This window comes from Cryptomeria japonica, chromosome 6 (genome assembly GCF_030272615.1).
Source record: "Cryptomeria japonica chromosome 6, Sugi_1.0, whole genome shotgun sequence".
Taxonomy (NCBI): domain Eukaryota; kingdom Viridiplantae; phylum Streptophyta; class Pinopsida; order Cupressales; family Cupressaceae; genus Cryptomeria; species Cryptomeria japonica.
The window spans coordinates 177,834,488-177,906,576 of record NC_081410.1 but is presented as its reverse complement, the minus strand read 5'-3'; the positions used below and the strand labels follow the sequence as shown (position 1 = coordinate 177,906,576).

The 72,089-nt window shown below is 35.5% G+C and overlaps 1 protein-coding gene and 1 long non-coding RNA gene across 3 annotated transcripts; both read left to right on the top strand.

Annotated features, from left to right (window-relative positions):
• The first annotated feature begins 11,647 nt into the window (after window positions 1-11,647).
• LOC131052588 (receptor-like protein kinase 7) lies at window positions 11,648-15,411 on the top strand. Its single transcript, XM_057987176.2, has 2 exons — window positions 11,648-14,340; window positions 14,426-15,411. The coding sequence occupies exons 1-2, from the start codon at window positions 11,688-11,690 to the stop codon at window positions 14,788-14,790; spliced, it is 3,018 nt and encodes a 1,005-aa protein (XP_057843159.1). The 5' UTR covers window positions 11,648-11,687; the 3' UTR covers window positions 14,791-15,411.
• A 16,235-nt stretch (window positions 15,412-31,646) lies between these two features.
• Window positions 31,647-57,112, top strand: LOC131856168 (uncharacterized). Of its 2 annotated transcripts, none has more exons than XR_009358315.1 (3): window positions 31,647-32,173; window positions 32,282-32,417; window positions 56,585-57,112. It is a non-coding gene; the product is annotated as an uncharacterized LOC131856168 (long non-coding RNA). The 2 variants fall into 2 exon arrangements; XR_009358316.1 differs by lacking the exon at window positions 56,585-57,112 and adding an exon at window positions 53,663-54,072.
• Window positions 57,113-72,089: the final 14,977 nt, after the last annotated feature.

Sequence of the window (72,089 nt, the reverse complement as noted above, 5' to 3'; positions counted from 1 at the left end):
GATTCTTCCCCACCCTTGCACTATGATACTCCAATTGTCTAGTCACTGACTCGGTTTGGCCTCTATTGCTCTGGTTTTTAGTAAAGGCTTATGTTCGAAGATACCCTTTGAAGTTGTGCAAGCGCAATTGAGGCCTATAGCCCAACAAATTACCAAGAAAGATGTAGTCACACAAGCGTGATTGAGATCTCAAGGCCCTACAAAGTGCTCGATATGAGATAAACTCAAATATGCTCTGTCTCCCAAGGTTTTCATCTCAAAAGGCGATTTGATTAGAGTGAGTTAGAATGCTTGGCTTTAGCTGTACTCACTTGGGTCATTTCCTTCACACTGGCCCCCTCCTTCTTCAATTGCATGAAGTTCTCTTTGTCCCTTTAGAAGCCCTTGGTATGTTCTTTGTTCTCTTCTATGTTTTTGATTAAGGTAAAAACAGGTTTTGAAGGGGCCCCAAAACCCTTTACAATAGGATCTTAAAAGATAATAGCAGTAAGAAACGAAAAGGAACAAACCAATGAAAAGCTAGCAAAAAACCAGAGAAAACCAGCTAAAGCCCCAAAAAACCAGCAAAAGTTAGCCAGACCCGAGAGAAGAAACTAATTAATATTTTTCAGGGCATTAGCCAGGGTATTGCTAATCCCATACAGGTCTTTGATATTTTCCCTAAGATTAGGGATATCCTTAGCAGAAGCAGTCACAGCTTTCTTGGCACTTTCCCTGGTCCTCTTTGCAGTTCCACCTAGAGTAGCTTCACCACTACCAATCTCAATAGTATCTTCATCCATGTCAAGGTCCACCACTGGTTTAGGAGAGATGGAATTATTGAAGACCTTAGCAATATCCTCAAGGTTTTTAGTGACAGTAGACAGGATATTCGGGATAATGCCCAGCAAATTTTTCATCGTCACCTTCCCTTCTTCCAATGATTTAACCTTCTCCTCCATGTCCTGCTTCCATTTTATCTAATCCCTGTCATAATCCTTCCTTTTCTCATCCATCTATTTCCCATTTTTTTCCAGGTTCTTCAAAAGTTCATATGTCCATATGTCATAATCCAATCTGGCCTCAGTGAGTTTTTTAACGTTATCCAAGAGTAACCCTTTACCAGCACTTTCCTTATCCTCACTTAAACTGTCCTTAGTCGTATCCTTCTCAGGTTCCTTGATCTTCTCCCTCTTAGAATTCACCTCTTTTTCCTCTTTACCCTTGTCTTCCACATCCACCATAGGTTGACTGTTGTCATTTCCAGGGCTAGCATTGTGGATTGGACTGTCATTGTCAGACTCATTCTCACCTTCTTCATCCTTTGCACCCACATCCTCATCTTTCCAGTTGTCTTCCCCCTCAGAGTCATCTGTATCCATTTCACTGCCATCTTTTCCCGTTTCCTCTGTGTCTTTCTTTTCTTCATGGGCTTCCATCCCAAAGACACTCTTACTTTTTTTGCTAGAGGATGCCTTCTCCTTGCTGGATTCTCCTCCCTCCATCTTTCTCTTGCCTATCCCTGGAGAAGTGGACAATCTCTTGTTTTCCAGCATGGCAAGGGTTTTACAATGCTCATAAATGAGCAACAAAAGCACGCAATGGAGAACCAAATTCGAGGGATTCTTACTGTGTTTATTGAGAGACCTTGAAAGGGACTTGAAGAGATAGTAGGGCAAGGATACCCTTTTGTCATGTCTGAAATGGTTTAATAGAACAAAGTGGTAAGTGTGGGCCTTAGAAAAGCGGCCCTCAACAGTAATATATTCCATTATGGCATTCAAAACCCAGCCCCATATTTTCTTGATGTTGGAGGATTCATAGTAACCCCCTATTGCTTTGCCAATTTTAGCCCTTTCTTTTTCCTTACACGAAAAAAGATTGACCGCGTTATTGGAGACTTTAAGATCTCTAAAAAAATTGAGCCCTAAGTGGGGCATACCAGTCACAGTCGCAATGAGTCCCACGCCCAATTTGAACTTTACCCCATAGATTTTAAAGGACCCATTACACCAATTTTCAAAAATTTTGGAAATAGCTAGGTTAACCCTACCTTTGTCGTAATCAACCAGCTTCTCCATAAAGCTTGTGAGGGACCCTTTCTCCAGCTTCGCCCACACTTTCGACATCGCCTTCCATCTTGACGTGTTGTCTAGTTCCTCCCTCCTTAAATCTCCTCCCATATTCGAATTCAGAATTTCAGCTCTGTTCTTCTGCAATCTCAACACTTTCTTCCCGTAGTTATTCGAAATTTTGAAAAGGATGACCCACAAAGTGTGCAAAGTAGTATTAAATTTGATTGGGAATCTGTCACTTAGCTAGGTAATCATTACCTTTCCATCAAAGTATAAATTATTCATGTAACCTATCATGATTATGCGGTCCTTCTCTCCCTGTAATTTTGTCCTTTCTAAGGAGCTCTTTTATGTTCATATTAATATCTTCCACATGCCAAATAATTTGAGAATTGGAATTAACTCCTAGGTTCGCTAGACCGTTCGCCACCATATTTTTCTCTCTAAAGGCATGTTGAATAATTATTTCTTTAAAACTAGTGATGATTTCCCTAGCTTTCAAAATAATGTTTTCAATTGACCATGATGGCTCAGACTCCCCCTTCAAACACTTAATAATATTAAGTGAATCTCCCTCAAGCCATAATTTATCATGAATAAGGTTCTTAGCCATAATTAAAGTATTCAGTGCAGCTGAGGCCTCAACAAAATGACTAGTTTGACTCCCCAAAGGACCAGCCATCGCTGCTAGGCAACTTCCAGCAAAATTCCTGACAATGCCCCCATAACCAGCTTTACCCGGGTTCCCCTTAGAGGCCCCATCAAAGTTAGCATTAATCCATCCCTGAGGAGGAAAACACCAAACTAGACCTTCTCTTCCCTTCTCCTTACTAGGTATGGTAGTGAAGAGGTTCCACCTGTCATTGAAGTCATCTTTAGCAGCTAGTCCATTATCAGTACCATAGATGCATTCAAAAATACTCATGTAAATTTTATCCACCACCACTTCAGGGATGGCACTTTTATCCCTAAAAATCCTATTGTTGCACTCTTTCCATATATTCCAAATAACATTCAGGAAAGTCAGTTTCCAAGTCTCCACAATCTTAGGATTAGAATTAGGGCTATGTCATTGTTGCCAAGAATCCCCTAGGGAATTCGGAAAAACCCAGCTCAACTTCCACCTGCTCAAAATGATTTTCCAGATTTCCTAACTGAATGTGCATTGATTGAGAATATGGCAAGCAATCTCTTCTTCCCTACAACAAAGAGAACACCTATTAGGAAAAGCAAAACCTCTCTTTTGAAGATTGTCCAGAGTTAAAACCTTGTGTTTGGATAAATATCCAAAAAAAGATATTAACCTTAGGAACTAACTTCTTGTTCCAGACTTTAGCCTAAATAGGAATTTCTTTAACAACTTCATTTTGGATAGCCACAGCTGAGGACACTAAATATTTCTCATCAGCGGTTTCCCTCCAAATCAATCTGTCTTCTTTGTTGTCTCTAGAAACTTTAGCAGAGAGAGCAATCTGAAGGAACTTTAGCCCCAGACACTGCTGGCTAAAATCAATCCATTTCCCATTTCTCCAATAATCTTTGACCAACTCACCAAACCTGCTTTTGAACCAATCTTTCCAATCAATAAGGATTGGAATTTCCTCCAGAGGTTTATCCATTATCCACCTGTCTTCCCAAAATCTTATATTCCTACCATCCCTCAAATTCCACATTCGACCAACAACGGCCCAACTTTTAGCTGATTGGACTACATTCCATATTGCAGAACCTTCAACAATAAAAGATTCATCTAAAAATTCTTCCTCAAAGGGTTGCATATGAAGATATTTATTTTTCCAAATTAAATTCCATTCTCTTTCCTCCCCTTTCATTCTCCAAATTTGTTTAGCTAATAAAGCCTTATTCATAGAACTTATATTCCTTAAGCCCAACCCCCCTGAGGCCTTAGAAGAATGGATTTTATTCCAGGCAATAAGAGGAATTCTATTTTTGACTTCCACCCCCAACCAAAGAAACTTTTTTTGGATTCTTTCTATAGCTTCCGCAAACTTTCTGGGGATTTTGAACAAACTAAGAGCATAAACAGGCAAGTTTTGGAGAGTGGCTTTGAGTAGAGTAACTTTGCCCGCTTGACTTAGGACTGCCCCTTTCCAACCAACCAATTTTGAGTTGAATATATCCACCAACTTATTCTAGAAATTATCTGTAGGCTTAATACATAGAGGAAGCCCCAGATAAGAAGAGGGAAGCTCAACTATTTTAAAGCCAAGAATTATTTCAATCCTTAATTATCTTTGAACATGGGTATTGATGAAGAACAAAGAACTCTTATCCCAATTAATTTTTTGACCAGAGGATAAATATTCAACACATTCTTCATGTTTTTAGTTTCCCTAATGGTGGCTTCCCCCATTGTGATAGAGTCATCAACAAACTGTTCATGAGTGCAAGTGAAATTGGATGAAGATGCGTTCAGTCCTCTGAGATTGCCTTCTTCCACATTTTTAAAAATAAATCTACCCAGGCTTTCAGCTAAAATAGTAAACAAGATAGGGGAAATGGGGTCCCCCTGTCTAAGACCTCTTGAACTTTTGAAGAAACTTGATTGGGATCCATTGATAATAACAACAGAAGAGGAAGTTTCCATCAGTTGAGAGAAAAACTGAATAACTTTTTCTCCAAAACCAAACGCTTTTATAATCCTTAAGAGAAACTGCCAATTCACTCTATCATAAGCTTTAGCCATATCTAACTTCAGAAAGAAACCTTGATTATTAGCCGCTTTTAGAGAATGGATATTTTCATGAACAGATATAATGGAGTCCAGAATCTATCTACCAGGGACAAAACCATTCTGTTGGACAGAGATAATTCTAGGAAGAATTTCCAGCAATCTGGAAGTAAGAACCTTGCATAAAATCTTGTAAACAGAGTTACAGAGACTAATAGGTCTAAACTTGTTGAGAGAATCAGCACCTGGGATCTTCGGAATAAGGACAATGAAGGTAGCATTCAGTTCTTTTAAAAGCCTTCTAGAACCAAAGAATTCTCTAACACCTTTACAGATGTCATTCTCTACAATATGCCAAAAAAATTGGAAGAAGAACATTGGAAAACTATCTGGTCCAGGAGACTTATCTCCCTGAAAGGAAAACACCACCTTTTTGATTTCCTAATTAGAGGGAATTCAGGACAAATAATTATTGTCTTCCACAATCAGGGTAGAAGGAATAGCTTGCAACATGATGTTTTGATCACTGGCATCTAGGTAATCCACTTCTCCCAGAAGGGTGCCAAAATACTCCAGAGCTTCCTTTTTGATATCATTATCCTCCGTTAAGATCCCTTTATTACAGGATAACCTGGATATCCTGTTAGCCGCCCTATGCTTAAGAGCGGTTAAGTGAAAAAACCGGGTATTTTTATCACCTTCCTTCAAGTACAAGGCTCTAGATCTTTGTCTCCAGAACGTATCTTCATTAGAAATAATGGTGTGGTATTTAGACAACAGACCATTTTCCACAGATCTCAGTTCTTTAGACAACCCATTCTCTTGGATTATATCTTGAACATCTTTTATTTCAGTTTTAATTTGAATTTTGCTCTTGAAGATATCCCCAAAAATCTCTTTGTTCTAGATTTTAATTTTGGCCTTTATAATATTGAGCTTTTTAGCTATTCTAAAGAGAGTCGTACCCTCGACCTCAAAATTCCACCAATCAGCAACACAAGCTTCCAAGGAGGGATGGGATAACCACACTTTTTCAAATCTAAAAGGAAAGTTTCTCTTAGCCTAAAAAGAATTAGTAGTAAAAGAGATTGGATAATGATTAGATCCAATTTTGATTACAGAAGCAAGAGAGCAACTATACTTAGCTAACCACTCAAGAGAAATTAAGGTTCTATCTAACTTAACTTGAATCAGGTCAGCTCTGGTTCTTCGATTAGTCCAGGTATAGTTAATCCCTTGAAGATCCACATCCATAAGAGCTTGATCATTAATGAAATCCATAATATATTGTTTGCCATCAAGCTGTAAGGGGAGACCTCCCATCTTCTCTTCCTCTTTTAGCGAAGTATTGAAATCTCCCATTATTATCCAACTTTGGTCTGTAAACTTAAGTTTGTCTTCAACAAGGCTTCTCCAATATTTTGCTCTCTCCCAGTTTTGGTATTAGGCACATAGACATTAGTTAACACCCATGCAAAGTTATCCTTGATATGCTCAAGCTACACATAGTTCCTATTACAAGAAGAAATGATTTCCTTACCTTTAATGGTTTTTTGGTTCCAAAAAATCGCAGTTCCTCTAGACGCTCCCTCCAAGTTTTATTCTATAACTCCATAATTTTTAAAAATTCTAATCTTTTCCACTTTATCCTTACACATCTTGGTTTCCTGAACAAGGACCACATCCGGTTTATGATCTCTTATGATATTTCTTAACACATCCGGCTTATGAGGGGTATTCAACCCTCTAATATTCCAGGAGATTATCTTCATACTTTAACCGGAGATAGAGCTGACTCGATGGAACATTGTGTTCCATCAGCACGGTTCTTCCAGCTTTCATGTTCCCTCTGATGTTTTAGAGATGGTCTCCCCTGCTTCTTGTTTTGGCTTCCAACATATGCCTTTTTCTTATTCTTGCTTCTAGTTGAGATACCTCCATTGGGTTCCTCCTTATTCGATTTTCCTTCTTTCGTACTAAGAATCCTAAGATTTCCTTCCAAGGTATCCATTTCCACACTATGTGATGGGGTTTTCATAGGAGAGGCTTTGGGCTTCCATTGGTTAGAAGCAACAAGGGCTCAATATCAGAAGGGCTAAACTCCTGAGCTTCATTGAAGTTTTCTTCAAATGATTTTGAGAAAGAAGAAACAAGCACAACATCATTGGGACTTTCCTCTTATTTCTCCTCGCCGACAGAACCTACCTCCTGGTCCTCTAGATCATTTATGTTGTTTAACTCTCTCACTTGTTCCCCTTCTTTAGTGCTCTCTATTTAATTATTAGAGTAGACACAATCATGTTTTTCATTATTACTGTTCTCACCCTTCTTCACCTCATTTTCTGGCTCCATTACTTCCTTTTCTAGATCACACTCTACTGATGGGTCTCCTTTTTTCTCTATCATTTGCCATTTCTTTTTATATTTAACATTGCTATCGGTTTTGATTTCCTTACTCTTCTTAAGCAGACAGGATTTTGCCCAATGACCCGATTTTTTGCAATGGAAATAGGCAAATGGGAGCGATTCATATTCAATAGCTTGGGTCCATTTCCCTAGTTTAGAAATAATCTCAATAGATTGGGGCATATCTGTCATTTGATTAACATTTACACAGATGCAAGCAAAGACTAACCTTGATTTAGCTATCGTCATTGGGTCAATCGAAAGAAGTTCTCCAAAAGAATTTGCAATACCCTTAAAGACTTCCTCATTCTAGAATTCCAGCGGGAGACCCGGGAGGCGCGTCCACACAGGCGCCGATACAAAGAAGGATTCATCAAGGGAAAGGTTAGGGGCCGCCGAAAACTAAAGAGCCAAGGTTGACTTGCCAAACATCCATGGTCCTTCACATAGTGCCTTATTCATATCTTCTTCAGAGTTAAAAGCAAAGGAAAAAAACCCCCTAGGTAGCGCCGTCATATCCACTTGACCTTTTAGGACCCATATCCTCCTTATAAAATTCCTAACAACATCAATGTTAGGCCTAAAGCCAGCAAATCGGCCAACTAATGTCATGGTTAAACCAACGACAGTCAGGTCTACCAATTTATCCGGAACAGAAATGGCAACCAACCCTGAAACTGTTTAGAGATGTTTGTAACTTCCGGAAGCCCTGATTTAGCCAGGGCTTCACTCCAAAAAGCGAAGACCATTTTTTTTCCCTTACCTCTATCATGTGAGTCCCCAGTTTTGGACTCTTTGTCCTCCACCGATTTGACTGTGTCCTTGTCCTCTACTGTACCTTGAGACGCCTATCCACTTGCCTAATTGCCAATTCCGACCGTAGAAAAACTGGCTTCCCTAGGAAATCCGCCATTCCCAGATTTGAAATTTGGGATTCCCGCTCGCCGCTCTCCTTGTCACTCTGCCATCAAACCACAAGTTAATTGTTATAGTTAGCTTGTAGTTCTCTTCTATGTTATCTTGCCCTCCTGGCACCTAAAATTTTGAAAGTCACCTTTCCTGCCATCAGATTAGACACATTTAATGCACAAAAGGTGAATTTTCCAGAATTTAACTTTTTTTATGGGTTAAGTGCGCAAGACCAATTAATTAAGAAATGATAAATAAAAATTGATTTTTGCCCCTTTCTAGCAATTGCGGTGGATTTTTAGCAATTGCGAGAGATTTTAATAGCAATTGCGACAGATTTTAACATTCACTGCGGATTAATGTTGGCAAGTGTGAATTTATGCACTGTCAATTGCGGACCTACATTTTATGGGCTCGTACGGATCTGCAAAACCAAATAAAACAGAAAGTGAAGGTTACATATGATCGTTCACATCGGGTTCACCATTGTTTCCATGCTTGAAAATGTGTTGAATATTGATTAGAGAAAAGACGATCACGAATCTATCTAATCAAAACATACAAACATGTGCAATGCAAATAACAAATCTTAAAGGAAATAGAAGAAATTAAACTAAATTAAGAAACTCCCTATTTCATATTTTGCTTCCATTGTTCTTCTCCAAGTCGCTTTTTGATGGCTCTCAGATATTGCACTGGGATTTCCTGCATAGATTAGCAACTATTTTGAAGACTGTGATGTAGCTTGGAAATGAGAAAAGAGATTGAATATATACATTTTCAACACATAAGGGGTGAGGATTTGAATTCAAGTGTTGATTGATAGATAACTAAAATTGATTGATCAGTGAACTCAATAGATTGATCTGTTAATAGAGTTGATTAATTTGTTAACTCATTTGATTGGGGAGTCAACTAAATGATTGGCTAGTGGATTGAATATATTAGTCAGTTAATTGAGTTGACTGAGAGATGACTGATTAGATGGATTAGAAGACCGATTTGATTGAATAGTTAGAAAAAGTCAATTTTGAGTGAAAATGGGTGATTGAAGAGTTAATTGATTTGATCAATTAGTTTGATTTCAACATGTGCTATAGGATTTTGAAATTGAATTTGATTTTCATTTTCAATTTGGATTTGAATTTGGACTTTCGAATGCTGAAATGCACATGAAATTAACTAAAATTCACATTTGGTGAAATGTTAATTTGGAAGAAATGAAATTAATTGAAATGATATGAAATTCGAATTTGGGGAAAATGTGAAATGAAATTAGATGAAATTAAATAGAATTAGAATTTGGGGAATTAGAAGAATAAATAATTAATTTAAATAATTCAAAAGATATTATTTAAGCACTAGAAATGGAATTTAATTAAATAATAAAGATTATTTAACTGAGGAAAATGTCACAATTAATTAAATAATTAATATTTAATTAATATGTAGAAGAGGATTAACTGATTAAATTGATTTGAGAATAGAAATTGAATAATTAGAAATGTTGAATGTGGTGATCAGAAGAAATAATTAGTTTAATCAAATAATTAAAGAATTACTTAATTAATTAGATGAATAATTAGTGTGCGATTGATAAGACATTTTTAGGTGTCTACAACTATAAAAAATCTAAAGGATGAAAGATGGATATAAATGATCTAAAGGTTGATCTAGAAAAAATAAAAAAAATATTAAGTAATCAAAATCTAAAACAAATTTGAAATATAATCCTAAAGGTCTATGCAAGGGTGGGTATGATATGACATAACATCAAGCAATGATAAAAAAAAAAACACCTTTAATTAGAACAATGAATGATCACACAAAAGCATAATAAAGCCTCACTTAGATTTGGTATGAAAGACGTGAACAACTAGAAAAATCAATTTGAAACTAGCTAATGAAGAAAAAAGAAAACCTAGAGGGAAACTCTAACTCATGTAAGAAAATGTCAAGATGACCAATAAAATGTAAAATAAATGTAAATGCTGAAAGGTGAATTTATATTCTACAATTAAATAAATGTAAATGCTGAAAGGTGAATTTATATTCTACAATTAAATAAATGTTATCAAATAGCTAACAGTTAACCTAGATAATGGAGAGGATAGATACTTGATATTGAAATAAATGTGATTTTTAAATAAGAGGATCAAAGGACATAGCCCTATGATAGACAATGGAAAAATATTGTGTTGATATTATTCCACTATCATGAAATTATTTACCTCAATTTGATGAATTTCATATAGTTTGAATAGTTAGAGAAAACGATGTGGATCAACTTTGAGACATTTGGGATCAATATTGACTATGATGTGTTAATATACCACTAGAGATTGATTTGAGATGTGTGGGAATGATTTAACGAAATTGTGCCTTAAAGAGTTCTTCACCTTCATCTTTTGGATGTCTTTTGGATGTCTAGATTTCACTAAGGTGGTGTGTAGAGACCTCATTTAGGGGCTTGTCAATTCAATAAGGGAATGATCTCTCTTAGGTCAAACCCCTACACTGAATTAATAGTTATGAGAGATATCAAAGATAATCTTTACAAATATGTAGGTGGCCTATATGATCATGATGCAAATTTTATTCCTTTATTTTACTTTTCTAATTGAAGTGTGCTCTAACAACCCCCCATATCTTTTTTCTATTTTCCTGTGTGAAATTAAGTTTACATTAAATATTTTTAAGTGTCATTATGTAAGAACATGTTGGAGAAACATGTGCTAAGTCTACTCTTAATAACTTGTACAAAAAGGTGAGAACACTTGAAATCAAATTTGGTGCCTTCCAATTAAAGAATTATACTTACACTTGTCGAAAACAACTTGGATAAGCTTCAAGCTATAGGAAAAATGATCTACATGATTATGATAACAACCTCTATGGTAGGAAATAATGCATGAAAATAAGTACTGATGGGGATGAGCAAGTCCCAAATATATGAACGTAAGTACAATGAGGGTAAAATGAAGATGGATGAAGATCAGGCCATGAGCTAAACTTAACTTGAGATAATATTTTTTGTTGGTAATATATTACATCAAGACATCATCTAAGTGAACACAAACTAAATAAGAAATAATATGATCATGCTTATTTCACCATTATACACATACAACCAAACCGATGATATTATACATATCTAAATTCTTTCAAACTAAACTGTAAAATCTATATAAGAATTCTTGCTTGCATCATATTCACTTAATAAATCTAACAAGACAATACTTCTAAATTAATATTTCATTGCTTAGGTGAACAAAAGAATTATTTTAAAATTAAATTGAAAATAAGTAAGTAATAAATCATTTTCAAGAAATCTTTTCCTCACCAAAACTCTTTTTTAAATCTCACCTGTACAAAATTCTAGAATAAATTATCTCTAAATAATAAAATCCTCAGTCCCTGACCAAATTGTGTCAATTTCAACCACGAGTCACTCACTTTAAATTGCACGAAGATTTCTGACTTTTTCACATAATACAACGGGGTTAGGTTTCGACGTGGGCACCCATTAATTTCAATGTGCGCCTTCTTTAATGGCGGAAAAAGCAGTTTATTGAAGATTAAAAAATTGAATTCTGTCTTATCCTGGAGCCGGTTGTTTCACTCAAATGATATGTGTGAAAAACGTGCACGTTGACATCCTCGGGTTTCCTCGCCGACTAAGCCTGCATTTCACAGAAAACAAGTTCCATTGTATTCATGGACTGCCACTCATCTGCTTTTGCAAATTCTTCTTTGGCATGGCTCTGCCTTTCAGGATTGTCTTCTTGGTAATTGCATTGTTGGGTTCTTGTTATGCAGAAGACGAGCAGATTAGAATACTATTGAACATGAAGAGCAGGGTCCAAGATCCAACAAATGCTTTGGACAACTGGGACATTTCTTCTACTTCTCCTTGCCAGTGGAATGGAATCACCTGCAACAATGCAAGTTTAGTTACAGCTATCAATCTGGAGAATACAGGGCTAATAGGTCAGATTTCTTCTTCTATCTGTGGGCTCAGTGCCTTGAAAGCTATTCAACTGGGTGAGAATTCTCTGTATGGAAGTATTGCAGATGTGTTTTGGAAGAACTGCAGTCAATTGGAAATATTGAATCTCACAACCAATTCATTGATGGGGTCTCTGCCAGATTTCTCTGTACTGAGGTCGCTGCAGGTTCTGGACTTGTCAAGGAACAATTTTTCTGGTAAATTTCCTATTTCTGTCACAGAGTTGTCTAATTTGCATGCTTTAGATTTGAATGACAATCCTCTAGATGCCAATATCATACCAGAAGAGATATACAGTTTGAAAGATCTGAATATTCTATGTTTGTCCAACATCAGCTTGTTTGGAACCATTTCACCATCCATTGGTAATCTTACAGAGCTGGGAAAGCTAGAACTTTCTTACAACAATCTAAATGGAACTATACCAAAAGAAATTACAAGGCTTTCCAAGCTTTATCAGTTAGAACTGTACAATAATTTTCTTGCAGGAGAGATTCCTTTAGGGTTTGGGAACCTCACTTTGCTGCAGAATTTTGACGCCTCCTTAAATTTTCTCAATGGTAGTCTGTCTGAGCTTTCAAGCTTGAAAAACTTGGTCTCTCTTCATCTCTATAAAAACCAATTTTCTGGGTCAATACCCGATGAGTTTGGGGAGTTCGAGCATCTCAGGGAGTTGTCTCTGTACCTTAACAGTCTTACTGGGCCGGTTCCCCAGAAGCTGGGGAGCTTGTCAGATTTCAGTGCCATGGATATATCAGAGAATCTTCTCACTGGTCCTCTGCCTCCAGATGTGTGTAAAAGAGCAAAATTGGCATTCCTCCTCGCTCTCCAAAACTCTTTCACAGGAGGAATTCCTGAATCATATGGGAATTGTTCCACTCTGGTCCGCTTTCGAATCAGCAATAACAGTCTCAGTGGTACAGTCCCCCCGGCTATCTGGGGTTTGCCTCACGCTTACATAATTGATCTAAGTGATAATAACTTTGAGGGTGAAATAAGCAGAGATATAGAAAATGCAAAGAATCTTTCTGTTTTCACCATCCAAAACAATAAGTTTTCAGGAAGCATACCTTCAGAAATTGGACAGGTATTGCTCTTGGGTAAAATGGATGCAAGCAAAAATCAGTTCTCTGGAGAGCTACCTAATGAAATTGGAAGTTTGACAAAGCTCAGTAACCTGCTTTTGCAGCAAAACATGCTTTCTGGTGCGATACCAGATACATTAGGGCTCTGCACGGATCTCTCTGAAATCAACCTTGCAGGAAATAAATTGAATGGGTCCATTCCTGGATCGTTTGGATCCATACTAGTTCTCAACTCTCTGAATCTTTCCAATAATCAACTCAGTGGCCAGATTCCAAATACCCTTGCTGCCTTGCAGCTAAGCTTACTGGATTTTTCCAACAATCAGTTGACAGGGCCAGTGCCAACACCGCTGATTAGTCTTGCAAGCAACCATAGCTTTTCTGGAAATAAGGGGCTTTGTGTGAATGGAGCCGCTTCAGTATTTTTAAGCACATGTGCTGCTGCTCCTTCTTCTTCTTCTAGTGCTGGAACCCATGCCAGAATCCTAATTGCAAGCTTCATCTCTGCAGCTGCAGTGATCACTTTTGTAATAGGTTGGATCTTATACAAAAAAATGTACAGAGCACCAGAATATCTATCTTGGGATCTCAAGTCCTTTCACCGGGTTACATTCACCGAGGATGACATTCTTCATTGCCTAAAGGAAGAGAACATAATAGGCAGTGGCGGGTCTGGAAGGGTCTATAAAGGAGAATTATGCAGTGGGGAAAAAATTGCAGTGAAGCAGCTATGGAATGGCAACACTGCGAAACTCAGTCATTTAAGAGAGGAAGCATTGAGAAACCGCCAATTTGAGATGGAGGTGGAAACATTGGGATGTATCAGGCACAGAAATATAGTGAAGCTGTATTGCTGCTTGTCTAGCAAACACTCAAATCTCATTGTATATGAGTACATGAAAAATGGTAGTTTGTGGAACAGATTGCATGAGGAGAATAGGGGTTCAACTTTAGATTGGCAGACACGCTATAAAATATCTCTGGGAACAGCTTATGGGCTGGCCTACCTGCATCATGACTGTGTTCCTGCTATTGTTCACAGAGACGTGAAATCCAGTAACATATTGTTGGATGAAGACATGGAGCCATGTTTAGCTGATTTTGGTGTTGCTAAATGCCTTCAAGCCAGTGGAAAGGGGAATTCTACAGCTGTCATAGCAGGCACCCATGGCTACATTGCTCCAGGTAAGCAATCGATATCAATATGGAAATTTAATTGATTTTTTTGTTCTTTGGGCATTGGAATGAAATTTGTGTGTAATATTTGCAGAATACGCATACACATATAGAGTGAGCGAGAAGAGCGATGTGTACAGCTTTGGGGTTGTGCTGATGGAGCTTGTGACTGGCAAACGGCCCATGGAGGATGAATTTGGAGAGAACAAGGGAATTGTTCATTGGATCTCTCACAAAATTAAATCCAGAGAGAGTGCATTTGGGGTATTGGATAAGAGGGTTTCTGAATTTTGCGAGGAGGGGATGATGAAAATGCTTAAACTATCAGTGCTGTGCACCAGCAGTCTTCCTGCATTGAGACCTTGTATGAGAGAGGTGGTACAGATGTTGTTAGAAGCAGATCCCTGCTGTGAATCCTCTCAAACCCTTATTAAAAAGTCATTCTCTTGTAAGATATGATATAATTTTATATGCCAAACAAATTGGATTGTGTTTAGAAGTGCCGCAGAGCTCAGAGCCAAATTACATTCAATCAGGGCCCGGGATTTTGGTAATGGGTTAAGCATTCCAAATCCATTTCCATGCAGTATGACTGCTACAGCCTGCGGGCATAAACTTGTTTGAGACGACCATCCCTTTGGATGGGATGCCAAGGCGGCGCTTCAAAATTGACTTGCTTGTACACTTCTGCAAACACCCTCGACGAAATCAGGAAAATGGTAAAGAGCTTTAACTTTCAGAGCAGGATTTTGTTGCAAGCACTTGCCCTCTGTAATTTTCCTTCTCTCCATGTGAGTTTACAAGAAGAGGCACAAAACCCCCCCTCCCTCAAATGGCTAATTTGATACAAGGAATGGGGTTATGATTGCATTTGGGAAAAAGCTATCCAGTTTTCCTCCCTTGGTATACAATGTTATGATATCAACAAAAGTCGTCCTTCTTTATAAGATCTTAAAGTTCTAAAGTTACCGGATATGTGAAGAAACTAATCCCACAGAGTCGTCATTATGCATCTGGTGCACCATGTTGTATGTGCTTGTAATAAACCCAATATGTTAATAATGGCTTCATTCTGGTTTACTAGAGGCTTTTAGTTTGTTTAATACTAATTGTTTCTCCAAACTTACTCATGAAAAAGTGTTCTTTCCTTGAGACTTGAGAATGAAACTACAATTAAAATGTACTATAATGTGATAGGAAGCACCTCATACTTTTTTTTTTTTCTTTTAATAAGAATTTTAGTTGAAAGTCTATGTACAAGAATATCATGTTTAAAGATATTTTAGATAAACAATTTAGAAATATTTAAATGACATTGAGTTATAATATTATTTGTTCGTTATGCATATGATATATATGGCATCTATGGACTTACATATTTCATTTATATCTCTTTTTAGCTAAGTGAACTCCTTTAATTTATTGTTAAAATCAATTGCAATCTTAAAGAATACTTTTACCTTTGTTGAAAATAAGTTTACTTTTAAGAAGATCATTTTCAAATTTCTTTGAATGTTCAACTATGCTGGAAATGTGGTTGACATAAAAACTTGGCAAATAAAAAGGAACAACCATGATATGATATTCTACAAAAAATAATTACCATGTTCTTTTTGTTTTAGTACAATGAAACAATACATATTCTCATGCCTCAATAATACTATACTATCCATTAGCCATTTCAATCTTAGATAAATCTACAAAGAGGGTTCTTTGAAGAAGCCTATACACTCTCTTCTTTCAACAAAACATCATGCTCTACATTCTAGCATCACTAACAAGGGACATCACATTTCCCAAACCAATTTATAACAGGATGATGTGTTAAAGGTTGGTAATAATAATAGTGTTCTTAAAGCCAAGGGCTTTCTTGGAATCTTTTGAGGCTTTTAAACAAATCTAATTGGCATTTGTAAATCCAAAATCATCAATTTTTTTACTATTCTCTTAGTCTCTACTCAAAAGAGAACTTTAGAATTGTTGGAAGTGAAGTCCAACGGACTCCTTCCTCTTGCCGCCAAAACTCTTGGCTATTCAACTTCTCCTTGCAAGCTCTTTAAGAGTTGATTGTATTTCATTTGTTGAGGTTAATTTTCTGGAGCTAATTGCAGTTGTGTATATGTGTAAACCAAATTGGTTATTAATCTATGATTCCCTTGTTTCAAGTGTGGACGTAGGCAATTGTCGAACCACGATAAATCTGTGTATCTCATATGTCTATGTTGTGTGTTTTTAATTTTGTTTATCTGTTGTTTAAATTCGTTTCTTCATCCTAACAATTGGTATCAGAGCGAGGTTAGATCGTTGTTTAGATTTTGGTGGTTGAAATTCTAGAATCATGGAAGAATCGAAGATAGAGAAGTTCTCCGGTCAGAGCTTCGGGTTATGGAAGGTGAAGATGGAGTCGTTGCTGATAAAGCAAGACCTTTCACTTGCGCTTGAAGGGAAAGCAAAGAAACCAACTGGGATAGCTGATGAAGAATGGGAAAAATTAGACAAGGCGACAAGAGCGACAATTTTTCTCTCGTTGTCCAACAATGTTCTCTTCAATGTCACGGGTGATGCAACAACAAAAGATGTATGGGATAGACTCAAGCCATGTATGAAATGACATCGACTGCAAATAAAGTGTTTATTATGAATCACTTGTACAAACTGAAAATGAAGGAAGGTTGTGCTATGGCAAATCACATCAATGAATTTAATACATTGATTAGTCAAGCGACTTCAGTGGGGATGACACAAGATGATGAAAGCAAGGTTGTTCTGTTATTATGTTCTTTACCAAGCAATTGGGATGGCGTTGTAACAGCAGTTAGCACATCAATATTCGGTAAAAATAAGTTGGTTTTTAATGATGTAGCAACTACTCTTCTTAGTGAGGATTTGAGAAGAAAGAATGATGAACCTTCATTTGGTGAAACCTTAACGGTGGTCAGCACCGAAAATAGAGGTATAAGTCATAATAGAGGTAGAAATAATTACCATAGACGTTCGAAATCAACAAAGAGATCGAAGTCTAGAAACAAAAATGGTAAATGTTGGTTTTGTGGCAAAGTTGGTCATGTGAAAAATGATTGTAGAAACTTCAAAAGGGCACAAGAGAGCGTGCAGGACAGCGAAGCAAATACAGTCTATGATAAAGATGATAGTGTACTAATCCTCTCAACAACTGACACTACTCTGGATTCATAGGTGCTTGATTCTGGTGCCTCCCATCATGCTACCTCATGTCTTGAAGTGTTCATTAACTACTATGAAGATCATTTTGGCAATGTTTTCTTAGGAGATAACAAAGCTTGTGAAATTATAGGCAAAGGGGATGTATTGCTGCCATTATAAGGTGGTAAAACATGGCTGCTCAAAGATGTTCACCATGTACCAAAATTGAAGTGGAATTTGATATCCGTTGGACAGCTCTTTGATCAAGGTCTTAATGTAAATTTTCTCCTGGATACATGGAAGGTAACTCATGGTACCATGTTGATTGCAAATGGTAATAAAGTGGGTAGTCTATATATCTTTAAGACTCATGGTGAAGTGGGAGTTGCAATGGTGATTGAGGACAACAAAGTGGATCTTTGGCATCAAAGACTTGGCCATATTAGCAAGAAAGGACTCCATGTTATGCATACAAGAAATCAGCTACTGGGCCTCAAACTTGTTGACTTAGCCTTTTGTGAACATTGTCTTTATGTCAAACAAAAGAGAGTTAGTTTTTTGAAAGGTGGGCATGAGACAAAGACAACACCGTTGGAGCTTGTATACTTGGATGTTTTTGGGCCTACCGAGGTAACCTCTATTGGAGGAGCTAACTATTTTGTAACCTTTCTTGATGATTGTACAAGAAAAGTATGGATTTATATGCTTTCTAGGAAATCTGAAGTCTTTTCAAAATTAAAAATTTTCAAGGCTTTAGTTGAAAATCAGATTGGATATAAGATTAAATGCTTACAAACCGATAATGGTGGGGAATTTTGTTCACATGAATTTGGTGGTTTTTGTGTTGATAATGGGATTAGAAGAATCAAGGTTGTTCCTTTCACTCCTCAAGAAAATGGTGCAGCCGAGAGGATGAATAGAACAATTCTTGAAAAGGCACGATGTATGTTGTCTAATGCAGGTTTAGGCAAGGAATTTTGGGCAGAAGCATGCAACACAACAATGTATTTAATCAACCGAAGTCCATCATCTAAATTGGATTTTGGTATTCCGAAAGAGGAATAACAAGGGAAGAGGATTTCATACTCGCATCTTCATGTATTTGGATGTGAAGCCTTCTTGCATATACCCAAGGAGAAGCGAACCAAATTGGATCCAAAGTCGCTGAAATGTATTTTTGTGGGGTATGACGAAGAGCAATTTGGTTTCAGATTGTGGGATCCAGTTCACAAAAAGATTGTTCGCAGCAAGAATGTAATTTTCCATGAAACCTCCTTTCCCACACTACAAGATTCAAATAAATCAGAGACATAATATGTCCCTATGTCTTTGTTTCAAAAATTCGACTACCAACGCTCTGCCTCTGGTCTCTCATTCAATGGGAGCTCCTATGACGTCTACTTCAATTGAATAATATTCTCAGACTGAGAATGAAGAAGTGAGTGTTGATAATGTTTGGTCTTCGTTTACCTCTAAAATTGGGGTTTTGTAGAACAGAGAAAATCCTCCCCTAAATAACACTCATGTCGTAGGAAACTTGGAAGAGCATCCTTATGGTGAGCATTTTGGCTCACATTATTCCCAATTGGCTGGGCAACCCACATGGTGGTCTGCAACTCCACCGCATCCTGCACATTGTGTTTCATGCACCCCACATCCCTCACGGTAGTCGTCCCCACACCACGCAGCTTCCTCCACTCCTCCGCAGGCTCCTTGTGGTCTCCCCCGTGAGCTTCCCGCAGGCCCTCACTCCACGGGCTCTTCACCGCACCATCCCCTATGCTCACCTGCCTTCACGGGCTCCCTGCCACCACCGTGCGTCCAACCTGCCAATGGTGATGTGGCAGCCCCCTCCTGCAGACCCAACTCCCTACACATACGATCAATGCAGGCAGAGCAAGACGCCTCTGCAGGCCCACTCTCTCGCGATTTTCCTGCACCCTATATGGATAAAAATCCACAGGATTTTGAATACCTTGAAGATAGGAAAACAAACAGGGACATTATTAGACACATTAATAGTGGGAGTGATGTCAATTTACATAAATAGGGAACACATAATGATTCTACTACTCCAGCAGAGAGTCAATTGAGGAAATCAACCAAACAGAGGTGACCTCTTGCAAAGTTCTCCGATTATGATTTACTGTTTTGTGAAGAAGTTGAACCTACTTTTCTCATCTCTGATCAAACAGAGCCTGCAACATACAAAGAAGCTTGTAAAATTTCAGACCGTGATAACTGGCACACTACAATGTGCGAAGAAATGGACACACTATTGCGAAATCAGACATGGGATTTGGTGCCACTTCCGCTTGACAGAAAGGCATTAAGAAATTAGTGGGTTTATAAACTAAAAGATGAAGCCAATGGTCACAAAAGATTTCGAGCAAGACTAGTTGTAAAGGGATATGCTCAGTAGCAAGACCTCAACTTCAGAGAAATTTTCTCACCATTAGTCAAAATGACTACCATCTGAGCAGTATTGGGCTTAGTTGCAGCTTGGGATCTTGAGCTTGAATAGATGGATGTGAAGACATCATTTCTCCATGGCGATCTTGATGAGGAACTATTTATGCATCAGCTAGAAGGGTTCATTAAAAAGGGGCAAGAACACCTTTATTGCAGATTGAAACGTAGTTTGTATGGGATTGAGCAAGCCCCCCAACAGTGGTATCTTAAATTTGACAAATTCATGATTGATCACAAGTTTACTCGCAATGAGTCTGATCCTTGTATCTATTACAAGAAGCTTCCTAATGGCAAATTTGTCATTATTCTCCTTTATGTGGATGATATGCTAGTGGCCGACACAAGCATGAAGATCGTGAGTGAACTTAAAACTCACTTAGCAAAGGAATTTGCCATGAAAGATTTAGGGGTAGCAAAGAAGATTCTAGGAATGACTATTTTTTCGGGATAGGAAAAAGAGAGAACTCAAACTATCTCAGCAAGACTACATTAAATTTTTTTTGGACAGATTTGGTATGGAGGATGCTAAGTCTGTTTGTGTACCCTTAGCCTCTCATTTTCAGTTGGCTTCTCAATTATGTCCAAAAACACAAGAAGATAAGGAGTTTATGGATAAAATTCCATACAAGCCTGCAATTGGAAGTTTCATGTATGCTATGGGGTCTACTTGACCGAACATTGCTCATGTCGTGGGATTGGTGAGCAGATTTACGGCTAGTCCGAGAAAATCACATTGGGAGGCGGTTAAGTATATCTTGCAGTATCTCAAGGGTACTTTTGATTTTTGTTTATGGTTTGGAAAGGACAAGGCAGTTTTGTAAGGGTTTAGTGATTCTAATTTTGTCGGTGATTTAGACAAAAGAAAGTCTACTTCAGGTTATGCTTTCACTTTTGTCGAAGCAGCGATTAGTTGGGCTTAAAAATTGCAACATACAGTTGCTCAATCAACTGCGGAGGCTGAATACATAGCTCTTTCTGAAGGAGCAAAAGAGATGGTATGGCTGCAACTCTTGTTCAACGAGTTGGGTTTGAAGCAATCAGATTTTGCTTTGTTTTGTGATAACAACAATGCCATTTTTATGACTAAACATCAGACATCTTAGCCATGGTCAAAACATGTTGATGTTCGCAGTCATTATGTTCGCCTTATGGTCGAAGAAGGCAAATTTCATGTAGATAAAATTCATACCGACATGAATCCAACTGATGTGCTCACTAAAGTGGTTAAGTGGGAGAAGTTCGATTTCTGTTGAGCTTCTCTTGGCCTTTCCAATAACTGATAGCAAGACCGAGTGGGGGAATCTACTTGTTGTAGCAGTTCATTGGCCTTCAGTGGGAGATTGTTGGAAGTGAAGTCCAACGGACTCCTTCCTCTTGCCGCCAAAACTCTTGGCTATTCAACTTCTCCTTGCAAGCTCTTTAAGAGCTGATTGTATTTCATTTGTTGAGGTTAATTTTCTAGAGCTGATTGCAGCTGTGTATATGTGTAAACTAGATTGGTTATTAATCTATGATTCCCTTACTTCCAGTGTGGACGTAGGCAATTGCCGAACCATGATAAATCTGTGTGTCTCATTTGTGTGTGTTGTGTGTTTTTAATTCTGTTTATCTGTTGTTTAAATTCGTTTCTTCATCCTAACAAGAATAAGGTATAAATATCCATAAAATGATAATTGGGAGTTGTTTCTTTATTAGAAGTTATAGTTCTAAATGCAATGACAAGCATGCTTCTGAAATGTAGAAGAGTGTAGAATGCACACAAATTGTTTCATAACATATTTGAATTATGAGTGGTTGCATTAAGTGTTACAATTGTTAGTAAACATCTGGATCTTTTTATTCAAACACAATTGAAAGGTATAAATCCAAACTCTAAAATCATTTTCAACAACCTTTCAACTTGTATCAAAATGAGTTAATTTTATTAAGTTTTGAGATAATTTTAAAATATCAAAATTGGATACATGTACATAAATTTTGATTGACCAATTGCCTAAACTAAACATATTCTAGTGAATGATTACAATATATGCATAAAATGATGTTCTTGCTAAGCTTCTAAAAGGTTTTATAAGAAATCTTCAACAGTTGGTTTCATGGATTAGAATGTATAAAATTAAAGCAAACAAGTGCAATAAAAAAAGTAGAATTGTCTTTCAGACATGTTTTAGATTTTGTTTCTTTCTAGGAAAGAGTAAAATGACAATTAAGAGAAATGTGGGATAGTTTAGAATGAAAATAATTGAGAGAATTGCTAGTTGAGGGAACTAAGGAGCTAAAATACCAAAAGTACAACATATATTATAATTGATGTAATCATTGGGTGTATAAAGCTAAAGATATAACTACAATAATTAAAATTGGACCCAAAAATGACATATAAGAGTATCTTAATACATTCCAACCAAATTGATTAAAAGAACTCCAAAAAAAAGTAGTTATGAAGTCTAATAAATATGTATCATAGAAATACAATACAATTTGAATAAATGATAAAATAAATAAAAATAAAAACAATAAATTATATTTCCATTTAAGAAAAAAAACAACACAACATGATAATTTTTTTTCCTATTGCATAAACCTAATTGTTCTCTAGTATAATGAATCTTGTATTTGACTTTAATAATGTTCATATATAAATAGGCATATAGAAAACAAGTTTATATATTGCATGACTCATGCAAGAAATGAACATGAGAAAAAGCTCAAAATAAAATCCATATTTTTAATTAGTAGTGGTTAGTTCCATCACGATTATTAATCCCAAAAAATTAGTCATAGAAATGTTGTCTCATACTAGAAAAGTGGTCATATGCAAGAAGAATTACAAAGGTAAAATTAGTTGAAATACTATGTGCCTTATACAAATTTAATAAATTCCTCAGACCCTTTACACAAACCATGGGGCACATCAAATATATTTTTATCACTTTGATAACAAAAATTACTCTCCTTTGATGAATGAATTATTTTTTCCATTAGTTGATTCACCACTTTATTTCATACTGGATCACCCAATGAACTACTGATTGTACTTTTCAACAACTAATTTAAGTTAACACTCCTTATAAGAGGACATCTCAATTAAGATAATGTTTGGGTATTTTTAAAAGTCATATAGCTCAAAAAGATTTAGACTATTATTATCTATTAGACCAAGCTAAAGGAGATTAGTTTGGATCATGAATTTGTTTAATCAAGTTGTAATTCTCTTATTTTGTAGTTCTAATAAAGGTATGAATTTCAAACATCAATTAATTGTCTTACTAGCTAGATAGTAGACTCGCATTATTGTTGGTGACTTTAATCCGTAATATTGATTACTAGTAGAATGGGATGATGAAAAATTAAGGCTATGTATTTAGTTAACGATCAATAAGAAATGCAAAATCTGTTTAACAACATGTGTTTAAGTAAACGAAATGGTATTTATTATAAGATTATATAAGATAAAAAATTATTGGGAAGATCTTATGGGAGAAAACCTGCCACCAAAATACATTCACAATCATAATTTAGAATCAACATGAATTAATACAACAAGGTACTTGACAATATTTTACAAAATCACAATTTATAGCATACCCTTCATCTACAATGACTCTAATTATCACACACCAAAAATGTACATATGCCTTCAATGTCTAACAACTAAGTGACCTAATAAACTCAACACATTCACACAAACTATCATATATAGATGTATGCAAGGATATACCAATTGTCTATTTGCCCTACAGATTCATGTCAAGAGTCATGCAACTATTGTATACAAGAAAATGTGAACAAAAAAGAACAAGCTAAAGTAAGCTGGTCAACCTATTCTATTTGCTTTCAAATGTAACACTTAGGATTAGACCATAAGAAGACTCAACAACACAAGTAAAAGAATGCAATACCCTCACTCAAGCCCCCTTATTGCACTAGTATATGGTGGAGAAATTCAAGGATTTTAAGTAAAATATGTAGATATGTTAGTGCTCACAATGGAAGGGTAGCATTAGATTTGTGAGTGGTGATCAAATGGCTTGGCTTGATCTCAATATATAGATTTTTTTGGCCTAGAGAATGGAAAGCTAGGACTTGATGGAAAGATCAAAGGATTGTATGAGAGTCTTTAGAGAATGAGGAGAGGACAAGTGGATTAGTTGGTTGGCGAGGGTGGCAAGGCCAAGAATGATTAAAAAAATCAATGGTGAGAGATGAACTTTAAAAAGGTGGATTGTGGGGATCACAGGAGAACTTTGAGATATCTTCAAAAAATGATTTTTGGATTTATGTGAATATCTCCCATGCCTCCAAGTACTCTGAGTACCCTTGAGTGTTATGACATGTTTACCTATATAGGAGTTTGAGCAAATAAAGTCTAGATTATTCATTAGTAGTCATGTCAAAATGGTTAGGGTGGCTAATGGCTTTGATTGAACAGTTAATCAAAAGTGCATATTAAATTACTATTTTTATTTATTAATTTTTGAATGGAAAGGGAGTAGGTCTAGATAGACAAATGTTTATATTTATCTAAAGTTAAACCATAGAAGAAGGGGAATTTTAACGATTTAAGCTAGAAAGAGAAATAAATCAATATAGGATTTTATTAATTAAATAACACAGTATTGTTTAATTAAATTTAGGTTGAAATGGGAATTAGTAAAATAAAATAATAAATTATAGAAGAAATGATGAGTTATGACTTGATTTGATGTGTCTACATTTTTCCCTTTTCTGAAATGGTGTTACAATAATGGTATTTCAAAGAAAAATGAAATATAGCATTTTTAGATAATTGGGGTGATCAATATCTTAGTTTATTAGGAAAAGACTATGTTGATTGGAAATTAGGGTTAGGGTTAAATTATGGTAATAAAACCACTAAATGACCCAATTAACCAACACATTTGGAAGGAGAAGAAATCTCATAGACCTAGCCTTAAAAGACTAGGATTCTGATCATATTTAGGTTCTTTGGGTATGACTTCTCTCTTTCTAAAATTGAATTAATTTGATTGTTGATGATTAGTGAAAGTTAGGTGATAATTGAAGTATTCTAATAGAAACGGTAAGCTACATATGTCAATGAAGCCACTGACCTGGATCTAGGAAAAATAAACTGTCTAGAATCTGTTCTCAAAAGTTCGACTTGATTTTCCAAGACCAAGAAGTATCAATTTTCCATGGTCCTTCGAATTTTCCGTCGTCGAAAGCTAAACTTGTTTGTCACTGTGAACTTTGTTGATCCTCCTAAGTATAGCTTTGTACCTATTCTTGCACATAGAGAGAAAGGGAAATATGTCGGGAATAGGGGTGTGCCCTAGGTCAAACCTTGGTTTTGGAATTAACCATGAAATTGAATTGATAAATGTAAATGAAACTATAATGAAATACTTTTCTTTTGAGGGAAAGATTGTGTAATGGTGAAAATATTATTAAGGTATCGACCACAAGAAGGGAGAAGATGACTAATACCTTTTCTTAGGGACCATTACATTAAACAAGGGGTGAACCTAATAGATCTATCCTCAAATCAACAAGGATAAGGCTGAGAATTCTTATTAGATTCACCTAGGGGTTTTGGTTGCTTATCCTCTTTTAAGTTGAATTGTGAAAATGTTGAATTTAAGGTAAATGCATTAAATTAAACTAAAAATACATAAATAGTGAGCTACAGTCGTAAGATGGAGTCATGAACTTGGATCTAAGTAATATAAGAGTGTTTGGATCTGTTTCTTGAAGGAGCTCCTGAAATATCAAGACTGAAATGCTTGTCGCTCTAGTCCTCTGCACTTTTCGACATCGAAAGGGGAACCTATTCATCTGTATGAATAATATCGATCCTCAAAATTGTAGCTCCATACCTGTTCCTACACACAATAGAGAAGGGAAACTGATTAGAATAGGGGTTTGCCTTAGGTCAAACCCTGGTTTTGGAATTAACCATTAAATAGAAATGAAATGTAACTAAATTGTTGTAATGAAAATGATTTCCTTTTGAGGGAAATACTGAATAATATTTGAAACACTGATGATATACCTTTTAATGGTGTTTTGTTTGTCTCCACAAGGAATTAGGGTTTTATGAAGTCTTCATAAACATAGAACATGAATGTCAACTCCAATGCTTGGATCTTGACCTTAATTCTGCTCCAATGCTTGAAAGAAGACTGATTGTTGGCTCATTGGAATTTGAATGCTTGATTGATTGATTAGAAGTATTCACGAATGTCAAAATGAGGGGTAGACCTCCTTTTATACATGCTTGTTGAAAAATAACTTAATTTTCTGACATGAGCTGACACTGGATCCAAGTTCCCACCCAAATGATGTTATTTTAAGGGGCCCCAAAATGGGCCCTAATTGAGAGGATCAAAGCACTAGCGCCCCTGTCTTGACCAATTAAGGACCAAGAAATGGGGGTACAAAGTATGCATGCTGAAAAAGATGACCTTATTCCATGGTGTGAGTAGAATCAGGGCCCCGATAAGGCCTTGGGACACAAACACAAAGGTGAGGGCACAAATGAGCATAAAATTATAAGGGAGTACAATTTAGGATGCTACATTTAGCCCCCACTTTAGTGAGATTATGAGACTAAGCATACTCTCGGTATAGTACAAAGGTTTTCATTGAAAAATATTTCTTCAAGTCATCAAAGAGGCAAGATACACCAAGCCCGCAGAGGACTTTAATATCTTACTACTTTAATATCAAGATAAAAGGGACAACATAAAAGAAAGAGAATCATGACTGCTATCCTAGTAAGGATCACTTACTATGAGTCATTAAAAATAAAAAATACCAAAATTACAAAGCAAAGGCCTAGTTTGCAAAGTAACTTGAGTATTGCGATATGTGATAGTGTCTGCATAAAGTGAAACATTGAGTGGAGTGTATGGCCCCATGTTAAAGTGATTGCATATGGCTTATAGGGAACAATTGCTTTAAGGTAGAATACATGCATCCAAAAGACAAGAACATTATCACAATGAAATGCTCCCAAGAAAGGACAAATCAAAAGATAATGACCACAAAACATACAAGGTTTCGACTAACTCTGGGGTTAGTATGCTCTTATGATAAATAATGTATATATCATGAAATTGTTGGATATTGCCACTGCTAGGATATGTTGTTGTCATTGATGTCAACATATTCCTATGTTTTGGTATTCCAGTGATTATAGAGAGTTGTTTTGGTTGGTTTATCTATTTGATATGGTGAATCAACTAGAGATACTTATTTCAGTGTTGGTTTCATGATGCTATGTGGTGATTTAATCAAGTTATGGATTCTAGTATGAGGATTGGTTTTTCAATGTTCAGTGTTGTAGTGTTTGGGTATTTGATCTGTTGTACTTCAGAATGATTATATCTTGAGTTACGGATTTGGGAGAGTGTATGGGATGTTCATGTGTATTTTGAATTCAGATGGTTTGTGATTTGGTTCTCCGCAAGTTATCTTTCTAGTCCCAATTGCTACTGTTGAGTGTTCTTGAGTATCAACATGTTGATCAATGAAGATTTGATTAAGTGGTGTTGGTGCAACTATTGTGGATGTTTCTAACATGCTTGTTGGTGTTTCCTAATTGTGTCCTTTTTGTTTTGCTGGCCTACATTGATCATTGTGTGCGTTATTGAGGATCTTATGGGTCTGGTGATGTTCTTCATGTTATGTGACATTTTCGATGGTTGAGCATGTTACAGATGACCTTGGCGAGATTTCTAGTGGTGTTGCAGGTTCAAGGATTTGATTTGGATCCATGCTATGTCAATAATTGCATTGTATTGGTCTGGTGGTTGATTTATGTATTGTGTGATATAATTTTGTAATTAGGTCTTAAGGGTTGAGTCGACCTTGTAGTCGAGGTTGATGATTTGTATAAATGGGTGTTATATTCATGTAATTTGTGAAAATGTCTTATGTCTGCATTATCAGAGAGTGGTGTATGTGCAAACAAGTGAATTCATCTTTCAACGTGAAGTGTTGAGAAGAGAGTGTTGCAAGGCAAATAAATGTGCTTAACTAGAACTATCATCAAGCATTTGGAGATGCTATTCTTTTAGTTCATGTAAACTAGATTGTTGTCCAAATGTTATTGTAAGATAGTGAACCTTCCCTGAGGGTTGTAGCCTTCCAAGTCATTATATTTTGAGAAGTGAGCTCTAGGCAGTGTGCTTGAATGCATGTGCATTCCACATTTTAATATTTTCACATACTACTGCAGAGTATCATCTTATTGTGGGTAGGTTCCCACCGTGGTTTTTCCCTAAATCAAGTTTTCCATATCAAAATCTTGGTGTTATGTGTGTTGTTGTTATTGTGCTTATTTTTTTTGTTGTTGCAGTTAATCATATTTTAAGTTGTGTGTAATCTGTTTAATTCGGTGAAAACTAATTCACCCCCCCTCTTAGTTTTCCTTCATTATTGTTGCCAACAAATGGTATCAGACCTAGATCCTCCAGAAGAAGCTTGACCGCTTAAAGAGATCCGAGATGGCAACCTATGTTTTCAAGAAAGAGAGTCTGAGTTTGATGGAGAAAGAAGCAACTACACTGTATGGAAGGCCTGGATGGAGTGTCATTTGAAGTGTCTTGGAGATGACTATTGGAAGATTACAAAGAATATCTACAATGTTCCTCAGAATGGTCTGGTTACGGCAAATGAGATCAAAGAGTTGAACATAACAAAAGAGCTAAAGAAGCATTGTTGAGTGCCTTGACTGATTCAAAGATGACTAATGTGATGGGACTGTATACTGCACATAGATCTGGGAAAAGTTAGAGACCTTGTATGAAGGAGATAAACATGTCAAATTTGCTAAACTACAGAGTTTTAAAGGAAAGTATGAGATGTTGAAGATGAGAGAAGATGAGAACATAACATCCTTTATGGATAAAGTTAATGAACTTGTCATGAACATTAGATGTGTCGGTGGAACTTTTGAAGAAAATGAGATTATTGCTAAAGTGTTGAGATCCTTGCCTCCTCCTTAAAAATCTAAAGTTGTTGCTATTGATGAGATCCAGACTATGACCACAGTGACAAGAGACATGCTGGTTGGTAAGCTTGCTGCATTTGAGTTGAGTGAATTTGGAGAATCACATGGTAAATCTAAGACTGCATTTAAAGCCTTTGTATCTAGGAAGAAGAAGTTTGATCTGAGAGAAAGTTCATGTAGGGTTTCTAGATATGAAAGGGAAATGAGAGAGATGGAAGAGCATGAAAGAGAGTTGGATGAGATTGAAGCACTTATTGCTTGAAGATTTCCTAAGGGAGTCGGTAAGTATGATGGAAAGTTACCTTTGAAATGTTTCTCTTGCAATAAGATATGACATTTTTCTTCTAGGTGTCCTTAAAGGATGTCAAAGTATGATAGGCATGATAAATTTGATAAGCTTGATAGATATGAGAAGCATGATAAGTATGATAAACCTTATAAGCCTAACCGAAAGTACAAATATCAGAAGAAATGTTATTATGTTGCTAATGAAGGTGTGATAGATGAAGAGTCTAAGAATGAGAATTCAAAAGATGAATTTATATTTTATTTCTATCAAGGAAGATAATTTGGTACTAGTGAATTATACAAGATGCATTGTTGAGGAGAAAGCTTTGGCTGGTAAGATTGAAGAGAAAGATGAATAGGTTATTGACAACGGTTGTTCACATCATATGACGGGTGATAAAAGTAAATTTGTGAATATGGAGAGGTATGCTGGTGGTATAGTAAGACATGGAGATGATAAAGCTTTTGTAATTCATGGTAGAGGTGCTATTTTTCTTAATGGTAAGCATAATATTGATGATGTCTTATATATTGAAGGTTTGAAGCATAATCTTTTAAGTGTTGGATAGATGGTTGATAAGAGATATGATTTGCAATTCAAGAATGGTAAATCCAATACTCTAAATGCCTATAGTATAGAGATTGCATCAGGAACTAAGACTAAAGGTAATATCTTTCATTTGAATATTGGTGAGAAAATTTGTTTGATTGCTCAAATAGATGAAAGTTGGTTGTGGCATAGAAAGATGCGTCATGTTAATTTTGATTGTATGATTAAGATAAGTTCTACTCAAGTTGTTAGAGAATTTCCTAAGATTATAAAACCTTCTAATTTGGTATGTAAAGAATGTCAATTAGGAAAGAAAACAATAATCTTTCAAGAGTAAGTTGTGTATACACCTAAAAATGGTCTAAAGATAATTAATTAAATAAGCAATTCTTTAATCAATCCCCCTTCCTAATTTAATTAAACTCATTAGGCAATTTGATTAAATTCTCTCTTTCATCTACTTATTAATAAATCTAAGGATTTATTCATTAAGTTCATTCCATAGTCCCCTTTGATTAATTAATTCAAATTAATTAATCCCCCCCCCCATTTCAATCAATTCTTCTAATCCTCTAATTAATTAAAACAAATCAATTTATGAGTTGTTGAGAATTAACTAGTCTTTTCCTACTATTTGAATTTTTAAATTCAAATTACCTACATGCCTCCTAACTTCTAACCACCTAACCTGGGGTTTAACCAACCCTATCCTATCTTGCACATTCTAACCTCCTTATCCTAACCTCCTATGGTGTGGATATTTTCTTCTTGAGACACATGGAACTTTGACCACATGTCTCCTCTCTTGGACACTTGCCCTTTTATGAGTGAGGCTCCTTGACACTTGTCACCACAGAGATAACAAGTGTCCCTTCCTCCAACCTCCTCCAATTTCACCCTTGATATCTTAAGACTCAATCTTGACCGTTGATTCCTGCCACCTCACCCCTGGCCTTGGAAATACTATAAAGATATAACATACCAAAAGTACAACATATATTATAATTGATGTAATCATTGGGTGTATAAAGCTAAGGATATAACTACAATAATTAAAATTGGACCCAAAAATGACATATAAGAGTATTCTAATACATTCCAACCAAATTGATTAAAAGAACTCCAAAAAAAGTGGTTATGAAGCTTAATAAATATGTATCATAGAAGTACAATACAATTTGAATACATGATAAAATAAATAAAAATAAAAGCAATATATTATTTTTCCGTTTAAGAAAAAACATGGTAATTTTTTTTCCTATTGCATAAACATAATTATTCTCTAATATAATGAATCTTGTATTTCACTTTAATACTATTCATATATAAATAGGCATATCGAAAACAAGTTTATGCATTGCATGACTCATGTAAGAAATGAACATGAGTATTTTAAAGTATAGAAAGAATAGAAAAAACATCACTTATCTAACAATGTCAACTATGAAACTTCACCAATTTTGCTATGATATCACATTTTAAAAAATGAGTAACCAAAATGACATTGAAGTCTTATATAGATTTTCAAATCCCAAAAAATTAGTCATAGAAATGTTGTCTCATACTAGACAAGTGGTCATATGCAAGAAGAACTAAAAAGGTAAATTAGTTGAGATTCTATGTACCTTATACAAATTTTAATAAATTCCTCAAACCCTTTACACAAACCATGGGGCACATCAAATATATTTTTATCACTTTGATAACAAAAATTATTGTCCTTTGATGAATGAATCATTTTTTCCATTAGTGGATTCACCACTTTATTAGTTTCTGATCAATCTTCCTTATGAGGCTTCAAACATTAACTTGTGATTAAACTTAATGTTGCCAGCCAATCACAAATCACCTTTTCTTCAATATTTCTCCTTCATCTTATATGCACCTGTGAAACCTGCATATATTTTACCACAAATATTGATGCCCAATTTTTTTGGCACCTACCTATTGGGGTTGCAAGCAGCTTACAGAGGCCTACTCGATTCCCAACTAGAGAGAACTCATGCCTCCCGGGATCTCTGGCAAGGACGGATTGTCAGGAAGAACAACTACACACTGATCAAGGCTTTATTGCAGAAAGTTGCAGGTGGTACGTGGCATTTACAAAGAAATACATTTTGTGTACATACAGGGAGCTCAAGAAGAGATTTTGTAATTATGGATTCTGGCAAAATTATTTGATATTCTTTGCTGAATGCCCATATCTTATTTCAAACCTCCATACGATGCCATGAGACCACATTTCAGTGAGGCATTTTGCAAAACATTCCACATCATGATCTATGTTTCCACATTTTTCGTTCATTTCTACTATTATGTAGGCGGAGAAACAATGGTTCCACTCTTACCGCGGGTATTATTGCCAACAGAGAGTAAGGATTTTCACCCTTTTGCTCTATCAAATATGGGTTTTGCTTTTATTTTGTTATGGTGATGATTCTTTCACCATGATAACTAAAATTTTTGGATTTGATTTGCAGGGGAATTTCTTGGTTGATGAAGGATAAAGTGCAACAGACAAATTACTTTGTATCTCTCACCCAAGCCTCCACTTGCAGAATTGATTTTTTTAATGGCGAAGAGATTTACACCCCTTTCAAGAACCTCCTTCCTATGGTAAAATTCTAGTTTCTAGTCTGGTGTTTTTGTGACTTTCTTTGTGATGATAATTTTTTGGGGTTTAGTCTTTCTCCATTGTGTAACGACTGTTCTTATACATCAAACCTTTCAATATATCAGCTTTAGATGATTAGAAATAAGTGTATTTCTTGAGTGGTAGCTATTTGTCATATCTTTAACATTTACTTTAATTCTATCAAGCCCCGCCCTCCACAACAATAGAGGGCCACTATAGATATCTATTTCTGGTTAAGAGCCAGAACCATACACAGAGCATTCTGTTTCTACTTGGCCTACCCAACTTAAAGACTTTCTTTTCCCTTTTCTTATGAAACAACAGACTGGTCGTTACACTGTAAGTTAAGCAATTCTTCTAAAATAGGACAACTGCATTTGCAACCACAAAATCCCAAATTAGTTGTATTATCTATGTATACCGATCATTACAGTGTAAGTTAGGTAACACCTCTGAAAATAGGACAACTAAATTTGCACCCAAAATTGCAAATTGCACTATATGGCAACTGATAGAATTAGTTACATTACCTTCCCTAATTAAAACTCTATCCTAAATTTTGATCAAATGTATAAATTCCTAAATTAAATCTTGGTTCTATGATTTGAACCGAAGCAATAAACATAACAGAGAAAATTCATCCAAAAACTGTTCAAGAACCTGAAGTATTTTCCTGGCATTGCTCGTGCCAAAGACCTTATGCACACATGCAAATTTGTGTGGTTCATCTATAGGAAAATAAGGGGCAAAAGCTTGCAGGAAGCGCAAGGAGAGCTTCATGTATGTTTGCTTTATCCCATTCCAAACAAAAATTGTCAAAATTCGACTCCCCAGAGAAAAAATTTATATATAGTAGCTGTGTAGATTGAGGGCATTGTCAATCTAGTATATGAGAATGGTTAAACTTAGATTTAGTTTTGGGTCAGGCCCTTAAGGGTAAGTCGTTTCAGAGTCGCAACTTTCGCTTAGATGGAACTCATACTATCATTACATATTTCGAAGTTGCTCAAGCTCTTCCTTTAGAAGCTACTATTGTTCAAGTTTTTGAAATCCTCAGTCTGTTGTTAAATTTTACTGTGAAAAATTATCACTACCTTTTCCATGCATGCCTGCTACATATGACAAATATGTTTGTGTCTCTCTTAGTATTCTTTTGGGACTCGTTTTATATAACGATTTTGTTGATGTTGACCCTCTTTTAATGATACTTTCCATCTTATAGTAGCCTGTTAGATAAAAGAAACAATTTAGTTTTTAGTTCTTTTATTAATACATACACTCTCTATTCGAAATGATTGGAATGGGTCGTCCTATTCATACGTTCAGAAGGGGATTTGATTTGTTGGCTGTAGATGAAGGTACCAGATCTATGTCTCTCTATGAAAAAGATAGATCAAAGATTGTAATATATAAGTTTGATGAGTCATTTCAGAAGGTGTATTGGATTGGAGTTGAGGTTAATCTGGAATCATATAAAGGCAGCAAGATTATTACATGGATGCATTTAATTCCCGGGAAAATGGAGCTTCTTCATCAAAATAGTAACGATTTCTGTATCTCAAAAAGAAAAAAGAAAAATGAAAAATGTAAAATGTAAGATGTCCTCTCCTTTAAAAAGGTTTTCCCTGCTCTACTCTAAAAATTATTCTTCTATATTTCTTCAGACTGCCTAAAACTTCACAATTAAAAAATTCTGATTAATTAGATGAAAATGATAAGACTAAAAAATATTAAAACAATACTTTGAAGGGCCGCCAAATCATTCATGAATTTAGCCACAGATGAAAAAAAAACATCTATACACGTAAAATAATGGCATAAGATAATAGCAATTTCTTTATAAATAGTAAGGTTTATCAGAACATCAGACTTTAAAACATACAAATCACACAAAAAATTAGCAGGTGATTACAAAGCGCAGTAGATAGTATCTAAAATAAAATTTGAAAAGCAGAGAAGGCAGGGGATTCTTCTTACATCAACGCTGCGACTTGGGGTTTCAGACTTTCGGCCAGATTCTCAAAACTACGAGCCAACTGAATCTCATCTAATGTTTGCTCAAAGTTTCCGCCTCCTTGTTTTGCCATTTCAATCAGGATGTTCATTGTCGGATCCCTTCCAAACATAATTGTATTAAGTATCATTCTGGGATCTGCTCTTTTCATTTGCTCCACACAACATAGGGGTCCCTTCCACGATAGTTTCCCCCAACGCTCAGGAAGATAACTACTGGTTTTTAAACGTTCACTGAATGATGTCGGGTTCCTTTAATTAATAGTGTCTCTGCAGAATCTAATGCTGATGAATAGTTAGTTCCTCTACCAGGGAAATACTAAAGAAGGCGATTGACAACACCTTCTTGCATATCCTCCATCTCTACACCTACCTTGGCGGTAGCATCAAATAGAACCACAGATACAGAATCATCAGAAATTGTTCTGAGGCGGACTTGTATAAATCTCAGAATCGCCTCATATACGCATCCAAGCCTACAACTATGGTTATTAAACATTGCCAGAGTGGGACTAATGTCTCGATCACCCATTGAACTTGATCTGTCAATGATAAATATGACATGGTGAGGTACATTCGTAGAATGATCACAACAAAAATGATGGCCACCATCCATTAAATAACCTGCAGAGCTCAAATTCTGTCCAGTGCTCTTGATAGGTGGATACCAGAGATTTTCAGTGCAATATGATTTATCAAAAGTACCCGACTCTGTTTAATGCCCCTCAGATTTACAATAGTGATTACATCGGTCAAACTCTTCCCTTTCTTCTTCTGTGCAACGGTCAACAAATCTGACATATTGCCAGTAAGTCCCATGAGTCATCTCATCTTTGGGAACATCCACATCAGGTCCATATTTCACAGTTTCATGCCTCGAACCATCATAGAGGTTGCCGGTACACCTGCCGGAGCCCGGACAAGTAACCAAATGGATATGTCCTCGCCCCTGTTTCTTGCAATACATGTTACACATTTCTGCTTCCCCTGTTTCTCCCCATTTATACTTGTGGTCTTGAATATCAATATCTTCGCCCTCTGAAATGAATCTTACATTTTTCATATTGTCATGCACTGTATCATGCAAGCCTGAGTGATCTATTGGGAGCTGACAGAAGTAACCACAAGATTGGCATCTGGTGCCGCAATAGTGCACATAATTTTCTTTTTTTTGTGTGAACATGAGGACTTTGATGATTTCTTTCGTAGGGAGGAATGGGAATACAACAGCATTTGCGCAGGCCTTTTTGCTCCGACACAAGTTCATACTCAAACGATCCCCTCTGGCCATGAAAAACCCGAGTTTGTTTGACAAGCTCAGTGAAGATTTCACATATTCCCGACATCTTGCATTCATGGGTGCAGGCATGCTCATTTCCATACAAATGCTTTGCATTTTGATCCAGATCATGGAAATGATCTTTAACTCCACGTCCTGCTACACCCATTTATCGTGCATTTGGTTGGACAATATTTCTCATTGCACTGATGCGCTTTATGGTTCGATTCAATCTCCACAACACAAGGATTAATGCAGGTTGGAAGAGAGCATTTTCTGTTGCACATATGTTGAGGGGAATTGCACTTGTGCTGGCCAGGGTGCCCTGGCCATAGAGAACATCTCTCATTACAATTTGAAGATGTCTCATATAAGTAACAACTCTGGCCACATGTATGATTTTTCCTTTTGCAATTGTGATTTCCTTCATGTCCTGCTAAATCCCCGCATAAGCTTAAGTTGTCTCCTTCTCTAGCACAATAACTGTAGTTTTCTGTACACAAATGACTCCCCATGCAAGAATGACGGTCACCATGCCCTTTCTCCATCACACATCTCCAGAAGCAAACATAACATTTGCATTAACAGAACATTTGCATCCACAAACTGATAGTCCTTGCTTTACTTTGCCAAGAGCTACATTAGCATCTAGCTGCAACCTTTGCACCTCATCATCATCCTAGAAATCTGTGGTGTTTGAACTTATCCAATTTTGAACTTGGTTATGCCTTCTCGAGGTTCTGATTCTGTACACGGTGTGAGATACAGTCCTGAATCTTTTATGTTCCATGAAGAATCCCCAACATCAACAGGAAAATCAAGAACTCCTTCCTGTGTGTTGAAATTATCCAAAACCCTTAATTCTTCATTTGTATCTATCACAGAAAGACATCCCATGTGGACCGTAGACGTAAGATTTCTCCTCAGGATATCAACCGTCACAGCCACTCGCTTGCTGTCAGTATCAGTCCAGTCTTTTGCTGCAATCTGAGCTATAATAAGCTTCAGATCCCTCATGAAGGTGAATCCACTATCATAGCAAGAATCGATTCTTTCTGCCACCGCTTCTGCTAGCTCACTCAGGCTCTCTCTATAATACTCAGATCTATTATAAGGAGCCATAGCAAAAATCTCGACCTTTCCGTCGTACATTTTTAAAATGAAATTGTTCATTTGTGCTTTCGTACGCAATGATCCTGATAGTTGCATTTATAATTATCTGAAATTTAACTTTAATTAAATCAAAATAAAGAACTATTAGATCTTCATACAATTTCGTTTCCACCGACTTTCTCAACAACAATTAAAACAAATCACACCTCCTTCATGCCACTCCCGGCAGGAACTTCGCTGCTTGCAACTCTTGTTTCATACTGGATCACCACTTCATTTCATACTGGATCACCCAATGAACTACTGATTGTACTTTTCAACAATGCACGTGCTACTTTAAGTTAGCACTCGAGGACATCTCAATTAAGATAATGTTTGGGTATTTCTAATAAGTCACATGGCTCAAAAGATTAAGACTATTCTTATCTATTGGACCAAGCTAAAGGAGATTAGCTTGGATCATGAATTTGTTTAATCAAGTTGTAATTCTCTTATTTTGTATTTCTAATAAAGGTATGAAATTCAAACATCAATTAATTGTCTTACTAGCTAGATAGTAGACTCACATTATTGTTGGAGATTTTAATCCCTAATATAGATGACTAGTAGAATGGGATGATGAAAAATTAAGGCTATGTATTTAGTTAACGATCAATAAGAAATGCAAAATCTGTTTAACAATATGTGTATAAGTAAATGAAACAGTATTTATTACAAGATTTTATAAGATAAAAAATTATTGGGAAGATCTTATGGGATAAAACGTGCCACCAAAATACATTCACAATCATAATTTAGAATCAACATGATTTAATACAAGGTACCTGACAAAATTTTACACAATCACAATTTATAGCATACCCTTCATCTACAATGACTCTAATTATCACACACCAAAAATGTCAACATGCCTTCAATGTCTAACAACTAAGTGACCTAATAAACTCAACACATTCACACAAACTATCATATATAGACGTATACAAGGAAATACCAATTGTCTATTTGCCCAACCGATTCATGTCAAGAGTCATGCAACTATTGTGTACAAGAAAATGTGAACAAAAAAGAACAAGATAAAGTAAGTTGGTGAGGACAAGGATTTTAAGTTAGATATGTAGATATGTTAGTGCTCACAATGGAAGGGTAGCATTATATTTGTGAGTGGTGATCAAATGGATCTCAATATATAGATTTTTGGCCTAGAGGATGGAGGGATAGGACTTGATGGAAAGATCAAAGGATCAAATTGTATGAGAGTCTTTAGAGAATGAGGACAGGACAAGTGGATCAGTTGGTTGGTGAGGGTGCAAGGCCAAGATTGATTAAAAAAATTAATGGTGAGAGATGGACTTTAAAAAGGTGGATTGTGGGGATCAAAGGAGAACTTTGAGATATCTTCAAAAAAGATTTCTGGATTTATGTGAATATCTCCCATGCCTCCAAGTACTCTAAGTACCCAAGTGTTATGCCATGTTTACCTATATAGGAGTTTGAGCAAATAAAGTCTAGATTACTCATTAGTAGTCGTGTCCAAATGGTTAGGGTGGCCAATGGATTTGATTGAACAAGTAATCAAAAGTGCATATTAAATAACTATTTTTATTTATTAATTTTTAAATGGAAAGGGAGTAGGTCTGGATAGACAAATGCTTATATTTATCTAAAGTTAGACGATGGAAGAAGGGGAATTTTAACGATTTAAGCTAGAAAGAGAAATTAATCAATATAGGATTTGATTAATTAAATAATATAGTATTGTTTAACTAAATTTAGGTTGAAATGGGAATTAATGAAATAAAATAATAAATTATAAAAAAATGATGAGTTATGACGTGATTTGATGTGTCTACATTTTCCCCTTTTCTGAAATGGTGTTACAATAATGGTATTTCAAAGAAAAATGAAATATACCATTTTTAGATAATTGGGGTGATCAATATCTTAGTTTATTAGGAAAATACTATGTTGATTGGAAATTAGGGTTAGGATTAAATTACGATAATAAAACCACTAAATGACCTAATTAACCAACACATTTGGAAGGAGAAGAAATCTAATAGACCTAGCCTTAAAAGACTAGGATTCTTATCAGATTTAGGTTCTTTGGGTAGGGCCTCTCTCTTTCTAAAATTGAATTAATTTGATTGTTGATGATTAGTGAAAGTTAGGTGATGATTGAAGTATTCTAATAGAAACAGTAAGCTATAGATGTCCACGGAGCCACTGACCTAGATCTAGGAAAAATAAACTACCTAGAATTTGTTCTCAAAAGTTCGACTTGATTTTCCAAGACCAAGAAGTATCAATTTGCCATGGTCCTTCGAATTTTCCACCGTCGAAAGATAAACTTGTTTGTCAATGTGAACTATGTTGATTCTCCTAAGTATAGCTTTGTACCTATTCTTGCACACACAGAGAAAGGGAAATATGTCGGGATAGGGGTTAGCCTTAGGTCAAACCTTGGTTTTGTAATTAACCATGAAATTAAATTGATAAATGTAAATGAAAGACTTTAATGAAATACTTTTCTTTTGAGGGAAAGATTGTGTAATGGTGAAAATATTATTAGGGTATCCACCAAAAGAAGGGAGAAGACCACTAATACTTTTGCTTAGGGACCATTACATTAAACAAGGGGTGAACCTAATAGATCTATCCTCAAATCAGCAAGGATATGGATGAGAATTCTTATTAGATTCACCTGGGGGCTTTGGTTGTTTATCCTCTTTTAAGTTGAATTGTGAAAATATGAAATTTAAGGTAAATGTATTTAAGTTAAACTAAAAATACATAAACAGTGAGCTACAGTCGTTAGATGGAGTCATGAACTTGGATCTAATTAATATAATAGTGTTTGGATCTGTTTCTTGAAGGAGCTCTTGAAATCTCAGGACTGCAATGCCCGTCGCTTTGGTCCTTTGCACTTTTCGACATCCAAAGGGGAAGCTATTCATCTCTATCAATAATATCGATCCTAAAAATTGTAGCTCCATACCTGTTCCTTTGCACAATAGAGAAGGTAAAATGATTAGGAATAGGGGTTTGCCTTAGGTCAAACCCCGGTTTCGGAATTAACCATGAAATAGAAATGAAATGTAACTAAATTGTTGTAATGAAAATGATTTCCTTTTGAGGGAAATATTGAATAATATTTGAAATGGTAATGATATACCTTTTAATGGAGTTTTGTTTATCTCCACAAGGAATTAGGGTTTTATGAAGTCTTCATAAACATAGAACATGAATGTCAACTCCATTGCTTGAATCTTGACTTTAATTCTGCTCCAATACTTGAAAGAAGATTGATTGTTGGCTCATTTGAATTTGAATGCTTGAGTGATTGATCAGAAGTATTTGTGAATGTCAAAATGAGGGGTAGACCTCCTTTTATACATGCTTGTTGAAAAATAACTTAATTTTCCAATATGAGCTGACACAAGATCCAGGTTCCCGCCCAAATGATGTTATTTTTAAGGGGCCCCAAAATGGGCCCTAATTGGGAGTATTAAAGCACTAGCATCGTGGTGCTGACCAATCAAGGACCAATAAATGGGGGTACAAAGTATGCATGCTCAAAAAGATGAACATATTCCATGGTGTGAGTAGAATCAGGGCTCCGATAAGGCCTTAGGACACAAACACAAAGGTGAGGGCCCAAATGAGAACAAAATTATAAGGGAGTACAATTTAGGATGCTACATTTAGCCCCCACTTTAGTGGGAGTATGAGACTAAGCATACTCTTGGTAAAGTACAAAGGTTTTCATTGAAAAATATTTCATCAAGTCATCAAAGATGCAAGATACACCAAGACCGTAGAGGGCTTTAATATCTTACTACTTCAATATCAAGATAAAAGGGACATCATAAAAGAAAGAGAGTCATGATTGCTAGCCTAGTAAGGATCACTTACTATGAGTCATGAAAAGAAAAAATACCAAAATTACAAAGCAAAGGCCTAGTTTTCAAAGTAACTTGAGTATTGAGATATGTGATAGTGTGTGCATAAAGTGAAACATTGAGTGAAGTGTATGGCCCCACATTAAAGTGATTGCATACGCCTTATAGGGAGAAAGTTCTTTAAGATAACATACATGCATCCACAAGACAAGCACATTATCACAATGAAATTCCCCCAAGAAAGAACAAATCAAAGGATAATGACCACAAAACACACAAGGGTTCTACTAACTCTAGGGTCAGTATGCTCTTATGATAAATAATGTATATATCATGAAATTTTTGGATATTGTTGCTGCTAGGATATGTTGTTGTCATAGATGTCAACATATTCCTATGTTTTGGTGTTCCCATGATTGCATGGTTGATTTGATTGGTTTATCTGTTTGATATGGTGAATCAACTAGAGATACTTAATTCAGTGTTGGTTTCATGGTGCTATGTGGTGATTTAATCGAGTTATGGATTCTAGTATGAGGATTGGTTTTAAAGTGTTCAGTGTTGCAGTGTATTGGTATTTGATCAATTGTGCTCCGTAATGATTATATCTTGAGTTGCATATTTGGGAGAGTGTTTGGCATGTTCATGTGTATCTTAAAGTCAGATGGTTTGTGATTTGGTGCTCTGCAAGTTATCTTTCTAGTCCCAATTGTTGTTGTTGAGTGTTCTTGAGTATCAATGTGTTCATCGATGAAGATTTGATTAAGTGGTGTTGGTGCAACTATTGCGAATGGTTCTAACATTCTTGTTGGTGTTTTCTAATCATGTCCTATTTGTTTTGTTGGCCTACATTGATCATTGTGCACATTATTGAGGATCTTATGGGTCGGGTGATGTTCTTCATGTTATGCGACATTTTCGATGGTTGAGCATGTTACAAATGATCTTGGCGAGATTTCTAGTGGTGTTGCATGTTCAAGGATTTGATTTGGGTCCATTCTATGTTAGCAATTGCATTGTATTGGTCTGGTAATTGATTTATGTATCGTATAATGTAATTTTGTAATTAGTTCTTAAGGGTCGAGTCAACCTTATAGTCAAGGTTGATGATTTGTATAAATGGGTGTTATATTCATGTAATTTGTGAAAAAGTGTTGTGTATGCATTATTAGAGAGTGGTGTATGTGCGAACAAGAGAATTCATCTTTCAATGTGAAGTGTTCAGCAGAGAGTGTTGCAAGGCAAACAAATGCGCTTAACCCAAACTATCATCAAGCATTTGGAGATGCTATTATTTTAGTTCATGTAAACTGGATTGTTGTTTGAATGTTATTGTAAGCTAGTGAACCTTCCTTGAGGGTTGTAGCCTTCCAAGTCATTATATTTTGAGAAGTGAGTTCTAGACAGTGTGCTTGAATGCATGTGCATTCCACATTGTAATATTTTCACATACTACTATAGAGTATCATCTTATTATGGGTAGGTTCCCGCCGTGGTTTTTTCCTGAACCAGGTTTTCCATATCAAACTCTTGGTGTTATGTGTGTTGTTGTTACTATGCTTATCTTTTTTCTTGCTGCAGTTAATCAGATTTGAAGTTGTGGGTAATTTGTTTAATTCAGTGAAAACTGATTCACCCCCCCTCTCAGTTTTCCTTCATTATTGTTGTCAACAATTGGTATCAGAGCTAGATCCTCCAGAAGAAGCTTGAACATTTAAGGAGATCCGAGATGGCAACCTATGTTTTCAAGAAAGAGAGTCCAAGATTTGATGGAAGCAACTACATTGTATGGAAAGACTGGATGGAGTTTCATTTGAAGTGTCTTGGAGATGACTATTGGAAGATTACAAATAATACCTACAATGTTCCTCAGAATGGTCCTGTTACTACAAATGAGATCAAGGATTTTGAACATAACATAAGAGCTAAAGAAGCATTGTTGAGTGCCCTGATCGATTCAAAGATGACTAATGTGATGGGACTGTAGACTGCACATGAGATCTCAGAAAATTTTGAGACCTTATATGAAGGAGATAAACGTGTCAAAGTTGCTAAACTATAGAGTTTGAAAGGAAAGTATGAGATGTTGAAGATGGGAGAAGATGAAAAAATAAAATCCTTTATGGCTAAAGTGAATGAACTTGCAATGAACATTAGATGTGCCTATGGAACTCTTGAAGAAGATGAGATTGTTGCTAAAGTGCTGAGATCCTTGCCTCCTGCTTAAAAATCTAAAGTTGTTGCTATTGATGAGATCTAGACCATGGCCATAGTGACAAGAGACATGTTGGTTGGTAAGCTTGTTGCATTTGAGTTGAGTGAATTTGGAGAATCACATGGTAAATCTAAGACTGCATTTAAAGCCTCTGTATCCAGGAAGAAGAAGTATGATCCGAGAGAAAGTTCATGTAGGGTTTCCAAATATGAAAGTGAAATGAGAGAGATGGAGAACATGAAAGAGAGTTGGATGAGATTGAAGCATTTATTGCTCGGAGATTGCCTAAGGGAGTTGGTAAGTATGATGGATAGTTACCTTTGAAATGTTTCTCTTGCAACAAGATAGGACATTTTTCTTCTAGGTGTCCTTAAAGGATGTCAATGTATGATAGGCATGATAAATTTGATAAGCTTGACAGATATGAGAAGCATGATAAGTATGATAAACCCTATAAGCCTAACCAGAAGTACACATATCAGAAGAAATTTTATTATGTTGTTGATGAAGGTGTGATAGATGAAGAGTCTAAGAATGAGAATTCTGAAGACGAATTTATATTTTATTGCTATCAAGGAAGATAATATGCTACTAGTGAATTCTACAAGCTGCATTGTTGAGTAGAAAGCTTTGGCTGCTAAGATTGAAGAGAAAGATGAATGGGTTATTGACAACGCTTGTTCACTTCATATGATAGGTGATAAAAGTAAATTTGTGAATATGGAGAGGTATGATGGTGGTATAGTAAGATTTGGAGATGATAAAGCTTGTGTAATTCGTGGTAGAGGTGCTATTTTCTTAATGGTAAGCATAATACTGACGATGTCTTATACGTTGAAGGTTTGAAGCATAATCTTTTAAGTGTTGGATAGATGGTTGATAAGGGATATGATTTGCAATTCAAGAATGGTAAATGCAAGATTCTAAATGCCTCTTGTATAGAGATTGCATCAGGAACTAAGACTAAAGGTAATATCTTTCATTTGAATGCTGGTGAGAAAAGTTGTTTGATTGCTCAAATAGATGAAATTTGTTTGTGGCATAGAAAGATGTGTCATCTTAATTTTGATTGCATGATTAAGATAAGTTCTACTCAAGTTGTTAGAGACTTTCCTAATATTGTAAAACCTTCTAATCCGGTATGTAAAGAATATCAGTTTGGAAAGCAAACATGAATTTTATTAAAGAGTAAGTTGTATACATCTAATAGATTATTAGATCTTGTGTATACTGATTTGTGTGGTCCTACAAGAGGTAGAAGCATGCATGGTGACATGTATTTTATGTTGTTGATTGTTGACTATTCTAGAATGATGTGGGTTACTTTTCTAAGGGATAAATTAGAATCACTGGAGAAATTGAAGATATTCAAAGCTAAGGTGTAGACAGAGACATGATTAAAGCTGAAATGTCTGAGATCTGACAGAGGAGGAGAATTCACATTCAGTGAGTTTGGTTCATTTTGTGAAAAGCATGGAATTAGAAGACAATTATCTGCTCCTAGAACCTCTCAACAAAATGGAGTTGTTGAAATGAAGAACAAAACTATTTTGGATGCTGCTAGGACTATACTGATTGAAGGGAATGTTTCGTAGACCTTTTGGAGAGAAGTCATTAGCATTGTTGTATACACATTCAACTAGGTGCATAGAAAAGGTGATTCTGGTAAGACTCCTTATGAGTTCTGGTTTGGTCATTTTCTTACAGTTAGATATTTCAGAATTTTTGGAAGCAAACGTTATATCAAAAGAGATGAGGATATAGGAAAGTTTGATGTAAGATGTGATGAAGGAATCTTCTTGGGTTATTCTACTAAGAGAAAGGCCTACCGATGTTATAATAAGAGGTTGCGAAAGATAATGGAAAGTGCAAATGTGAAAGTTGATGAACGTCATGGGAAGCAGACCGAAGCATGCAGATTTGAGTTTGATGATCATGATGTTATTTAAAGCAAGTGCATACTGAGATCCTAAAGTAGAATGATCTGGTAGAGACAGTTAATCCAGATATTGTTGCTGCCAGTGAAGAAGTTCAAGAACTTGAGAATGAGAGTAATCAGAAGACTCTGAGGTATGTAATATTAAATCATTTAGAAAATCAGATTATTGGTGATAAAAATAAAGGTGTGATAACTAGGAGAATGATTGTTGATGAAGAGATATGTTTGATTTTCAAGATTGAACCTAAAGATGTTGTCAAAGATTGTAAAGATGAGAATTGGATAAAAGCTATGGAAGAAGAGTTGAATCAGATTGAGAAGAACAATACATGGGAACTTGTTCCTGATGGTATGATAAAAGAATAAGTATCCGATAGATTACTGAGAGGGGGGGTGGGGTGAATTAGTAAATTGAAAAATTGATACAAACTTCCCAATCTCAAATTCAAACTCACAAAGTAAAATTTCACCATCAAGATCAATACTCATAAGAATACTCAACATCAACCAGTTAATTGTTATAACAACTTAACAGTAAACAACTCCAATCTTGTAAACACAAAAATGCTTAATCATATATCAACATACTTCATCTCTCAATGCTTCCAGTTATCATGCCTTGTCATAATAGTTAGGTAGTCAATCAAATCAACAAATGAGATCGTAATCACAAAACATTCACCACTTGACACAAATGTTTTTACGTGGAAACCCCAAATAGGTAAAAACCATGGTGAGATTAGACTCACAAGATATCTATTTGAACTCTTCTGAAGTTCACCCTGTTAGGAGCCAAGCCTTTTAAATCTCTTACAATAAGTCTTGTTAAGAACTAATCCTGTTAGGAATCACTCGGTTAAGGGATTTACAAAATGCCTTGATGAAAAGCAAATACCTTGTTAGGAGTAACCTCGGTAGAGGATTTGAGAATCCAAACTAATGGATCACCTTGTTAGAGGATTTAAGAAGTAACCAAGCTTGTTAGAGCTTACCCGGTTAGGAGATTTTACTTATGCTGCAATTGTTAGAAAACAACAGGTTTTCTTGATCTATCTGAATAGCACTACATTTGCTTGATTAGATCCTTTTAAGATTCAATCTTCCTTTACTCAAACTGCAGATCCATTCCCCGGTTAAGCAACTACACACTCAACTAATTTCAGCCAACATTTTGCCAACAACTTTACAAACAACTTTATTGACCTTAAATACAAATCAATTAGGTTGATAACACAACAAAAACCTAATTCTCTCATAGAGATTATAAACAAATCGATTTAAGTGTGACCGTTGGATTTACATAAAAATCTATACATATTCTTCTAAAACATTCCAACCACTCCATGATCACTGCTTCATCGGACTTGTAACTCATCACGTGCTATGCATTAGATGCAATCCACTTTGCTCATTCCCTAGACAATCAAACAAATGAACAAACACGTCAAAAACAATCTGAACTAATCCTCATACAATGATCACACGTGTCACCATCATTATCACTCATCATTAGATCTTAAACCAACAAACTTGATCGGTTAGGGTTTAACAAAAACAACTGGTAGGGTTTACCATTTACATTGTATATAAAAGGGTTTAACCTTATACATCGGTTTACTAGTTCAATTGACAAACTAACATACCGGCTTACAACATCTTCCTCAAAGCTCTTCCTACCGGTTACAAAACAATATCAATAACACCAACAATATCAACAATATCGTAAATACCATTACCGGTTCAATTGACATCAATGAAAAGATAACATATCATTAATGCAATCTTTATGCAAATGGAAAAAATTTCCCCCTTTGGCATTGATGGCAATACAAATATCAATGCCTCTAATTGCTGTTGTGATTGGTGATTGGTGAATAGGAATCCTGGTTTACATTACCAAGTATTCACCATGCTCTGTCCATCTTCAGCTTGTCATTGGTTTCCCTTTGCCAGTCACATAATTCTTCTCCTAATCTCATAATTCTTCCCCCCCTTTGACAACAATACCAAATTGAAAGAAAATCATGTAATATCAAAATTTCACTGTGCATCAACAACATACTGCAACTTGATGCTCCCCCTGTGGAATACATCCACTTCTTCATCAATCCATGTAACATTTTGCAAGTGATTCAAGGACTGATGCAATCAAACATCATGCTCAACTAACTTCATGAACAGGTACAACCCCCAACTGACTTCTAAGATACACAAAAGTGGTCTTAGGTAGAGGTTTGGTAAAGATATCTGCAAGCTGCTCCTTGGTAGAAACATGCTCTAAGATAACATCTTTACTTTGAACTTTTTCCCTCAAAAAGTAATACTTTAATTCAATGTGCTTGGCGCAAGTGTACAAAATAGGATTCTTAGAAATATTTATGGCACTTTTATTATCACATAAAATCTTTATAGGTTCTAAGATCTTCATCTTAAAACCTTCCAAAATGTGCCTTATCCAAACAGCCTATGTGCAATTCATATAAGTTGCAACATACTTAGCTTCAGTAGTAGATTGTGAAGTACAACTCTGCTTCTTACTACTCCATGAAACTAGCCTTCCTCCTAGAAAGAATGCTCCATCAGTAGTACTTTTTCAGTCATCAACATTTCATGCCCAATTAGCATCTGTGTATGCCTTCAAATCAAAGTTTCCTCCATATGGATACCATAATCCATAGTCAACAGTACCTTTCAGATACCTAAAATTTCTCTTGGTTGCAATCAGGTGTGTCCCCTTCGGATTCTTCTGAAATCTTGCAACTATACCAACCGCATGGGCAATATCTGGTCTGTTATGAACAACATAGTGTAATTTGCCAAGCATTGACCTATATTCCTTTTCATCAACATACTTAGATTCATCTTCCTTGGATAACTTACAACCTGTAACCATTGGTTTTCTAGCTAGTTTACAGTCACTCATGCCAAAAGTCTTCAAAACCTCTTTCACATACTTAGATTGAGTAATAAAAATACCATTCTTCATTTGTTATATCTGCAAGCCTATGAGTTTTTTTATTTCCCCTACTAAAGGCATTTCAAACTCATTCTCCATTTCATCTACAAAACCGTTGCTCATGACATCATTACCTCCAAAAATAATATCATCAACAAATACTTCACTGACCATTATTTCATCTCCTTCAGACTTGAGATAAGTATTACTATCATCATTGGTTCTTGCAAAGCCTATCTTCATCATATGTGTATGAATCCATTCATACCATGCTCTCGGTGCCTGCTTTAATCCATACAAAGCTTTATGCAATCTGCATACCATGTCTTTCTCATTTGTCAATGCATAACCATCTAGCTGCTCTATGTATACCTCTTCTTCCAATATACCATTCAAAAATGTAGACTTAAAATCCATTTGGTATACCTTGAACTTCTTATGGGCTACAAATGCAATTAAAGTTCTGACGCCTTCCAGCCTTGCTACCGGTGCAAAAGTTTCGCCATAATCTTCACCTTCTTCTTGAGCATAAACCTTGCAAAGTAATCTTGCCTTGTTGCGAACTACAACACCATCTTCATTTAACTTGCTTCTGAATACCCATTTAGTACCTATAACATTCTTGTTTACTGGTCAGGGTACCAAGGTCCAAGTGTTGTTGTTCTCAATTTGATTCAATTCCTCCTCCATAGTTTTAACCCAATAATCATCACCAAATGCCTCCTTAGCACTTCTAGGTTCAATGGTGGAGATCATGCAAGAGTTCTCTCTTATTTTCCTTCTAGTTAGTACTCCAACATCCTTATCCCCAATAATCTGCTTAGGATTGTGGTTCGGTCGCACATACCTAGGAATAACATGATCATTCTCTTCAGGTTTAGCTTCTTCACTATCATCTTCTTCTAAATTTATTTGTTCTGGTTGAACAAGTGCATCAGAATTTGCCTTACCGGTTTCTAATTTAACAGTTTTAGGTTTCAAAAGAAAAATGCAAGGATCTTCATCCTTTTTCTCTGAACTGGTTACTTCAGAGACTTCAGGACATTCATCTATGCAAACATCAACACTCTCAACAATTCTCCGTGTCCGGTTGTTGAAGCATTTTATAGGCCTTACTCTTGGTGGAATAGCCAAGAAATATGCCCTCATCACTCTTAGCTTCAAACTTGCTAATATAATCACTTCTTTTAGTAAAACACTTGCTACCAAATATCTTAAAATAGCTAACATCAGGTGATCTTCCATACCACTATTCATAAGGGGTCTTGTCCTTACCTCCTTTCATCAGAACTTAGTTCATTGTGTAGAGAGTTGTACTTACAGCTTCTCTCCAAAATGTTTTCTCTACATTTCCTTGTATCAATATTGCCCTAGCAGCTTCAACCACTGATTGGTTGTTCCTTTTTGCTATACCATTCTGCTATGGTGTCCTTGGTGCAGAAAGTTGCTGCTTGATACCAATCTCATCACAGTACTTAGTTAATTCCTCATAAGTAAATTCACCGCCTTGATCTATTCTCAGACATTTTATCTTTTTGCCACTCTCTTTTTCAGCTATTGCCCTGAATGCCTTGAACTTACCAAAACCTTCATTCTTATCTTTCAAGAATGTGACCCACATCATCCTTGAACAATCATTAGTGAAGATCATGAAATATCTATCACCTTGAATGCTTATTGTTCTTATTGGTCCACATAGATCTATATGAACCAAATATAACAAGTATTATGTTGAGAAGGACTTGCTCTTGAAAGTTGAAGAAGTCATCTTTCCTAACTGACATTCTTTACAAAGAGCATTAACTAGTTTTTCTAGCTGAGGCATACCTCTTACTGCCTTGGACTTTCTCACTTTAACAATGTTATCAAAGTTTATATGACAAAATCTCCTATGCCAAAGCCAACTATCATCTATCTTTGCAATCAAATAGTTGCTAACTTTAGGATTAAGATGAAATAGATTACCTCTGGTTTGTTTCCTAGTTGCAATCAATTCACCTTTGTTGTCAAATATTTTACACATACCATTTCTAAACTCAAGTGGGTATCCTCTATCATAAAGTTGTGCCACACTCTGAAGATTGTGCTTTAGGCCTTCAACCCAATAGACATCGTCATCACTGCTCTTCCCATTAAGAGAAATAACTCCCTTACCTTTAACCATACAGGGTGAGTCATTGCCAAATCTAACAACACTGGCATCAGATTCCTTCAAGGAAAGAAATTTTCTTCGATCATTGGTCATGTGATGTGAACAACCACTATTAATGATCCAATCATCAAAGTTATCCATCCTAGACACTAGTGCCTTTTGATCTGATATCTCTTCCTTAATAGCTACAAACACAATATCTTCACTAGCATCATCATCAGATTCTTCATCAATAATACCATTGTCAACCGCTATAAGACAATCTCTCTTGCCTTTGCACTTATACTTCTTGAATTTGTCTCTCTTGTATTCATTTTCACCATTAGGACAGTTAGCTGCTATATGACTAATCTTGTTGCATGCAAAACATTTTAAAGGTAGTTTACATCTATATTTCCCAGTACCTCTAGGCAATCATTTTACCAACAATACTTTGAGCTCCACTAAGATGTCTTCATCATCAACATCTCTGCTGGATCTAGATTCATATCCATGACAAGTATCTCTACTTTTTCTCATAGATGGGTTAGAGACAGAAGCTCTGAATGCAAATTTTGATTTATGTACACTACCATCATAGCCATTTAATTCAAAAGCAGTAAGTTTTCTAATGATAGAGTCAAGAGTTACCTTAGTTTTGTCAATGGACTTCAACTCCTGAATAGTTGCAACTCGGATAGCATAGACTGATAGTATGGTTCTCAGTACCTTACTGATCATTGTGGCATCTTCCACTTTCTCTCCCGCACTCTTTATTTCACCAACTATCTCTTTTATCCCTTGACCATACTACTGGATATTCTCACCTTCAGACATTCTCATGTCATCAAACTTTCCTCTTCGGCTCTCCTCTTTAGCAATCTTAACATGTTCATCACCGCTATAAATCTCTTCAACTTTTTTCCATACTTCATATGCAGTTTCAAGACCATGAACATCTACATATTCAACATCAAACAAGGAACTAATAATAGCCTCCAATGCTTGATGATTTTTTTGATGTTCTTTCTTATGATCATCAGTCAGAGTTCCAGTAGGTGTAACATACAGAGTTTCTACATGATCCCAATACTGACTTCCCAGACCCTTAATGTAAATCTTCATTCTATCGCTCCATATCCTATAGTTATCTTTGTTGAACTTCAGACCTTCCTTCTTCATCATGATCTACAAGATCAATTCCTTGAACGGTTAAGATTTTAGGTTAAAGAGGACATGAGATGCTCTGATACCAATTGATGGTATGATGAAAGAATAAGTATCCAGTAGATTATTGGGAGAGGGGGTGAATCAGTAAACTGAAAAACTGATACAAACTTCCAAATCTCAAATTCAAACTCACAAAGTAAACTTTCACCATCAAGATCAATACTCATAATAATAGTCAATATCAACCGGCTAACTGTTATAACAACTTCAATCTTGTAAACACAAAAATGCTTAATCATATGTCAACATACTTCATCTCTCAATGCTTCTAGTTATCATGCCTTATCAGAATAATTAAGTAGTCAATTAAATCAAACAAATAAGATTATAACCAAAAAACATTCACCACTTGACACAAATGTGTATACATGGAAAACCCAAATAGGTAAAAACCTCGGTGAGATGAGACTCACAAGATAGCTATCTGAACTCTTCTGAAGTTCGCCCTCTTAGGAGCCAAGCTTGTTAAATATTTTACAATAAGTCTTGTTAAGAACTGATCCTGTTAGGAATCACTCGGTTAAGGGATTTACAAAATGCCTTGATGAAAAGAAAATACCCTGTTAGGAGTAACCTCGGTAGAGGATTTGAGAGTCCAAACCAATGGATCACATTGTTAGAGGATTTAAGAAGTAACCAAGCTTGTTAGAGCTTACTCGGTTGGGGGATTTTACTTCTGCTGTATTTGTTAGAAAACAACAGGTTTTCTTGATCTGTTTGAATAGCACTACATTTGCTTGATCAAATCCTTTTAAGCTTCAATCTGCCTTTACTCAAACTGTAGATCCACTCTCCAGTTAGGCAACCACACACTCAACTAATTGCAACTTTGCCAACAACTTTACAAACAACTTTATTGACCTTAAATACAAATCAATTAGGTCGGTAACACAACAAAAACCTAATTCTCTCATAGAGATTACAAACAAATCGGTTCAAGTGTGACTATTGGATTTACATAGCAATCTATACACATTCTTCAAGAAAATTCCAACCGCTCCATGATCACCGCTTCATCGGACTTGTAGCTCATCACTCGCTATGTATTAGATGAAATCCACTTTACTCATTCCCTAGACAATCAAACAAACGAACAAACATGCCAAAAACAATCTGAACTAATCCTCATACAATGATCACATGTGTCGCCATCATTACCACTCATCATTAGATCTTAAACCAACAAACTTGATCGGTTAGGGTTTAACAAAAACAACTAGTAGGGTTTACCAGTTACATTGCATAGAAAAGGGTTTAACCTTATACATCGGTTTACCGGTTCAATTGACAAACTAACATACCGGTTTACAACATCTTCCTCAAATCTCTTCCTACCAGTTACAAGACAATATCAATAACAACAATAATATCAGCAATATCATAAATATCATTACTAGTTCCATTGACATCAATGACAACATAACATATCATTATTGCAATCTTTATGCAAATACAAACAGTTTTGAGACCTAAAGACAAGAATGTGATTGGTACAAAATGGGTGTTTCAGAATAAATTGAATGAAGTCGGTGAAGTGGTTAGAAACAAAGAAATATTGGTATGTAAGGGATATTCACAGATGGAAGGAATTGATTCTAAGGAGACTTTTGCTCTGGTAGCTATAATTGAGGCTATTAGATTAGTTCTTGCATGTGCTTTTTATAATAGTTTCAAGGTATATCAGATGGATGTGAAGTCAACCTTTTTGAATGATGATTTGTAAGAGGAAGTCTACATTGAGAAACCAAATGGTTTTTCATTATGAGATGAAGGAGACATGGTATGTAGATTGAAAAAAGCACAGTATGAACTTAAACAAGCTCCTAGAGCTTGGTATGTTAGATTGGATAGGTATTTTATGAAGTTGGGATTCTGTAAAGGTACTGCTGATAGTAATTTATACTTTAAGGTTGATAATGATAACATTTTGATTGTTGAAGTTTTTGTTGATGACATTAGTTTTGGAGGAGATGATGACTTGAGTATTAAATTTACTGATGATATGCAAAAAGAGTTTGAGATGTCTATGATAGGTGAGATGAAATTCTTCTAAGGATTGCAGATTAGACAAATTGATAAAGGTGTATTCATTTCTCAATCTAAGTATGTGAAGGAATTGTTGAAGAAGTTTGGGTTAGATGACTCCAAACCTGTTGGGACTCCTATGGTGACTAGATGCAATTTGTCTAAGCATGATAAAGCTTTGAAAGGTAATCAGACCTTGTATAGATCTATGGTTGGTGGAATGCTATACTTGACTCATACTAGACTAGATATTATGCATGTTGTTTGTCTCTGTGCAAGATTTCAAGATGATCCTAAAGAAAGTCGTGTTACTGCTATGAAGAGGATTTTTTAGATACTTGAAGGGGACAATTGACTATGGTTTGTGGTATCTGAATAATGATGATTTTATATTATGTGCTTATACTGATGTTGATTGGGTAGGTGATGTTGATGATCGAAAGAGCACTACCGATGGAGCATTCTTTTTGGGAAAGAAGTTAGTTTCGTGGGCAAGTAAGAAGCAAGATGTTATTTCTCTATCTACTGCAGAAGTTGAATACATTGTTGGTGCTTACAATTGTACTTAGGTAGTTTGGATGAAGCAGATGTTGAAGGACATTAGAGTTATTTATGATGAGCCTACTGTTATATATTGTGATAATTCAAGTGCTATTAATATTTCCAAGAATCTGGTACTGCACTCTAAAATAAAACATATATAAAACAAGTATCATTTATTGAGGGAGAAAGTTAGTGAGGAAGAAGTCAAATTAGAATATGTATCTACAAAGGATCAGATTGTAGATATCTTTACTAAGCCTTTTCCTACAAATACATTTGTATATCTGAGAGATAAGTTAGGGGTTTATGCCCCTCCTGATGAAAACTAGATGCATTGAGATGCATCAATCCAGTGGACTTCAAAGTCTTATCTTCTAATCTAGTTTGATGAGTGGGTGCTACTGCTTCGAGAGAGTATTTAGCGTGTGATGTTCATATTTGTGATTTTTTTCAAAGGGGTGGAGAATAATGATATGTATGATCTTTGGCATTATTGTCAAAGGGGGAGAGAAGCCTGTGAAAAACAACCTTATCTTGGAAGCTTTGTATACATGATCTCAAGGGGAGTTTGTTGGTGTTGATTTATTTCTTTGCATTGATTGTTTTTCACATCCATATATTGCCATCAATGCTAAAGGGGGAGATTCTTGGATATTGTTCCTGTTAATATATGTTGTGATAGTTCTGATACTTAATGTAAGTACAGATCCAATAGCCAACAAGATGAGAGGGGGGGGGGTTGTGAATCATACAAACTTAATCTTCCATAAAAACATCGGATTCAACCTCGGTAACATCTACTTCAGTAATATAACCAAAAATGTTAAACATGCAAAATCAAAAGCATATAAACATCATAAACCTCATAACACCAGATTTAACGTGGAAACCCAAATAGGGAAAAACCACTGTGGGATTTCGGATGCACTAAGAAATATACTCTTTTAGAGTATGCTCGGTTAAAAGCAAATCTTGTTAAAGATTAAAAACACATTGCTAGATGTGACCCGGTTAAGGGATTTCCCTCTGATCTGTTAGGATCTTCACCTTGTTAGAAGTGACCTTGTTAAAGGATTTCAAACACTCAATCATAATGTCACCTTGCTAGAGGGTTTTACAAATAAGACTGTTAAGTCCACTCGGTTAAGAGATTTTCTGTCACTTTCACAAAATAACAGTAATAAAACTCTATCTGCAACTTCACATCTAAAATGCTAAAGTGGATTCTTATTTGTTCAATACAATCTAGACATAGAACTAATCTTGTCTATCTGCTGGGCTTTTATACTCTGTTATTCAAACAGGTCTTCAAGCTTCTATGCTCGGTAATCACTATGTAGCATCTCTGTGCATACACTTGCTCGCATACATTGTTTATCAATAGTTTCCTATTTATAAACAATAGCTAACTGCTTAATCTCCTTGATCACATTTCCCATGATCAATCATAGCCATCAGATCTTCGATCTTGTCCAGGTTCAATGCATCTTTCGATCTAAAAATGTTTTACCCCACCTAGGAACTTGCATACATTTCTTGGAACTTGTGCCAGGGTATTGCAGTTCAATCTAAACTGTAGATCTTCATGCCGACTTTCCATTGCCTTAGATTCTTAACAAACTTCATGTACAGCATACCAATCATTTAATCAGTTCTAGCTCATCAACTTCCTTCATTAAATAACGCATGTAACCATTTAATGTATTCTATTATAGCTCGGTTACAACTCGGTTATAACTCGGTGAATACTAAACTTCACTTTGTAGACATTCCGCCTTCATTAACCGATAGCGATAACCTTAGGGTTTACCGACTAGGTTCCTTAGGGTTTACTGACTAGGTTCTTTGCTTGGTAACATAGTATAGTATTAACCTTACAATTTACAACATATGTATGATGTTAAAACAATCTAAACATCATGATCTCATCATTGTCTGACTCGGTAATAGTTGCCCATTAAATACCTTATTCATCCCCTTATTCATCATAATCTTTCTTGTGTCTTTTATCGACATCTTTATATTCTTCAAATCATACTTCTCAAGATATGGCAACATCATACTGAATTAGAAAATCAATTTCTTGACATCAATGACGAAATAATAATATCAAGACAGTAAACATCTTTAATCAGTTATATCCATAATCATCAACAACCTTTTCAATATCCTTATTGAAATGTCAACAATCTTTCATTGTCTATTATAATGCTATATTGCCAACATGTTGTTGTCATTGATGTCTACATATTCTTGTGTTTTGGTGTTTCGGTGATTGCAGAGAGTTGATCTGGTTGGTTTATATGTTTGATATGTTGAATCAACTAGAGATACTTAATTCAGTGTTGGTTTCATGCTGTTATGTGGTGATTTAATCGAGTTATGGATTCTTGTGTGAGGATTGGTTTTTCAGTGTTCAGTGTTGTAGTGTTCTAGTATTTGATATGTTGTGATCCAAAATGATTATATCTTGAGTTGCGGATGTGGGATAGTGTTTGGCATGTTCATGTGTATCTTCAATTCAGATGGTTTGTGATTTGGTTCTTTGCAAGTTATCTTTCTAGTCCCAATTGTTGTTGTTGAGTGTTCTTGAGTATCAACGTGTTGATCGATGAATATTTGATTAAGTGGTGCTGGTGCAACTATTGTGGATGGTTCTAACATGCTTGTTGGTGTTTCTTAATCATGTCCTATTTGTTTTGCTGGTTCGTATTGATCATTGTGTGCATTATTGAAGATCTTATGGGTTCAGTGATGTTCTTTGTGTTATACGACATTTTTCGGTGGTGTGGCATGTTGCAGATGATCTTGGCGAGATTTCTGGTGGTGTTGCATGTTTGAGGATTTGATTTGGGTCCATGCTATATCACCAATGGCATTTTATTGGTCTAGTGGTTGATTTGCGTATCGTGTGATGTAATTTTGTAATTAGGTCTTAAGGGTCGAGCCAACCTTGTAGTCAAGGTTGATGATTTGTATAAATGGGTGTTATATTCATGTATTTTGTGAAAAGGTGTTGTGTCTGCATTATCAGAGTGTTTTATGTGCGAACAAGTGAATTCATCTTTCGGTGAGAAGTATTAAGCAAAGAGTGTTGCAGGGCAGACAAATGTGCTTAATCGAAACTGTCATCAGACATTTGGAGATGCTATTCTTTTAGTTCATGTAAACCGGATTGTTGTCCAAATGTTGTTGTAAGATAGTGAACCTTCCCTGAGGGTTTTATCTTTCCAGGTCATTATATTTTGAGCAGCAAGTTCTAGGCAGTGTGCCTGAATGCATGTGCATTCTCAATTGTAATATTTTTACATACTACTACAAAGTATCATCTTATTGTGGGTAGGTTCCCACCGTGGTTTTTACCTTAACTGAGTTTTCCACATCAAAATATTGGTGTTATGTGTGTTTCTTTTATTGTTCTTATATTTGTTCTTGCTGTAGTTAATCAGATTTGAAGTTGTGTGTAATTTGTTTCATGCACTAAAAACTGATTCACCCCCCTCTCAGTTTTCCTTCATTGTTGTTACTGACAAAAATATATTTGCATTGAATTGACCTCATCTCCCAAAGGAAGTAGGACCATAATGGAAGAAGGGCACATGTGTCTTTTGAATAAACACAAAAAAGACCAAAAGAGATCTCAACGCTTTGCATCATCCTCAAGTAGACAACACTAGGGACAACAAATAAAAGAAGTGAGATACAAATAGAAGAATATCACAAACAAGCAAGAGAGGAGAGAGAGAATCAATGACATGAGTGAAGCTTAATCAAGAAAATCATTCACCTCCCAATATTGTTGAATATTGTTTTGGGAAGGTGGACATTATGCAAGAGGAGCAACTTCAAGCATGGTAGATGGAGCTACTGCAAGTTCCAAATAAGGACAAAGCTCTAATGATGAGTCACTTTAGTCTATTACTAGGAGCTAGGATTAATGCTTTTGAAAATTGTCTAGATAAATCATTGCCAACATCAACAAGCTCATAATCATCATTGGAATCATTAGCATCACTATTGTTAGCATGAACATCATTTTCATCCATTTCTTCATCAATATTAATAAAAATAGGATCTTTAACACGAATAGAACATGAACCATCATCTTTCTTAAGCATCTTTAATCTTGGAGATTTAGGTTGAACTTCCTCCCTAGGGTTAGGTGAAGGCTAGACAAATGGGATCATGTCAACAATTGGTGTCTTTGGGGGGGAAATGGGCTAAGAATAAAGTTCATGAGCCTTTGCACAACATCTCTGTCAACATTCTTTTGCACAATAATTTTTTTTAGATTTAGCCGAGGGTTGTGAAGGTTTAGGGTCAATGGACATAGACTTCTTCTCTTCCTTTAAATAAGAAGGAATGTGAGAAGATTTACTGGGTTGAAAGATAGGATATGTCAGATGCTTCCCTTTGTAAGATGTAGCAGGAAGAACCACAACATATAAAGGAGGAATAGAAGGTGTAGAAAAGAGACAACGTCCATCATGAGGAAGAGGAATAGGTCTAGGATCTCTAGGCGAACTCAAGGATAAGATCATCTCATTCTTCCACTTTTGATAAGAGACAAAGAGAGCATCACTTCAGGTTTTAAGAGACTCAAATTGTTTCAGCCAAAAGTAATCGAGATTAACATCTCCATACCTCACTGTGAGTTGGTACATACTATGATTAATTGTTATGATTCTATCATTATGAGGAAATTTGAGACATTTATGAATAGTAGAAGGGGTCTCTTTCATGGAAGAGAGCCACTGAGGATGTCCCAACTTCACACAGAATTAATTTGATGTAGGAATGATATAAAAAATGACATCTAAGCACTTAGTACCAACCTCAATGGTAAGATTAATAGAACCAATAATAGGGAAAGAGAAACCATCATACACTTTAACCACTACATCAGATTTATCACATGTTACTTGATGCAATTGTGAAGTATAAAGATATTATTTGGTTGTCACATTCACCATACATGTTGGATCAATGAGCACCCCTCGTGAGAGTTTATCTTTGATCTTCATAATGATATATAGTGGGCCATCTGGTGCATCAATAGTCTCACTAGGATAAAAGGTAATGCATAGATCCTTAGGAGGTGTAGGTTTATCAACAAGATTCACCACATTGTTGGACTCAAGGCCAAGGTCACTCAGAGAAAATGCAAAATGCTCAGACTCAACCACATTAGTAGAATGGAAAGGCAAAGGATTAGTTTCCTTTGTCATTCAAGCTAGTTATAGATATGTTATTTTTATGAATAAAGTCTTGAATTCTACTCCTTAAGGAATAACACTGTTCAGTGTTATGATCGAGTTGACAATGATATTGGAAAAAGGCTTTAGGATCATGATAGGGTGGAAAAGGTTTGGATGTATCAATTGGATTGCTGGGAGCAAGTTTCAACATATTTTTATTCAATAATTGTGTCATAATGCTATGCAAAGACTTAGAAAGAGTACTAAATTATATTTTAAAGTATTTGGATAAAGGAGGCACACTTGATGTCACAACTACTATATTAGTATTGATTTTGTCATTGAACTTGATGTATCCCTTGTTCAATTTAAACTTTGAAAAATATTGTTGAGCCCTCTCATTCTTATCAACTAAATCCATTGAAGGAGATGATTCAAATTGACTCACTTGAAGCTGATAATTATGAAAGACTATGTGCAACTATGTAAAGGAAGTAAACTCGGGAAAGAGAAGCTTATCCATAATGTCTTTTTGTAAATTAGAAACAAAATTTCTTTGAACATATTGATCAGGTATAGGATAAGGAATTTGAGAATACAAATGTTAATATCTACCAATAAAATCTATCACTTTTTCTTTAACATCTTGTTTACAATGAATCAAATCAGGCAAAGTAATTTTTGGACCAATATTATTGTGAAATTGTTGAATGAAAGCATTAGCTAATTGTTGAAATGATGCAATAGAATGAGGAGGCAAAGAACAACACCATTGTAATGGTTTATCCCTAAAATTTCTTGTATACAATTTAGCCAAAAGTCTTTGATCATGAGCAAAATCACTACAAAATTTTTGAAATGTCTTCACATGAGCCAAGGGATCACCTTTTACATTATAAAGCTCCAATTGAGGGGTTTCCACATATTTAGGAGGGACAATATGAACATCATTATATAATGGGCTCGCTGCATCAAATGTGGGCACATTAAACTTGGATTGGGTAATGGAAGCTAGTTGTTGCTGTAAGGATAACATGGTTTGGGATATGTTATTGATTGTTGCCTCGGTTGATGGATTGAAATTAGGCATATTGGATTAGGATGGAGAAGTGAAATTATTGTATGTAGGTTGAGGTTGAGAGTAAGGAGGTGGAACACTATGATATATAGGTATGGGAGATGACTGGGTCACAAATGGAAGACTCACAGAAGGAGGTATCAAATAATTTTGATTAACAAATTTTCGCCCTTGACTAACATGTGTAGGATTAACATTTTGTGTGGAAGTAGTCATGACAGAAGATGTGAAAGTAGGCACACGAGGCATCAATGTAGCCATAGGAATAGAATGATTAATTTGACTAGGAGCTTGGGTGTAACCATGGACTTTGATAGAACTTTTCATAGGCATGATATTAGTGTTAATAATATGAGAAAGACCACACAACAAATCAACACCAATTTTATCACTTTGAACCATTCTCTTTGATCCTTCAATCAATGGGAGTGCCTCAATATTCTAGCATTGTTGACTCATCCATTGTTGAAGATTTTCCAATCATTGTCAATATTATCCAATTGATCAATCGAAAACCTAGTTAGTGATTCGCCCTTATAATGAGAATTATGTAAATAATGGGGATAAATGACATCAATTGTTGGATTAGAGGAACCACCAACATTCTCATGAAATAAGCTATCCAAATTAGGCTCCATATCCTTAGTAATTAAACCTCGGGAAGCCTTAATTCTACAACTTCTTCTCACAGGAATATTGCAAGTAGGACTAATGGTGGTAAAACTCATGCACAAAGGAGGGACATTTGAATTTGAAGTCTGAAATTTATGATTAAACAATGCAGAATTTTGTAAAAATGATTGATTAACCGATTAATTAAGCAATTTGATTTGTGAATTTGAAAGATGAATGCATATAGATCATAGCATAACATATCATAAAGATCAAATCTGAAAATTTATTTGAAAAATTATGCAACCTATTTTTAGTTTTAAAATTATAAATTAGAGTTTTTATAAACTTAACCACTAAGTTTATGTAATTCAATTAAAAATTTGATCTAGGAGGGAAATTTTAAATTTTAAATTGAATGAATAATCAGGTCTAAAATGATTAATCCAAATTAGACAACCCACAAGTTCAATTTTAGAATTAAAAATTAGGGTTTTTTTGAATTTAACCTCTAAATTTTTGAAATTTAATTGAAAATTAAACTTGTAAATGCAAATTTGAATTTGAATTGCATGAACACTCAAATTTGAGAACATAACTTAGATGTTGGTTTTACCAAAATGTGATGGTGAAACATATTATTAGGGTTTCCACCACAAGAAGGGAGAAGACCATTGATATTTTTGCTTAGAGACTGCCACATTAAAAGAGGGGTGAACCTAATAGATCTAGCCTCCAATTAACAAGGATATGTTTGATAATTCTTATTAGATTCACCTATGGGTTTTGGTTGTTTATCCTCTTTTAAGTTGAATTGTGAAAATGTTGAATTTAGGGTAAATGTACTAAAATTGAAGTAAAAATGCATATACAGTGAGCTATAGTTGTTTGATTAAGATAAAAACTTGGATCTGAGTAATATAAGAGTGTTCAGATTTGTTCCCAGAAGGAGATCTTAAAATTTCAGGATTGGAATGCCCGTTACTCTAGTCCTCTGCACTTTTCACCATCCAAAGGGGAACCTGCTCTTCTCTATAAATAATGCAATTCCTAAAAATCACAGCTAAGTACCTATTCTTGTGCATAATAGAGAAGGGAAAATGGTTGGAAATAGGGGTTTGTCTTAGGTCAAACCTTGATGTTGGAATTAACCATGAAATATTAGTGAAATGTAATTGAATTGTTGTGGTGGAAATGATTTCCTTTTGAGGAAAATGTTAAATAATGTCTGAAACACTAATGGTATACCTTTTAATGGAGTTTTGTTTGTCTTCTCAAGGAATTAGGGTTTCATGAAGTCTTCATAAACATAGAACATGAATGTCAACTCCGATGCTTGAATCTTGACCTTACTTTTGCTCCAATGCTTGAAAGAAGACTGATTGCTTGCTCACTTGAATTTGAATACTTGATTGTTTTATTGGATGTATTCATGGATATAAAAATGAGAGGGGTAGACCTCCTTTTATACATGCTTGTAAAAAAAAAACTTAATTTTCGAACATGAGCCGACGGGAGATTTAGGTTCCCACCCAAATGATGTTACCCTTAAGAGTCCCCAAAATGGGCCTTGATTGGGAAGACTAGAGTGCTAGTGCCTTGGTCCTGACTAATTAGGGACCAAGAAATGGGTGGAAAAAAGAGTGCATGTTGAAAAAGATGAATCAAGCAAAACCAGGGCTTTGATCAATGTTCGGGCATGAATGCCAAGGTGATGGCCCAAATGAGGATAAAATTGTAAGGGAGTAAAATTTAGGATGCTACAGATTGAAAATGCTTGAAACAATAATGTAAACCTTAATGAAGTTGTGTTTGACCTTCACAAAGGAATTAGGGTTTCATGTATGTTATCTTCATAAAACATAGATGAAGGATGTCATCTTCAATGCTTGAAACTTGATTTCACTTATGCTCCAATGCTTGATGAAAGATAGATTGATTTCTCACTTGAATTTTTGGTAGAGTGCAACTAATTAATTAATCGATTAGGTTTCAAATGAGAGGGGTAGACCTCCTTTTATACATGTCTACTTGAAAATCACATTAATTTTTTGGAGTAGGCTGACATGAGATCCAAAATCCTAGTCAAATTATGTGACCATTATGAGGCCCCAAATTGGCTCCTATTTGAGAGGACCATGACATTGAGTGTCATGCTCTTGATTTAGAACCAAGGCACCCAATGCCATAGTCTGAAAAATCAAGGCTTTAGGATCAGGGAGAGATTGTGAAGGTAGTGAAAAAGAAGATTTGATAGGTGGTGTGAGCACAATCAACACTTCAATCAAGCCTCAAAAGCCAAAGTGCCAAAGTGAGGTCTAGGTGAGGACAAAATTGTTAGCGAGTATAATTTAGGATGCTACATTTAGTCCCCAATTTAGTGGGACTATGAGACTAAGCATACCCATAGTAAAGTACAAATATTTGCATTGAAAACTTTCATCAAGATATCAAAGAGACAAGACACACTAAGCCCCTAGGGGATTCAAGACCATACTACTCTAATATCCAAATAAAAGGGAAATAATAAGAAAGAGGAAAGAGAGAGAGAAGATGAATGCTAGCCTAGTAAGATTCAGTTACTACGAGTCATGAAAAAAAATACCAAATTATAATTCAAAAGGCTTAGTTTGCAAAGTAACTTGAGTATCAAAACATGTCATGGTGTGTTCATAAAGTGTAAAATTGAGCAAAGCGTATGCCCCACATTAAAGAGATTGCATACACCTCATCAGGAGAAATTTCTCTAAGGTAGCATGCATCCAAAAGACAAGTACGTTACCACAATGAGATGTCCCTGAGAAAGGATAATGGTCACAAAACATAAAAAAGAACACAAGGGATCCACTATCTTTGGGGTCAGTGTGCTCTTATGATAAATAATGTATATTAGAGATATTTGTTATGTAGTTTACCTCATCTCCAAAGGTAGTTGAACTACAAGCACAATGGAAGAGGAGTACATGTGTCTTTTGAGTCAACATGAAAGAAACCAACAGAGATTCTAATGCTTTACGCCATCCCCAACTAGACAACACAAGGGACAACATATAGAAGAATTGAGATAAAAATAGAAGAATGTCACAATGGATTCAATCTCTTTATTACCTTGTACCAATAGATTAATAAGGATCATCCAAAGAGAGCCTAACATACTAAAAAAACACATCACATGGGAAGCACATTACGAACAAAAAAACACATGAAAGGATCTACAAAACAAATGAAGCTAACCAAGCAAATCATCTGCCTCCCAATATTGCTAAACATTATTATGGGAATGTAATGCCTGCCAAAATACCCTAGAGAAATAAAGATAACTAACAAACAATATGGGATAAAAAAAATTAAAACACCACTTAATGCAACATATATAATTATCTACTCATGAGAATTTAACATTCATTAACATGATAAACAATTAACCATCATGATCATAATCATAAGAACTCATTACACAAGTGGAAATAAACACAATACATCAATAACATTCCCTAGGGTATCTCAACGTCATTACCTAATCCAAGCTTATAACATAACCTTACCATGAAAATTTCATCATAAACATGATATCATAATTACTCTCATAGTCTAATGCATACTATCTTACTAACATCTAATTATTTTTCATGGATCCTATCATTAATAATGCAAAACCCATTTAACCCCCTTAGATTCATTTTAAGAGCATCAATACCAAATGTCCCTAATCCCAATTTCCTAAATCATCATAGTCAATCACATAACATTAAATTTATAACCATAGAATCAATTCCATTAACGAGAAATATCTAAGCTACTACATTACATATACGTTAACCATTTTACATCAAGAAGCATAGCTCTCTACCACATATAAAATTATATCATGAATTCTACAAGATACATATGCCACATTAATCATATACATCAATTTTATACAAGAATCCATCCATGGGCTCCAATAGAAGAATCCACATCCACGTGCAAGAGCATCCAATGGAGAACATCCCAATGGAAGAAGGCATTAAACCACCCAACCATGTGCAACCAAAGGAACCACCCCCCATGCTAGGAGATGACACAATATCCCACACACACTCTGGATCTAGGCTGACACTTAACAACCAAAGGATAACATTCCACACATCACACAACTAAATCAAATCTCAATATAAACATAAGACCTCCAGAGGTAACTCAAAATCCAAGATTCAAGGTGCTAGGACCTACATGTAGAGAAATGTGTCATCACATGCTACCACCATGGGAACCCGAGAACCTGTCCTGGCATCCATGATACTAATGCAGAGTCGTCTCTACCTTTGAGGACACCAAGGGAGTTCAGCTTACCTAGATTACCAAGGTCTACCCAACCATTCTAGGATCCATATAATCACTCCAGGGATATGAGTTGAGGCCACAAATCCATTTCTTATCTTATTATGGTTATTTACCTCTACCCATCCCATTATGATTAATTATTTATGTTATCACTTCATTACAAGGTAAACTCCCAATGAGATATCTTGGCGGTCTAGACCCTGGGTAACCTAGCAGTCTGATCCTTGTGACCCTAATCAACCACTTGGAAGCCCACTCTCCCTAACATACACCTAGACCTTAGGGTAACACCGATGCACAACACATAAAACATGGGCTCTCACAATCTAACCAAATAACCAAGATTTAACAATCAATATAAACACATGAGACATGAATAAAATATGTCATTAACCTTATAAATAGCATGAAACACACATCATGCACATAACATCAACAAAATAAGCCCAAAGAATAATAACAACAAGGCATAGCACATCTTGCATAATTTGCCAAAAGACATGACTTTTTTATTAAAAGCTAAAAATACAAAAGTACAATAAAATCAATGGCATAGTCCCAAATCACCTCAGGATACTTGATACATACAAACCATGCCTCTGGACAGATGAAATATCAAAACAGTAAACTCAAAAAAGACCCAGAAAGCCAAAACATACACATGAAACTCAATAAGACAGTCTAGCGCTTTTGCTCCACAGAGCAACACATTTGTTAAATATTACAATGCATTTGTATAGTGTTTCAGTGCTTATGTTGCATGGTTTATCGCTCTTGATTGATGAAGCAACGCCTTTGCTAAATAAAATAGCGCCTATGTCCCAAGAGACAACATCTAAGCTATACAAAACGCCTTTGATAGAAACAATAACACTTCTACAAAAACTTTTAGCACGTTTAATATAAGTATTAGCTCTTGCATACTTTAGCGCATATGATAGGGAATTCAACGCTTCCACAAAGAACTCTGAACATGGAAATAAATAGTTATGATGACTCGGGAAACTCATCAAGGATTCAATATGGTGTTAGAACTATGCAAACAAAGTCTCAAAGACACCAAATAATCATAGAAAATAGTACGAATAAAATAGACCATCAAAATGCAAGGATACGACATCCAAAACTCAAATAAATGACTCATAGCATTGCACATAACATTGACTCTCAATAACTAGATTCTAGAAGAACTTTAACTGGGTAACATCCAACCCATGGAAAGAAAACAATCCAAATCCACAATTCCCATGCCAAATGAAGAATCAAGCAACCATCATCAAACACTAGAAAATCCCATAGCGGCGACAACAATAAACAAAACACATATATACATATACATTACTTCCCATATCATAAGATTCAACTTTATAATTTTATTCTAATATTTACATTCAATTCCAATAACCTTCCGACAAGTATCTTTTCATAAGACACTATGCAGACAATCTTTCAAAAATTGAAAATGCTAAGGAGAAAATCTTCCAACCTACAAAATGTAGAAAAGGTCTAAGAATCACGATGAAGTGCAATCCACAACCAAATTCCAACCAAGCCTCAACAAATCCAGAATCCAATCTTCAACAGTGCAAATTCTTCCTGGAAGCCAACCCGAGCAAAAGTACAAAAAAAACCATTAAATAGAAAATCAAATCCAAACTATAGAAAAATGTTGGCCAATCATAATATTGCATAAAAAATATATCTCTTACCAACCCTTCTCAAAAACCAAGGTAAGAATAATAAAATATTATTTAAATAACTTACCCAATAATTTGGCCAATAGACTAATAGGTAGGTAAGGTAAATATAATATTTAATTAATCTCAATAGGATAAAAAGAGAAATAATAACAATAATCAACCAATGATAAAATAAACCATGGGCACAATTAAATATAAAAGCCCATTAATAAAATAACCAAAGGTATATAAATAAATACCCAAATAATAATTAAAACCACAACTAATAAATAATAAATATTAATTAAATAAATAATCCTTATAATAATAATCTCTCATTAAATTATTATTAAATATTAATTTCAATTATTTATTTAATTTATTATAAACTATGCAATTCTTTTAATTTAATTTAACATTATTAAACTATATAAATCAATTAATTAATTAATAATTAAATTAATCAATAATCATAACATTTCAAAGCAAACCAACATAGGATAGCTGAAGAGACCACTTGGCACTAAAATAACATATCACACCAAGACACCAAATTGACAAGGGTAATCAACTTAAACCTAGAGTGTAGAATGGGTTTTCATGTCACCTCCAATCAACTTGCCATTAGGATGAGACACGCTCAAACCTATGAAGCTAGGTGGAGTTGATGTTTGGTACTTGCAAACCTGTCACCACCAATACATATACAACAACATATACAATAACACATGTCATGAAATAGGTAGACAAGTGAAAAAGAATCGCAACATCATATCATGTTCATAAATGAGTGGTATGACATGATCCCTATCACAAACAAAGTAGAAGATAGTCACACTACCAAGAACTATCATAAACATCATCATATCTAATATAATCCTGGCATAGGGTTAGTACATCATAATATACCATCAAATCACCATAAACAAGTATAAACCATGCGTAAAAATGAGTACATATATCATCAAATAAGAGTCCATCATCATAATAATCTAGAAATGCCATCATCCACATGAAATCATAATGTCAAGTGCAAATATGATATGTTTGTCATCAATAACGAAGCATATAAATCATAAGTAAATCCATAAACATCTATTAAAAGAATCACAAAATAGTCTATGCTATAACAATATAGTCTATCGATGCACAAAAGGGAAAAGATGAATTAGGGAGGGGCACTACAATGAAGGTGGACAAGATACAAGAGGAGCAATGTTGAGCGTGGTAGATGGAGCTACTGCAAATTACAAACAAGGACCATGTTGTAATGATGAGTCACTTTATTTGTCACTTGAAGCTAAGGCTAATTCTTTCGAAAAATGTGAAGATATATCATGATTAACATCAACAAGCTCATATCATTTTAGGCATAACGATAAGGTGAATTTCCCTTATTTCTTGCTTTGTTCTATGAATGCATCCCTAAAAGCATATAAAGAAAATCCTCGGGGTGACACTGCAATGTACCAGGGACTTATGGTCCTCATTTATGATCATCTAAAGGCCAGTAAAATTAATCGAATGCAGCTCTCTGTGGATTCGGAAGAAGAAATGTCTGATTCTGATTTCTTGGAGGAAGAGGATTCAGATTATGATTCCTCGACTGATAATGAGGAAAGCTCTCATGACTTAGAGTATGAGAGGAGCAAGAAGAGGAAATCAAATCCCTCTTCTTCTAAGGGTAAAAAAACCCCAAAGCAAACCCTTGATTAGTATCTCTTCGGAAGAAGAGGACTTTGATTTCCCTGAGGAGAAGAAGAACCCTAAGGGAGTGCAGAAGGGAAAAAGTAAAATCCAAGCCCGACCCAGGAAGAAGCAAAAGAAAACTGAGGAGACTGGCCAGGATCCGGAGGACACAGGCAAGGAACCGGAAGAGGACAAGAAAACAAGAACCCTGGATGCTGGACAAAGCCTGGAGATAGAGACTATGGAGGAGACCCTCAGGGCCGTTGATACTATTTCTACCCTCCATATCGCTAAAGATGAACTGATAACCCCTGGTAAAGTTCCTCCTTCTCCTGGTCTTCACCTCGAGGCCTTGAAGGGTTTTATGAAAACCATTGAATGGCTTATTGATGGGAATAAGAATACTGTAAATGATTACAAAAAACTCTGCAACAGAGTCATGATCCTGGAGACCATTAACATTGGAGAGGGGAACACTATGGCCAATTATATTGAAGATTTGAAGAATACAATTGCCAAAGCAGAAGACATCAGAGATGCCTTTAATCCCTGTTTTGAGAAAATTGAAAAGGAGATACAGGACAGAAAAACCCTGGAGGAAACTAATGAAAAAATGCTCTTGGATACAGCTGCCAAAGTGGACAAGATAGAGGAGTGCCTCCAGAACATTGCAGAGCAGAGTCTCATCAAACTGAAAATCTCAGCCAACAACACTTATACCCTCATCAGCAAGCTCGATGATGAAAAGGAAACCTAGGAAATTGACCTGGATGCAGAAGGAACTGGGGAAGCCTAAGGCCCAAGAACTCGCACCTGTGGAAAGAAGAAGGAAAAGAAAGTGAATAAGGACCTGGAGGAGCTAAAAGCAGTTGGGGCGACCTATGATGAGCTGGTGACCAAGGTAGAGGAGCTGCTGAAGAAAATTACTATGTAGTGTCTCCTTGGGTTCTTTGTTGTTTTTTGTTGTTTTGCTGTCTTTTCTGTTCGCTGGTTTTTTGGACGCTTTGTATGTGGACTCTATTTTCTCTGCTTTTTATTATAACTATGGTGTAAAGGTTTCGGGTCCTTAAAACCTATTTTTCAATCAATCAGAACATCAACAAGCTCATACATATAATCAGAATAATTGGAATCAATATTGTTAGCATGAACTGTTACTACTTATTAAGTTGCCATTAGTTTTATATCCAAAGTCATTCTATATACTCTAGTCGGTTACTACTACCAAAATATTCAGTCGGTAAGCACAAAGCAATCGGTTATAGAAGGAAGTAGTCACAGAGCCTAGTATACATCGAGCTATCTACCGAGAAACATTCCATGTCTACCGAGCAACAATAATGATAAACCGAGTTGATATACATCGAGTGAAATGTGATACCGGATTCATTGAACCTAGACACATGGGAAAACATGTTACCAGATTGAGGAACAAGGAACCGTTATCACATTGGAAATTACACTTAAAGATTTTGTATGATTTTGAGGTCATCTATCCAATGAAATATTTTGTATGGTTATTCATTCGATAAATCATGTTTGTAAGATCGAAACAATAAACAGATCACCGACATAAGAGATCTATTTATACAACATGGATTAAGGATAAAAATATGGAAATATAGAGGTGTATGAAGAAAGACATGTGTAATAGATAAGGAAGCACTAACTATTGCGACTGTTAGAGACACAAAGGTCACCAAGAAGGATTTCAGAGAATAGTCAAGGAACAGAGTAAACAGAAGGGTTTATCGAGTTACTTTATGGGTTACCGAAGTATGCTATAAGAAAGGTAATCTCATTTTGAGCACATAGAATCTGCTAAAACATTTCAGATGTAAAGTTGCAGATATTTGTAAAGATTTTATTGTAATATTTTGAAGTTGTAAGAGAAACCTTTAACAGGGTAAAATAATCTAACAAAGTCTATAAATTGTAAAGTCTTTAACCAGGTGCAGCGTTTAGTTTAAGTGTTGTAAAATCCTTTAGCAAGGTAGATCTAACGATCTCAATACTCCTAACAGGGTAAGCTATCAGAAATAGCTGAACATGTGGCTCTAACCGAGAACTCTTTATTATTGCAGTAGTGAAGTTGTGGGTGCCATCCTCACCACAGTTTTTCTTTCTAACCAAGAATTTTTGTGTAACCAAGATATATGTGTTATGGAGTGAATCATGTATGATTGTTATTTATTTGTTTTAGCATTATGTTATGTTACATCAGTTATTAGTTTATGCATAACAGTAAAGTTATTGTAAAAGAAGGGATTTGAAGTACTGATTCACCCCTCCCCTCTCAGTACATTAGCTTTCCATATTGGGCCTAACAATTGGTATTAGAGCTTCAATCTTGGAAAAGGGTTTAACAACCTAAAGAGAAATATCTTATCAATGGAAGGCTATAAACAATCTTGGAGAATTGTGTATCTACAAGAAGAGTTGGATCATGCTAATCAAGTGATTGCAGACATGCAAAGACAAATGCAAAAATCATTGAAAGTTAGAAGAAGATTATCTGATTATTTATAAGACTCTTAAGAACTAGTGGAACAAATTGAAACATCATCTAAGAATAGTATATCTGAAGAGACTGAAGAGATGATTGAAGAACTGAAGAGAAGAACAAAACATTGACTGATCAACTAAAAGCAATGAAAAGAGGACATGAACATTTTAGCACAAATATGACTAAAAATCTTGATGCATTGAGGACAGCGGAGGATAAAGTAAGAGACCTAGAAAGAGAAAAACAACAACTTGAAGCATTAGTATCTGAAAAGAATGATGAAATCAAAAGGTTGACTGGAATTCAAAGTAATCTGTCAGATCAATTGGGTTATGCACTTCATGAAGCAAATCTGAAAGATGATGAGAATCAAGCATTGAAACTTGAAGTATCAAGGTTGACCGATGAACTTGAAACAAAGAAGAAATTCAAAGAAACACTGAAGAAGAGTTATGAAGCATCAAAGATGTTGGATAAGCATTTGAATACAAGAAGACCCAACAAAGATGTAGGACTTGGTTACAAAGGAAAAGACTCTACTGAGAAGGGAATCCACACTACCAACAGAAGAGAATCATCAAAGCAAGCTGGAAACAAGAAGAACATCAAAGGAAAGAAGCCTATTTGCAACTACTATAGAAAACAAGGACACACTGCTAATATGTGCCAAATCAGAAAAGGTAAGCAACCGAATGTCACTAAGTCTAATGGTTATTGTAACAATTGCAATAAGTATGGTCACACATCTAACCAATGTAGGACAAAGTCTACTAGCAATTATCATAAGGCATAATTCAAAAGGTTTTGTAAAAACTGCAATAGATATGGACATAGTACTGAGAAGTGTTGGTTTAAGAAAAAGAACTATATATGATTTGCACACCGAGCAAATACTAGAGGCTACCGAACTCACACAGATCCTAATTGACAGTATTCTGCAGTACCATGGGATTACAATACAAGGATATGGTGTGAATGTTGTGGAAGATATGTACATATAAGTGCCAACTACTTTATAAGGTTTAGAATGAACAAACGAAGATCATGGAGAAACTCTGGTATGGCATGTTTTCATTATCACAAAGTTGGACACTTGGCTAGAGATTGCAGAGATCAACCTAGAGTTGACACTGAAGAAATAAAAAGCAAATTACAGATGATTTGGAAAAAGAAAGAAATTGTGTCAAATGAAGAAAACACCTTACCTACCGAGTTAGGTGCA

What these genes read in the sequence shown, in the direction of transcription:
- LOC131052588 (XM_057987176.2), top strand. Translation starts at nt 11,688, where the DNA reads ATGATATGTGTGAAAAACGTGCACGTTGACATCCTCGGGTTTCCTCGC. An exon ending in CCATGGCTACATTGCTCCAG is followed by an intron (nt 14,341 to 14,425) that starts GTAAGCAATCGA and finishes TAATATTTGCAG; the next exon opens with AATACGCATACACATATAGA.